The sequence below is a fragment of the Lactuca serriola genome, chromosome 3 (assembly GCF_051521515.1).
Source record: "Lactuca serriola cultivar US96UC23 chromosome 3, Lser_US96UC23_V15, whole genome shotgun sequence".
Lineage (NCBI taxonomy): Eukaryota > Viridiplantae > Streptophyta > Magnoliopsida > Asterales > Asteraceae > Lactuca > Lactuca serriola.
The window spans coordinates 139,421,855-139,493,943 of NC_136410.1; the positions used below are offsets into that span (position 1 = coordinate 139,421,855).

The following is a 72,089-nucleotide window of genomic DNA, read 5'->3' on the forward strand; positions in this document are numbered from 1 at the left end:
TTCAGGTTGGGAAGATCAGCAAGCGAAATAGCATGTTCTGTTTTAGCAGACCCCCTCAGCACTTTGAACCGAACGTTTGTGAAGTTCCCATCCTTAAAAGGTTTGAGGACCCGAACGTTAATTATCTTTTGAGCACTCCATGTCTGATACTGAGGCTGAGCAGACCTCAGATAAAATTCAACGAGCTCCCTATCAACTTTTGGGTGAGGGTGAGGGACATCAGCAACATGAGAGAAAGCATGAAAAATGAAGGCCTTTTGGGTCAAGGGCATATCAAACTGAGAGTCGACAGAATTGACCCTGTCCAAGGAAATCACCAGTTCGAGCCATAGGATGCTGGGAGTATCAATAGCCTCTTTGATGAGCTTCTCGAGAGTCCACGGAGGAAATAGAGTTTTTTTTACTCTCAAGAAGATCATGAGCCTCCTTCATTTTTCTTTCGTTCTCCTCAGCCTCTCTGGTAACACGAGCACTCATGTCTGCATCCTTTTCTCGACCTTGTTTCTTCAAGAGATCAACGATGGTCTCTTTATCATCATCACCATCACTGTCTTCAACAATCTTCTTTCCTTTGTCTTTAGCACCCGATCCTGAAGCTTGACCTGCTGGAGGAGGTTCGGTTGCTTTAGTTGATGTAGAGGCAGGAGGCGGTTGAGACACATCTTCTCCCCCTTGTTTTGGATGGGCCACAAACTCAAGAAGCCCTTCAAGTTTTCCGAGTAGGGCAAGGGTGGGAGCAGGCTTATCAGCAAAAGTGCGTCTCACAGAATAATTCAGAATGGGATCATGTGCTTCGATAATGTTGGAGAGGGCGACGTGGACATCCGAAACACACGTGGAGATGACCGCTCGCTCAGATCGGAGAGACGCAACTTCCTTTTCTGATTGGAAAAGTTTAAGACTCTTAACCTTGAGAGCAGTGGTCTTGCAAGCTAGAGCATCCATCACGGAGTTCTCTGAAGCGAGATCTTCTTGCAGCTTTGTCAAGCGCTCCTCAACAGTCGCCTGAAAGGTTTTATTGTCATCGTCGAGAGACCGACGAAGACTGGAAAAGGATTGCAATTCGGATGCAAATGAAGTGGCCAGCTTCTCGACAAGAGAGTCAACCTTCGCTGCATTGGTTTCTGCGGCTCCCTGAAAAGACTGCAAAAGATTGTTAGCATCGACAAATAGTTTTTCGACTTTTTCGGTCGCAGCAGCACACGCCTTGGTAGATGCGTCGATAGCAGCAGTGGCAGAGTTGATGGAGGCTTCATGTGCCTTGGTGAACGTATCAACTAGCCCCTGAATGGCATCCTCTGAGATAGTGGACTGAGAGGAAGAGGAGGAAGCGATGAGACTGTCGATTTTCTCATGAAGTTCCTTGAGATGCTTCTTGGTGACTGGAGCATCATCGTCATCATCACTTTGAACCTGATACGGACTATAGTAGACCGAGTCAAACGTCATGTCTTCTCCACCAAGAAAAGTTTCATCATCTGCTGAGTGGTTGGGAGAAGAAGGCGAAGGTGAAGGTTCGGCTGTGGGAGTAGGTTCGGGTGTGGAAGTATGTTCAGTAGCGGGTGTGTGTTTGGGTGCTGAAGTATGAGCCCCCGTATCAGATACGTTGGTTCTAACTCCAGTGGTGGTTGTTGTCGTAGCTTCTGTGAAGATAGGAGGTGGTACAGGGATAGAGGTGGGTGGTATATGAGTAGTGGAGGTTATGGGGGGAATGGAAATAGAGATAGAGATTGGGGGAGGAGATACTGGTGTAGTTGAAACAGGTACCTCAGGTGAAGGCGAACGAGGAGGAGTGTCACCTCGAAGCGACTCCTCAGAGTCTGAACTCTCATCCTCTGATTCACTGGAGGAAGAGGCAAGAATGAGTTTGCGCCTAGGTTGAGTTTTCCTCTTCTTAGGTGGAGGTGATTGAGCTGCCTTCGATGGTTTTCGCTTCTTTGGAGAAGGACCTTTCGGTCCTTTAACAACTTTCTTGTCTTTCCCCTTTTCTGGTTTCTTTCCCCTGGGAGCAGGTCTGTCAGCGTCGTGGATAGATTGAATCATTTTCGGAGTGAGCTCTCTGGGGCCTGAACGAAGAAACTCCTTGTAAGTCTTGATGATGCGACTATCCCTTGGAACACACGCATACATTGAATCAGGGATTGAGCCAACGAACTGAAATTTGGAAGCATCAATTACAATAATCTTCGTTGTATGGAAAACTGCAATTGAGGAGAGTGGAGAATCAGCAACGACAGGGACATGATACTTGTCCATTGCCCACTTTGTGACCAGTGTCCAGAATCTGGCATAAGAAATCTCAGAATGGCGAGAAGTAGAAGCAAGGCTTTGAGTCAACTGCTGCCATAAAACCGAGCCATAGTCGAGATTGACACCGTGGTACAACCCGTAGAGAATTGTCATAAACAGTCGGCTAGCCCCATCAGAACCTGCACTTCGTTCTGATAATCCTTTGAACAACACAGTGAAGAAGCCATTCCACTGAGGAGGAAGACATGATTTCTTGAACTTAGTCACAGTGGTTAGAATCTCGGTGTAACCCATGTTGTAAAACATGGAGAACAACTGTCCCACAGGAATAGAGTCAGGGTTAACCCTTGATTCATCAGGCTCGAACCCTAGAAGCGAGCAAAATCGCTGTTTGGAGATGGAGGATTTGGTATCAAGAATGTCGAAGAAGATACGATCGATAGACTTGTCATAGTGGGCAGTTGAGAAGATCTGCGACAAGCACTCCATTGGAACGATTTCAGCCTTGGTTAATGCTTGAACCAGTGGAGAGTGCTTAAGACACTCCACAATTGGGAACATGAAGGCGTCGTAGGCATGTGGGGTGAGATCAATGATCAGGCTTTGCTGAGGTCGGATAGGCAGAATGTGGGAGGTAGCGTGAACAGAAGAAGAATCCGCCATTGAAGAGTGTTTTGGAGAAGAAGATGAACAGTGGGAGAAATAATCGTTTCTTGCTCTCTGAATATTTGGTGCAGTAAATAGGTAAAAGACTTTAGGATTTACCCTTTATACCGTGGGTAGAGGAGAGTAGAGGAGAGAGAAGAATCCGCCCCCAAATCTTCTTGAAAATCGAAGCGTTTCCTGAGGTGATTGACGCGTGACAGTTTAGCAACCCCTATGATTACGCATGAGAGAGAAAAACTCTTCCGTTTTGCACGCGTTCCCATCAAATGCCCTTTTGAATTCCGGAACCGATAAGCTCCTAGCTGAGTCAGCAGATAATCCTTAAACTTAGGTGTCTTCACTAAATAAAAGTGAACACGTGTAGCATTAACAACCACATCCCGTTTAGAATATAGCATTAAATCCCGGAGCCAAAAAAAAATAGCTTGTAATGAAGGAAACCAGATTTTTGGAAAATCAAAAAGATTTTCGTGCATACAGTGTCAAAGATAATGAAATAAATCTATATATATGTGGGAATTTGTGATGTCAATAAAGACATGAAACTGTGGATCCCGGGCACGAATCTCTTCCTTCAAAGTCAAGAGAGACCTGAAAGTGTTTGTGTGGTTTCCCGTTGAATTACGATCAATCACTAGTTAAGAAGTGTTGAAAGTCATCTTTTAATAAGGCTTATTTGGGAGGCTTTCGCTTCAGTTCAGAATTGCTGATCTTGACATAAGACAGAAATCGACTGAAGAACTTGTGAGACCAATGTGGTCTGTTGAACAAGTAGGTTTGGATAATATTTAAGTGACATGTTGGAAATACTTGGTGTGAAATCTCAAGAAAAATTAAAATTGGATTCTAAGGGAAGAAATGTTATGGTATGTAACAATTTCATAAGAATCACACAAAAAGAAAAATTAGAGATTTCATGGTACAACCACTTGGGTGGATTCGTTAATTCGTGAGTGAAAACTAGAGCAAATTTAATTGTTCACCATCAATGCATAGTAGGTATTGAATTGTGGGTTTCACTTAGCACGTAGTGACACGAAGCTAAGATCACAAACATAGAGATTGTGTAACCATAAACCTCAGTGGTTATTTCTGAGAGTCTTAAGGGTTACTTGTATGAAGTGAATATGATGGAGAAAAATATTTGAGGAGGTGTAAGGAAACCAAAGTACCTCTCCTACAAAAAATAGTGACCAAGCAGAAAACTCTTATCTCATATGAGAAAAGAGTGAGGTAGCTCATGATTAGAATAAATGTATCAGCCTAATTGGGAAGACAAGGTTTGTATATACCAAGTCAGTAAGGCTTTATTCATAATCAGTTGAGGCTTTGGACAACGTGTAGTAGCATGCTTCTAGGGACACTTAGCTATTAAAAAGTGTGAGAATGATACCTGCCCCATCGATAATCCATAAACGGTGAATACAAACAGAAGTAGAGACAAAAAAAAAAAAAGAAAATATTTTTGGAGTTTTTGATAATTTGGTAAAGAGAAAAACAAAACAAACCAAAGAAAAAAAATTTTTGGAACCGAACCCGAAATAGACCGAACGCTCGGTTCATTTCGGTTCCTAACAAAATTCTGGAATTAAAATTTTTTTTTTTGGAAAAAAATTGTACAAAGGTTTACAGCCAAAGATACCACCTTTTTGAGATAAGCGAAAACAAGTGCAATGGGACCGAACCTGAAATAGACCGAGCATTCGGTTCATTTCAGTTCCCATGTGAACCAAACCCGAAATAGACCGAACGTTCGGTTCATTTCGCTTCCAACTTTTAGTTTTGAGAAGGTGTTTTTGGTATCCGATTCCATCATCCCTAGTCCTTGTAGAATTTTATTAAAACTTGCTTCAGGAAGGGCTTTGGTGAAGATGTCAGCCAGTTGATCAGTGGTTCGAACAAAGTGAATCTATACGTTTCCGTCTTCCACATGATCCTTAATAAAGTGATACCGCAATGCAATATTTTTGGTCTTGAGTGTTGCATCGGGTTATGACAAATCCTGATTGCACTTTCTGAGTCGCAATATATCTTTTTCATATTGAGCCCATAGTCCCGAAGTTGGCTTTGGATCCAAATCACTTGAGATGTGCAGGAGGCGGCTGCAATGTACTCTGCTTCAGCTGTAGACAGAGAAACACATGTTTGTTTCTTAGATTGCTAGCTCACCAACTTCCCGTCGAAGAACTGACAGCCTCCTGTAGTGCTTTTCCTATCTAAACCACATCCTCCAAGGTCTGCATCTGAGTAAGCTTGAACAAAGAAACCTGAGTTTGAGGGATACCAGAGACCGAGAGAGGTGGTTCGCTTCAAATACCGGAGTATATTCTTCACTGCTAGCATGTGTGGTTCACGAGGATTGCTTTGAAACCTAGCACAATAGCACACAGAAAACATTATATCAGGCCTGCTAGCTGTGAGGTACATCAGGGAACCAATCATTTGGCGATATAGTGTTATGTCAACTGCCAGTTTTTCCAAAGATGGTGTGAGCTTGGTACCGAATGCCATAGGGACTTTGACCTTTGAATCTCCCATCATGCCGAATTTAGCAAGAAGAGTCTTGGTATATGCTTCCTGGTTTATAAAGATGCCTTCGGGTCCCTGTCTAATATTTAAACCAAGGAAAAAGTTAACCGGACCCATTGAGCTCATTTCAAATTTTGTCCCCATCAACTTTCTGAATTCAACTGTTAGGCTAGGATTCGTTGAGCCAAAGATGATATCATCGACATAGATCTGAACTATCATAAGGTGGTTACCTTCCTTTTTACGAAAGAAGGTTGGGTCAACCGAACCTTGTTTGAATTTTGACATCTTTAAAAACTTAGTTAGTGTTTCATACCAGGCCCTAGGTGCTTGTTTCAGATCGTAAACTGCCTTATCTAAGATGTAGTAGTGATTTGGATACTTTTCATTCAAGAATCCTGTTGTTTTGAAGAGAATTGATTCTCCCCCTCAACCGAAGTACTGCTCTGGGGAGGTTTGTTTCGAACTGGGTCTTCTTCTCCCATTTGTTTGGCTGCATCTTCGATAATCTGCTCAAGGTGATCGATTTTGTTTTCTGCTACCTTGGCTTCCGAAAGAGTGGCTTTCTCAGGTTCATCAAATAAGTCTATGAACTGGTCAAATAAATTGGTGATTGAAGCTGTGACTTGACTTGTTTGAGAGAAAATCTCTCCAGTTGCTTCTTCGGTAGACTTTAGCTGCTTGACGTAATTGTCATCGAAGGTCATGTAATAGGTTTCTTCAATTCTTTTAGAGCGCTTATTCAAAACCCTGTATGCCTTTGAAGTTAGAGAATATCCCAGAAAGATTCCTTCATCAGCTTTGACATTAAACTTGTTGCGATGTTCTTTGGAGTTGAAGATGAAGCACCTGGAACCGAACACGTGAAAGAACTTGACGTTCGACTTCCTGTTGTTAATAATCTCATAAGGAGTGAGAGAGAAACGCTTGTTGAGATAAGACCTATTCTGAGTAAAACATGCTGCAGCAATAGCGTCAGCCCAGAAATATAAGGGAAGGGAAGCAAAACTTAGCATGGTTCGGGCCGCCTCGCACAGGGATCGGTTTCACCTTTCGACAATTCCGTTCTGTTGAGGTGTATAGGGGCTGAGAAATTGTGACTAGTGCCTTTTTCCATCAAGAAATCTTCAAATTCTTTGTTCTTGAATTCCAGTCCATTGTCGCACCTGATGTTTCGAACGACTTTCCTCAGTTGCACTTCGACTTGCTTGATAAAGATCTTCAGCTTGGGAGTCGCCTTAGATTTGTGCTTTAGAAAGAATACCCAAGTAAAACGTGAGAAGTCATCAACAATAACAAGAATATACTTGTTACCGCCAATGCTCTCGATTGATGATGGACCACATAAGTCGATGTGAAGCAACTCAAGTGGTTCAACCACTTTGGTGTTTACGATGGTTGGGTGACTTTGACGACTTTGTTTTCCCATTTCACATGCAACACATAAGTGTTCTCGATCGAACTTAAGCAATGGAAGACCCCGAACATGACCGCCGGTGACAAGCTTGTTGATGTCTTTGAAGTTGAGATGTGAAAGCCTTCGATGCCACAACCAACTTTCGTCTGAATGAGCTTTGGACAAAAGACATATGGCTGGATTCCCTTTGATTGGTCTGAGATTCAGAGGGAACATTTCACCTTTTCGATCTGACTTGAGAATGACTTTGTTGGTTTTCTTCTCTATAATTTCTGAACCTTCGTCGTCAAACGAGACTTTGAGATCGGTACCTCCCACTAGTTGAGATACACTGATGAGATTATGCTGCAACCCTTCTACATATGCCACCTTCCTTATTGTAAAGTCTCCATTGGTTATCATCCCATAACCCTTTATCGTCCCAAAAGAGTTGTTACCGAACTTGACATTGCCACCATTGTGAAGTGATTGAAACTCCCTTAGCTCTTCCTTCCTTCCTGTCATGTGACGTGAGCAGCCACTGTCTATGTACCATTCGTCGTCAAACTGCTCGTCACTAATAACCTGCAAAAATTAGGCAGATTTAGGAACCCAACGTTTCTTGGGTCCACGTGAGCATTTTACAGAAACAGGAATAGTAAGAGAAACATCAACGAGTTATGTTCGTTTTATTAAGGTTGTTTCATCTTTCCTTTTAATAGTAAACACTTTGATTTTATTAGAATTAGATGCAGGTGTTTTGGATTCGGGTTCTGGTGTTTGGACTTTACCTGCTTTCGGTCTTCATTAGCTGAGGAAATCTTCCTTTTTCCTTTCAAATATGTTGACGATCTTGAATTTGGTGTAGGACCAGAGTTAGGTTTAGAAGAAGATTGAGAAGGCGAAGAATTAGAGGAAAAGAAATTAGAATGAGAATCTTTCCTGACTTGAGGTTCAAAATGACTCTTTCGGTTGCGGTCATTTGAGGGACCGAACCTGGACCTTCGGTTGCTGTTTGATGATGAACCGAAGCTTGATTTTTGGGTGTTATTGGTTGGTGGCCCGAACCTGGGTCTTTTATTGTAAAAGCTTGACGGGCTGAAATCTAGTCTTTGCCTGTTGTTATTTGGCGGACCGAAACTAGCTTTTCGGTTGTTGTTGCTTTCGGGACCGAACCTATCCTTTCGGTTTTGTTCTTCCTGTGGCCCGAAAGTCTTCCTCTGGTTCTTTTGAATCGGTGATTCGAAGTTCCTTTTACTCTTGTTTTCTTCTCCTTTTGACTTAGAATTTTTGTCAAAGTGATTGTAGTGAGGATTTTGAGTGCGCCAAAACTGCTTTCGCTCTGAGAGATTTTTCTTGTATCTCAAGTTTCTCTGCTGCTTTTGATTTTTCACCTGTTTCGGTTGTCTGTGGATATTTGCCTTTTGTTTCAGCTTCTTAGCAACAGGTTCACTCTTCATGGAAGAGGTTTCGCTTGTTGAGGTGACTTCTTCCACTGGAATCTCTTTTGTGCCGCTGGAACTTGGTACATCAAAGTTAGTAGGCTTATTCAGAGGTTCGGGCACATATCTACCTTTGGCCTTCCATGATGTTCGCTCCGACAAATCGACTGTTTCATCTGTGTTGTCTATCGGTGCAGACCAGAAAAACTCATCACAGCGATCTGCATTATCTTCATTTACTATGGCAGTGAGTTCGGCTGTTTGATGTTCGGTTACACCTGTGACCTTATACACCTGATTGGGAGTTGTTCTAACCTTCTGAAACACGACAGCCTTTTCTTTAAGGATTGGGAACTTAGTTATGGACAAACGAGCGAATTCCACAGAATTTTCAGAAATCAGGTTTTTGTGGTTTTCAGGTTCGCTCCTAATGAACTCAGAACAGTCAACTTCATCCTCTACAGAAATTTCACTCATGTCATCGTCCTCATTAAGTTCAGATGCATTTTCGACATCAATTTTATTTTCTGAACTCAATTTGGTACTCAATGAGTCAAATTTTTGTATGGTTTCGGCCCTGAGTTTCAACTTATCATTTTCATCCAAAAGATTTTTAAGCATGTCCTTATGGTCTTTGGACTTTATAAAAGATTCAATTTTGTCCAGACCATACATATAAGTAGGATTGACATCATCAGAAGATACAACACTTTCACAGTTGTATGCTTCGGCATCAATTTCATCCTCCTTAAACTCAAGGAAGGGTAAAATCATGCGATGTATCTTCTGTCCTATTTCACAGTTTAAATGCAGCTGAGTAATGTTAGCATAAAGCCTTTTGGCAATCAAACAAAAAACATTCCTTTGTTTTAATAATTTGAGATTGTCTCTTTGCAAATAAATGTTTTCATCCCTAGACTTAATCAGCTCCAACTCTTTCTGCTCTATCCACATCCTTCGCTCCTCACTCTTGGATGACACCCTGCTTATTTGGTCAGTTAGATTAGAATTCGTGACCCGTGTCTGAGTTAAACAACTATCTAGATTTGAAATTGTTGAGTTCAAGTTATTTAATTTCTTTTCATATGATTTTTGTGGAATTTTAAATGAAATGAAAATAGATTGTACCTTCTTGATCAATTCATCAAGCTCACTGATCTGCACACTAAGGGGCTTCGCTGTAAAGCATACGTCCTCTTGCTCCTTAGCCTCTTCGTTTCCACCATCAGTGTTGTATCCCCTCATCTGAGATACATCTGTCACCATCAGACATCTTCCACTCACATCACTATTCTTCGCCACATATGCCTTTCCATGAGAAGGTTTTCTCACTTCATCATCCTCTGAGTCGGTTGACCACACCTGTACGCCACCGAACTCAACATCATCTACCGAACCCTGCACAATAAGAGCATTCATAGAGGGATTAGTAGCAGCTTTCTTCCTCTTTATCTCTTCCAGTCTTTTCATAAGACTTGCTTCTTCATCTTTCTCCTCATCTTTCTCTGCCATCTTCTTCAACACTCAATCTTTTGCGTAATGATTTTTCCCACCACAGTAAAAGCAACTGACACCGGAGTCAGCTTCACCTTTCGCTTCTTTCTTTGATTCTTCAACTTTCAGCTCCTCTTTTACTTTCTCAGAACTGTAGCTTCCCTACCAATTTCGGTTCTTGTTGGTAGGGAACTTCTTCTTAATGAACCTTCTGGGATTTGATACCATCATATCATAGTCTTCAGCTGTTAAACCGTAATCTCCCAGATTCAAATCTTCTTCTTCTTTTTCTTCTGCATTCTTACCTTTGGACAAAAGCGCCAAAGACCCCAAGTTTGAGACCACGCTTTTCTCTTGCAACACGATCTTTTCTTGGGATTTCAGAATCCCCACCAGTTTTGCCAAGGAATATGATTTAAATTGCTCATGCGCTTTAATCGTCGACACAATAGCCCTCCATTCGGGTCTCAAACCATTTAAGAATGAGACCTTCTGTTCGATGAGCTTTCTTTCAATGTCATGCTTGATCATCTTGCTAAGAAGATGATTGAACCGATCAAATGTTTGTGTAACAACCTCATCCGACATCTGCTTGAATTCTCCAAATTCAGAGATAAGTAGGATCTGAATCGAATGCTCCAGATCTTCATCTGTGGAGTACAACTCTCGCAGCCGATCCTAGATTTCTTTTGCTGTACTGCAAGAACTAACTAATCAAAACGCGTCGGACTGAAGAGCGAATCGAATTAGTCTCAATGCCTTAATGTTGCATTGGAACTTCTCCTTTTCATCCTAAGTGATGTCTTTCACATCTTTCAACAAATCATTGTACTCCTTTTGAGTTTTAATAATTCTAGATGTGCCTAAATGAGAAAAAGGGCCAGATATTATAGCTTCCCATATCAGATACCCATTATCTTCAGATCCAATAACGTAGTCTTCAAAGTGGTGCGTCCATACTTCATAGTCTTGAGTATAGAGAATTGGAATCTTGGTTGTTGATCCGATGCTGTTAGAGATGTTGATGGGATTGGATTGAGAATCGTCCATGCTTGATCGTGTAACCTGTTATAAGATCAGACTTTGTAATACGTAATATTAGGGCAAGATGAATAATTAATGAGATACGTCAATAATGAGTGATGGCTCAATAAATATCAATGAATGCGGAATAAACCCTAATCACTTCTTTCACAGAAGAGATGTGTATGAATTACACAGTCTCCTGCTCGGATACCAATTGATGAGTTAAGAAACTCTTTGATCGTTTAGATCTTTAAACAGGTTAATCACAAAAATGTAAACAGAAATATCAAACACAAGAGTGAATCAAAATATGTCGAATGATTCAATAGATTCAAGCCTCAGCAGAGCTCGACAAAGAACTTTCGCTGTAGAGGCTACTAGTGTTACAAACGATAAAAGAAAAATGTCTATGAATGATCAACTCCAAATCTTACGTACTAAGATGCATGCAATCATCTATAAATACTAAACCCTAGAAAATAACTCACGGATGGACAGGACCAATCCGGATACAAAATTGGACTAAAGAACGAGCCCAAGACGCAACATATAATGGACCCTACAGATTTCTTTTGGGTGTCATTTGTGTTGACTGGATCTCGTTGGTATTTCAAGGTTTCGAAGATTGAATTGGTGTTTCGATATTGATGGTTATGGTTTAGAGAAATAACTTTTTATAGGAGTAATGGATGGATCGATTTGATTATTAGGATGATATTGGGTTTCACTAAGAAGCATATAGGTTAAAATTGGTAGCTTCGATGGTCACTGGTAACATAAGGGGAGAACAAAAGATAGGGGATGGTGGTTTGGGTTTTGATTGTGGTTCACCGATTTGGGGTTTTGGATGGTTATAGGGAATAGGTGAGAAGAAGGAGACGAATGTAGAAGAAAATTGGGGATATAAAAGGGGAAGATATTTTCAGTGATAAGTGGTGGTGCCAGAGGTGCGATCGTTGATAGGTAGTGGTATCGGAGCGGTTGGCGGTGATAGGCGGTGGTGTTGTCCAATCTTGTTGCAGAAGTTGGGGAAGTGGAAGGGGAAGGGGGAGGGATGGAGATATTTGTTTCATTATTATTATTTTTAATTTAAATTGGTCAAGAAATAATAAATGAAAAAATTAATTATTATGGGCGAAACAATCATTTCATGTCAATAGGGGATGAAACGTGCAAGAAAAAATCAAACCAAGGGGACGATACAAGTTAATTTTTGAAAATAAGGATTAAACATGTGTGTTTTGATGTATGCACGATGGACGATTGGCAGGGGCGGAGCCAGGATTTTAGGATAACGGGGGCTCACATCATGATAATATAATAGAGTACTCGTATAAATTATGTGTAAACTATGTGATGAGATCGAAGTCTTGCCTTGATTCACAATGAAGCACACAATCTTTGCCACATCTACCTTTATTTCTATTTATTAAAACCTATTACAGTAAATGCATCCGATCTAGCTCACCCAATAGGTTTTTTATTAAAAAGAAAACAAGGAAAACAAAACGAAGCATCCATTTTCAAATAATATGGTAACTTCCAAGAATTCTTAAACTAGCTTGTTGAAAACTGTTCTTATAACCGTCACTAGGATTGAACTTATACTTTGATTTTTTGACATTGGTATGATCCACATTTAATATATAATGGTTTAATCAATCACGTTGGTTACTTGAATAACTTAAGATTGAAGGTTTTCTCTGGGACCACGAAAAAAAAACTAATTTTATCTTTTATAAGTTTGGATGTTAATATTTTCATATTACGATGTTCAACATTAAGCTCTTTGATATTACTATTCCTTTGAGTATGAGAGATTATACCCTTAACATCTTTCCTAATATTATGGTTAACATGATGCAAATATGGTTCATGAGCATTTTAATTTGAAAAAAAAAATCAATGGTCTTATAATTATAAGAAACCAAATTGTCAATAATAACAAAACTATCAATTACAAATTACAAAAAGTTAAATGTGTGATGACTAATAAGAATTGAAACTTACATTGTTATTGATTGAAAAACGGAAATCGCGTAGAAGCGCTTCTTAATCTAGGACACTTGATGTCGTCGAATAGCAAAAAGATGTATGTCGTTGAAAAATAGGTTTATGAATTATGACTACAAGTCTCCACAATTTAAAAAAAAAGTTTATATTAATCCAACGTGTGTGCTTGAAATTTTATAACAAACTTTTTACTTTCCTTATATATTATAATAATAAAGTTTAAAAGATATTGAAGGGCATAAAATAAATAGCTGTCGTATGGGCTTCACCATTTTCAAATTGACTATATTATACATGATCTTTTAATGAGATTGGGGGTGGCTAAGCACCTGCATGCCACCCTATTGTCTCCACCCTTGATGATTGGTGCAATTTACCCCTTATTATAATCTTATTTGAAAAAAGTTAAATAAAAAAATTTGTGAGGGCCCCACCCCAACCTTTTACACTTTCTCTCTGGTCGTGATACAAGAAATCCATATTCTTTCTCTTCAATCGTTTTTACACCGATAATGATTCATCCATCACTTCCCTCTCCCTTTTAACAAACATATGTATCTGCCTCTCCATCGATTACAACTCAAAAGCATAAGTAGAACTCTACGTCAATTCAATCGAAGCCAGCGATTGAAAATAACCTCAAGAAAAAATTCACCGAAAAGGGAAGATAACCCTCTATCGATTATATCTCTCAGACACCACCATAGATTGCATCCACTAAAGCAGAAAACCTTGTTAATAACCAATTTGTCGTCCCCCCAACGTTACTGTTTCAACCAATTATCCATCGTCCTTCATTGTTATCATCGAACACCATAACCACCAAGTCAAATTAAAACATTTAGTGATTAGGGTTTAGGCCTAAGCCTTTTTGTAACATTTCGTTAAAAAAATCATAATAAAACCTAAAACATCGAGATGTATTTGTTATATATATATATATATATATATATATATATATATATATATATATATATATATATATATATATATATAGAATTTAGTCCTAAGGTATTAATTAGAAGGGTGTGGACATTGGGAGACAAATTGTAACTTTAGACTTGAATTGTAATGGAACCCGAAACTTGGGGGTTGTTTGGTTAATTGTGGGCTGTAATTGAAAAGAATAAGAGAAGGAGGGACCAGAGGTGTAAGATACCCTCTCAAACCCTAACCCTAAATAGTCCAGCCGCCACCGTTATACCGCCATACTCCAGCCGTCGCCACCTCCTAGTCACACATGGACCGCCGAGCATCACCGCGACCGCTCTCATTGCCGGCGAAGGAGAGGGTTGCGAGCCTGACACTGTGTCCGTGGGGAGACCGGGTAAACAAATTCAATGGCTACTATGTCTCTCTCTCCGTCGATGACACAATCCCATTTCAACCTCTTTCTTGCTTCTGTCGTGTCTCACTGCCACCGTCGCCGCCATACGACTGTTTCGTCTTATTGATGTTCTCCGCCTGCTGCCTGCCACCACGAGGGTGGATGTTTGGTGCATGTTTCAGCGGGTTTCATGTAGATGCATGTGTTTTTTCTACAAATCGAAGGCGTGTGTGTATTTTTGTGGCCAAAAACATAGGAAACCACCATGACAACCAACCATGGTGGCTGTCACATTGCTGCCACCCTCTTCCACCATCAACCATCGTGTTAAGTGGTTGTGTGCATGAAGTTTTATTCATATGGTTGTTTTTCTGCATTGGTTGATGTTGATGGGCTTTATGTACTCTAACATTCCTAAGGTGCACATACAACCCTAATTCTTTGCATCTAAGTTTTCTCTAATTATACATGCAACATTGTTTTTCCAAAGCCTAAAGCCTAAACTAGCATCCAAGGTAACATCTGAATCATAAAAAATAGTTATAAGATTACCTTGTGTAGTAGCTTGCTTATCTTTGACTTTTAGGAGCCTATCACCTCAAGTGTGATGTCTCAAATGTCTTATAATAAACCAAGAACAAGAGAATAGACTTGAGAGAGAAGTTAGGGAGATCAAAATCGGCTAGCCACTACTATAGTGTGCATAGGTGGCGATTTTAAGTGTTAGGGACTTCTTTTATAGCGTAGGAATACAACCATGCAAACGCTAATGACTCTTCATATTTCTTAGTCTTTTGGGCTAAAGCTTCTTGGACTTTCACATAGGTTTTGTCCAACTCTAATCAACATGAGTCATGAGTCCAACTAAAAGTATCACTGATTTAGTTAATCAGTCCCTATATCTTTAATTAGTTTCTTTTGATCACTAAATTAATATCAAATTAAATCTTGATCAATACTAATTAAATAATGTTATTTCTCAATTAATATATTATACTTATAATATATTAATAAACCACAATAACATCTTCCTCAAGTATACATCCTATCAACAGTACTAGAAAAACAACCTTTTACGACGCGCAATGTGTGTCGTAAAATGCTCAGACGACGCGTAAATGCACGTCGAGGAAGGCCCTGTCATAACGAGAGACAACACGCTTTTGCGCGTCGTCTATAGACGACGCGCATTTATGACACACAATGCATATCATTAAAACCCATGTCAAGGAAGGTCATGTCATAAATGAAGATGACACACATTTTTGCGTATCGTAAATTTAAATGTTTAAAAAAAATATATTTATTAATTTTTAAATTAAATTTGCATTTAATGTCTCATAATAGAAATAAAATACCATATACAAAAAATACAATCCATTGCATAAAATTTAATGTCATACAATTCTATTTCTTACAATATATAAATTTGCATTCATCTAATATACTATGTGTTTCATACAAAACATCTATTTCATGCGGCTTCTTCCATTTCGTTTATTAGCAACTTCCATTATTAGTAGCACAACTAACAATTGAAATGAAGAATGCAACACTTGCATTTGCAGCACATATCTTATCTTTTTCAGCTTGAGCTTTCATTTCCTCGTATAACTCCAGAGCTATTCACACCCTCTCCAATTCACTCTACATTATAGTATTATTAATATACTATTTATGTATGTGTATGTGTATGGAAAGTACATTGCTATTTCTTGAATACAAGATGTTACAAATCAAGAACCTTGCATTGACTGCTGACTACCTGAACTACTCGATCAGATTCATGAGCAGATGCACATGTCCTATTGTAATTTTCAATCCTTCAATATTTGATCCTCATGCAATGAATAGTTGCAGGAAGTCATTACATCAGTAGAAAAAAGGTATGAAAATGTAAAACATGAGCTAAAAGGACTGAAAAAGAAAAAGATGAAACTCCCACATGCAAATCCTAGCATTAACAAAAGGTATGAATGCAGCTCCGCCAAACTCTGCACAAATTCCAACATCATAAACTGTAGCCTGAAAGGTGACAAATATATTTATTTGGAATTAAATAAAAAAAATAAAATGATAATAGTTTGATATTAAATTATGCTGTCCCGGCGAACATCTGTGCTTGTGTCATTGCATACCTCCAACACCAATGGTAGGAAAGTTTCATAGTATTTGTAACAAGATATAAAATTATAAATTTTTTTTAAATAATAATACTAAAGTAACAAAAGAACAAAAAAAAAGATTACTTTAGAGCTACATCTCCACAGTGCTCTGCCACGTCATCAAAAATGCAAATTGCTATTCTTTTCTCCTCAGAGGTCTTATCCTGGCCGTAAATTTAAAATGTAAGTCTTATTTTTAATATTTGTATAAAAACCAAAAAAGAAAAAATAATTATTTAAAAAAAATATAATTAATGTTACTCAATACTCACCCAGAATGGCATCAAGTAAGGCAAGAATTCATCGAAAAGAGGCACAAATAAGGCCTTGAAAGTCTTGAGTAGAGTACCCAAACAATCACCAACCTAGATTTAACAAAAAAGAAAATATTATGAATAATTTATTAACATAAACAAATTTATAAAAAAATAGATTATATAATATAAGAGCATATAGTTGATCAAAAAGTTCTTCCTCTTGTTCGTTTTCTTTTTTCAACATTTCCCTTTCTTCTGCATCAAAGTCCTCCGCTTTGACTCTTTCGCCCCTTTCATTTCTTCTTGCTCAGCTGACAGTGATCACCTGTTTGATCTCTTCAACAATGCTTCTAACTTGATTTTCATCTAAAAGGGGCCCACAAATTTGTACACAATCCTTGATTGAATCAATCATACTTGAGCAAATTTCAGTCTCAGGTTCCTAAAAGACAAAATCCAGTAAATAAAGATTCATATAAGCAAACAAAAGTCAACAAATAAGGGGGATGACTAAAATAACCTTGTGAAGAGCCTCTACTAAAGCTGGTATGATATAGTCTGACAACTGTTTTACATATGACTCATTGCGATCCTGAGATTACTCCTTTTCAACAGCTAGTTTTGCTGAAAGAATAAGCTCAGGCATAGCTAAAAAGTCAAAGAAAAAGTCATCACTCAGAAAGAAATAAAAAAAATAACAGTTAAAGTTATTAGGGGTAAAAGAGGTATTTTATTTCACCTGAAACTGCAGCCTTCCTAACTTCTTCATGGAAATAGAATTTAAGAAGTGGTACTAATGTTAGTGCAACCTGTTTTTTATTAAAAAGTTAAGTTGGTTTTTTTCAAATGTAAAAAGACAAGAAAGGGTAAAAGAGGAATTTCATTTCACCTGATCAATCCATGGGAAAAACCCTTCTTTTAATTCATCAGCATAGCAACATCAAAAGTAAAATGGTCATTAACTCTCTTATCTCCAAGTGTAGCTTTCTCCTTAAGGACACTAGTTTTGATCCCTATTCTCTTATCTCCAAGTGTAATAGTCTCATTTATGCAATATCAAAGGGTAAAATGGTCATTAACTCTCATTCAAGCATTTCATTTATTAAAAATCACACCTTTCATCACCAGAATCGTCAATATCATCATCTAAATCATCAGTACAAGTAATTGTAACATCTGGTTTAAGTTGAACAGAATGAAGCAATGGTGGCATCACAACATTCATGTAAGGGAGAAAATCTTGCCATAGGCTCTTGCAGAGTCTTGCCCATGCCTACAACAAAAATATATAATTATAAAATTATAATCTTTAATTCAAATTGTTTTAAAATATTAAGTTTAATAACAGAAAAAGAAAAGAAGCATACATGTAACATGTAGCTTATTGTTGGATAATCTGTCTCTAATTGGGAACCTTGAAGTGACATAAGGACATCCATAAACTTGAAACATGTAATAAATTATAAGTTTCCAAGATGAAAAAATAAAAAAATTTGTAACTTACATATTAATAAATATATATAAGTATACCTGTTTAGCATAATCTTTGAACTTATCTTTTCCAATAGCCATTCCAACTAAACTAATACACTCCATGGATTTGGCACGAAACATACAATTAGGTTTATCAGTTGCATTCATGAGTATAGCTTTCAAGTATGGCATAACTACATCATAATACTTTTGAAAATGCTTCTGTAAAATCATAAAATATGTGAGAACCAATTTAAAGAAAATAAACAAGGTAATGAGAGAATATGAAGATGAATAATACCTGAGATGAATCAGCAACAAATGTGAAAACAGTTAAATCTCCCTCTTGCACTATCTGCTTGGGATTTTGGAAATACAAAATGATTCAATATTCATATATTCATATCTTTTAAGGTTACTACAAATTATATATACCTGTAAAAGTACAAGTAATTTCCCCACAATCCCATCCAAGTAAGGTTGTATAAGTTCTGATGTATAATTCTCACTGAAGTCGAGCACTGTTAACTCGATTTCGAAATCGCTTTAACTTCAAACAAAGGTTCGCTCGTAATAGAATGTCTCACGGATTGGTTTGCAAGTCGACGCTTTCATTCGGAGTTTTGCAATTGGAATCCGAAATCAGTCACACGAATCTGAATCAAAGTTCAGATGTTCGTGTTCTTGGCTCGCTGAATTGTCATTAGATTCGCAGTTCACGGTCCCTGCCTTGAAGTTGCAGGGACGTCAAACTGAAGACGGAAAGAAGAAACAATTTGTTGTGAGAGAAGACACATGAAGAATGTACCTTGTAGGAGTGAACCACGAAGGAGTGGGATCAGATGGGTCTCCTTGACGGGTGGCGCGTAGGTTAGCGAGCTTCGTTTTTTATTTCGTTCTAGAACCAGTCGCATTCGTTTTCTCAGCCATTCACGGCGGTTTGTGGAGACGATGATGGCATCGTGGACTACGACATAGCGTTCTGATCTTAAAATGGTATCTTAAGATGGGTGAACTATGTGCTTAGGTTTCTAGATGCACTCCAAACTCTTAAAGCTTATCGGGTTTGATATTGGTGGTGGCAGCTTAGGGCTTGCACAGAGAGAGAGAGAGAGAAAGAGAGAGAGAGAGAGAGAGAGTGCAGATGTAAAGGAAGACGAGCTGATTCAAAAGGATTTGTTGATTCAAAAGGATTATTAGGGTTCTATTGTTGGATTCTGGTGTGTATTGAGATTTTAAGGTTCAATGGCATTGGCAGTGGCGATGGCTTAGGGTTTACAGAGAGAAGGAAGGAGTGAATGAAAATGAGATACTGAGGAGAGAGGGTAGAATCGGGGTTCTTCAAAATTTTAGAATTTCAGACGATTTCGTTTTCCCCCTTTAAAAACGCGCGTTTAGGAAAAAAAATATATATAAAGCGACACATTTAGAGGATGCACATTTTATGAAAGGCGCCCTCTGCATTTCTATTTTTTTCTTTTTTGACACTAATTTTAGGGCACGCACAAATGCGTGTCCACTATCCTTCAAATTTTGCAAAATTGACATTATTTTTTAGGGCACACACCAATGCACGTCCTCTATCAGCGAGTGTCATTGTTTGCGCGTCATTAAAGGGCTGTTTTCTAGTAGTGAAAATTGTTTCAGAGTGTTACAACCCAAATGGACCATGCCATTATCGGGTAAAGTACATACCAAGTATAGTTATGCGCTTAGACACCTAATCCAACAGTCTCCCACTTGGATAAGTCTAATAACTATAATTGCCAATGTAGCTTCAAAATCCGAGTAGCAATCGTAGCTCTGTAAAAGCGAATGTCGACTCCTGACACGCAATTTAGATAAGGGATCATATAATCCTATGTTCTTCAAGATATCATGCGGAGAAATACATGGAATATAGTCACACTTATTGTCTAGAAGTTTGTTTCCTGATTTCTGATTTGTTTGACATAGAACTTAACTGAACACATCAATTTAGTCCTGACCAGGCCCGACAAATAAGTCAAAACAAAATCATCAAGGGGCCTAAGATATTGCTTTTAATCCTCCTAGGATAAAAGGATCAGATAAACTTCGACTTATATTCTTGTACTAACTATTAGTTAAATTAATCATAACAACATGTTTTATAACATCGAGTTAGTGATGCGTTTTTGCACTATCAATGTACAACAAACTAATAATCGCCAACTCATATATCTTGGTTTGAAGATTATACGATATTATCATCTCACAATCACATGCGATAAATTCCATGAAGTGATTAATGTGAGTGTGGATTGATCCAATACTCAAATCTTATTTCAAGAGTACTCATGAATGTTATACCAAACTTTTCCAATGTCTAACTCCTTAGACAATCTTACAAAACCCATTCATGACAGTCTACTTACATAACCTACTTCCAAAGAATGATCGACTGTGGATAGTTTGAATAATCTTATTATTCTGGAAGTCAAAACATGGAAAATGAAACAATAGTAAATAATTGACATAAGATAGTAACTTTACTTATAAATAAAACTCCTTTTATTCAAGCATCAAATGCCAATTACATTTTAGCTATTACAAGTTTCCAAATATCTATCTAATCATTAAAACTAATATTTTCCTTCAGCCCAATACTCCTTGCATGTTGCAAGTGCTTATCCCTGTTGAGTCCCTTTGTAAGGGGATCTATTAGGTTCTTCTCTGACGATATCCTCTTCACTAGGAGTATTCCTTCTTCTACTTGATGTCTTATAAAGTGATATTTTATATCAATGTACTTGGATCTGCCATGATCCCTTAGTTCCTTGGCTAAAGCAGGTACACTTTCATTGTCACAGAAAATATCCATAGGCTCCTTTATAACTGGTACAACTCCAAGGTCTCCAATGAAGTTCTTTAGCCATATTGCCTCCTTTGTTGCTTCACTTGCTGCTATGTACTCTAATTTGCACGTTGAATCAACCATAATTTTCTGTTTGGAACTTTTCCATGTTATTGCTCCTTCATTAAGGGTAAATACTGAGCCCGAGTGAGAGCGGAAATTATCTCTGTCGGTCTGAAACCTGGCGTTACTGTACCGTGTCACTCTCAAGTCATCACTCCCACCAAGGGTAAGGACCCAGTCCTTGGTCCTCCGTAGGTACTTAAGAATGTTCTTTACCGCAGTCCAGTGAGCTTTACCAGGGTTCCCTTGATATTCGCTGACCATGCTCAAAGAAAAGGCCACATCAGGACGAGTATATGTCATAGCATACATGATCGAGCCAACTGCAAAATCATATGGTACTTGACTCATCTCTGCTATCTCAGCCTCTGTACTCGGACTCTGGGTCTTACTCAGTTTGGTATTGCTCTAGATTGGTAAGTCTCCTCTCTTGGAATTCTCCATGATGAAACGCTTCAACACCTTCTCCAAGTAGGTACTTTAACTAAGTCCCATTAGTCTTTTACTCCTGTTTCTCAATATCCTTATCCCTAGAATGTAAGAAGATTCTCCGAGGTCCTTCATAGCGAAACATTTCCCAAACCAAGACTTAACCTCCTGCAAGGTTGGAATGTCATTTCGAATGAGTAGTATGTCATCCATATACAACACGAGAAAGCTAACTATACTCCCACTAGATTTGACATATACGTAGACTCATCCTCGCTTCTCGAAAATCCAAACTCTTTGACTTTCTCATCGAAACAAAGATTCCATCTGCGAGATGCTTGTTTCAATCCATAAATGGATTTCTCATGCTTACACACTCTATTAGGGTAGTTTTGCATTGACAAAACCCTTTGGTTGATTCATGTAAACATCTTCAGCAAACTTCCCATTTAGGAAAGAGGTTTTGACATCCATTTTCCATATTTCATAATCATGAAATGTAGCTATGGCTAGCATAGGCCTTATAGATTTATCTTAGCCACTGGTGATAAGGTCTCATCATAGTCAACCCCAGGAGTTTGAGTAAAGCCCTTCGCAACCAATCGTGCCTTATAAGTGTGTACTTTCCCATCCATGTCGGTCTTCTTCTTGAAGATCCATTTGCACACGAATGTCTTACGGCCTGATACATTGTTAACCAAATTCCATACTTGATTGCCATACATGGACTAAATCTCGCTGTTCATAGCCTCTTTCCATTTTTGCAGACTCGGGGCCTGCCATAGTTTCCTTGTAGTTGTTAGGTTCATCTAAGTTTACCAGTGTACTATCATTGATAAATGTGTCACCTTTAGTAGTACTATGGAAACCATAAAACTTAGGTGCCTGTCTAACTCTACTGGAACGCCTCAGAGGTATGGACTCGTCAATCGGTTCAATAAGAGTTTCCTCCTCGGGTTGATCGCTAGTGTTTGAGGTTCCTTCAACACTTAACTCTTGAAGCTCTTCAAGGTCAATTTTCCTCCCACCATCCTCTTGGCATATGAGTTTTCTTTCTCGAAAGACTCCTCTCCTTGCAATGAAGACAACATTGTCACCCAGTCTATTGAAGAGATATCCATAGGATTTATGTGGGTAGATGATGAAAATACAATGCTCACTAGGAGGTTCGAGCTTGTCGTCAGTTTCTTTTCTCACAAAAGCCTCGCAACCCCAAACCTTGATTTGTGCTAATGAGGGAACCTTCCCTGTCCATATCTTGTTAGGTTTTTGGAAACCTTTTTAGGTGGGACTAGATTAAGGATATGGGCGACTGTCTCTAAGGCATACTTCCAGAATGAGATAGGTAACGATGCTCGACTCATCATAAAACGAACCATGTCTAGCAAGGTTCGATTGCGCCTCTCAGCCACACTATTAAGCTGTGGTGTCCTAGGTGGTGTCAATTGTGAAACAATTCCACATTCCTTAAGATAGCCGTGGAACTCGATACTAAGATTTCTTCCTCGATCGGATCAGAGCATCGTTATATTCCTACCCAACTGATTCTACACTTCTTGTTTAAACTCTTTGAACTTATCAATGGTTTCTGACTTATGATTGATTAAGTAAATATACCCATAACTACTATAATCATCAGTAGAAGTCACATAGAAGCGGTTAGCATCCCTTGTGGTGGTTCTAAAGGGTCCACACACATCGGTGTGTATGAGATTCAACAGACCCTCATCCCTTTCACAAGTACTAGTGAAGGGTGACTTGGTCATCTTTCCAAGCAAACAAGATTCACAAGGTTCATCTGAATTTAAGTCAAATGACTCCTAGTCTCCATCCTTTTGGAGTTGGGCTATGATCTTCTTGTTAACATGTCCAAGACGACAATGCCATAAGCATGCTTTATCCAAACTATTGGACGAATCGATATGCAATACATTATTTCCGAAATTATCTACAACCATCACAGTTTCATATATACCATTACAAGGTAATGCTTCAAAATAAAATAATGTTGGATTAGGTGTCTAAGCCATAACTATATTTGGTATGTACTTGACTCGGTTGTAGCATGGTCCTTTTGAGTTGTCTTCACCGGAGCAACTTGACTGGATGAATAATGGAGAAAGAGGTTATTACGGTTTATTAATATATTATATGAATAATATATTAAAGGAGAAATCATATTTGTTTAATTAATATTGGTAAAGAATTAATTTAGAATTAATTTTGTGGTCAAAAGATATTAATTAAACTTGGGGGACTAATATTGTAATTGTAAGATAGTTGCAATATGGGCTGTGGATCCCTTAGGAAAGGGATGGACGATTTTATATGGGAGCCCATATAGAAATCGTCGAAGCTAGGGATTCTATAAGGATCTTGTGGGCTGCTTAGAGCCTAGGCAACCGGATTAGGTCTTTGACTAAATCTCTAACTCTGCAGGTATATAAGGGGCCCTTGGGCACTAGAATTCAGCTACCAGAAACCCTAGAAGGATTCCAAGAGCAGATTTTGAGCCTTCCCCTCTCTCTCTCTCTCTAAGATCATCCAATTGCTTTGGTGTTTGTGATTCATTAGAGACATCGCATTTGAGGTGCTAGGTTCTCAAAAGCTCAAGATCAACAAGCAACAACCAAAGGTAACTTTCTAACTTGTTTATTAGATGTTAATTATGTTTTGTTGTATGCTATATTAGGGTTTGAGAGCTTTGGATGATTATTGCATGTAGGAATAGAAAAACCTAGATCCAAAGCTTTAGGGTTTCCATGTGTATCATAGGATTGATGTTTTGCTCATAACCCAATAGTAGTATCAAAGACTAGGTCATTTTTTCTTTTGTGTTTGATGCATAGCTAAATTGTTCAAAGCTGAAAAATCAAAAAATCTAGCCTCCGCCTGATGAACTCGTCAAGTCCCCTTATGAACTAGACGAGTCCAGTCAGTGACTCGGCAAGATAGTTTGGGGGCTGATTTTCGGGATTTTGACTGAAATTGAATTATGATAATTACTAAAAACGTTTTTGGCTGTTAAAATCTGATTTTCAATAAGGTATGAATTATCCTAATGCAATTCATAGATAATTGTCATAAATAAGATAATTACTTGTTTTATATGAGAAAGATTAATTATTTGTATTTTGATTTGAATTATCTTGTCAAGAAAATAGATTAGGTCAAATTATGTGATAAATATTAATAATATGTATAATTAATTATTTTCAAATTTAATTAAAAAGATGTTTTGAAAAATTTCACAACTTGCCCTCAAGTTTTGGGATTTAAAATTTTGATTAAAACTTTTAATTTTGAAATACTTAAATCTGCAACCCTAGAATTTTACAAGTTTAAAATTCAACCGTAATACTATTATAATATTATAAGATTAGTAATCATATGTGTATAAGATTAAACTAGTCTTACCATTAGTAGGCCTCATTCACGAAGCCGATCTATAAGGGGGTATAAGGTTGCTGCCTATAAAATGGCAATTTAATGAGTGTCCACTCTTTCCCACCGCTTCCTTGATTGGTGGAGGGTCGTTAGCCGAATGGATAGGATAAGGCAACTAATTCCTCATTAAAAGTATAATGTTTAATAAAGTAACTAAATGTTTTTATAAAATTCCCAATCTTAGTTACTTTAGGTAAAATGTGAAATGATGTTATTCCATGAAATTACTCTTTGCACCCTGCCAAGTCGTTAGTGGAGTGTGCGTGGATAACCGGCACACTAATATGGGACTAGTAATGGTGGCAAAGGGTAACTCGATGTTTATCATAGATCAATGGAGCGTGTGTGGCTAACCGGCGCATTGATTAGGTGGTAAATGACATCGAGAGTACCAAGTACATTTGCATGGTTATTCACACCTTGTTTGTGATCCTCAGTATCTCAGTCAGAAACTTGTAGGGCATATCGAGATTTAAACATGCCATTGAAAAGTTCAATGAATCTCAAAACATCTAGGAATTTCAATACATTTAAAAGTTAATTGTCTTTTCATTTTTCATGATGGAAATTGGTAAATCGTCATTTACCTACCATCAAATTATTTGCAATAAGATTACGGCATCCCTCTTCTGAATTGTAAATAATTGTGTTGTGTCCTAGCCCTAACTTTTCATTTGGGTGTTAAATTGGGGATTCTTATCTAATCTAAACTTTGTTTCTTTTCTATTTCACATATCTACTTCGAACGACAACAACGCTTCTAGCTCGACCCCTTCCGGCTCATTCTCACTCATGAACATGTGTAGGAGGGTGATATTTGATGGGTCCAATTTTAACGATTGGATCCACAACATTCGCATGGTCACCCGTTACAACGACAAAGCATATGTTCTCGACAAGGAGCTAAAAGAGGTCAATGTGAACACTGCTACTCCCGAAAAAATCACTGCTTACGAAACTCATGAGCGAGATGCTACGAAGGTTCATTACATCATGCTCGCAACAATGACTGCGGAACTCCAAAAGTTGTACGAGGACTACTATCCATATGAGATACACCAAGATTTGATGGAAAGGTACCATCAAAGTGCTAGGTAGGAACGGTATGAGATCATCGCTGCGATGATCACTACCAAAATGAAGGATGGAGAGTCCATCATGACCCACTTGCAGAAAATCCAGAGATATGTGGACCGCTTGCTAAAGTTGAATGTCAACTTTGATGAGGAGCTAGCCATAGATATCATTTGACATTCCTTGCCTCCTTGCTACGACCAGTTTCGTATGACCTACCACATGAACAAGGAGGAGGTCACTCTAAGCAAGCTTCGAGGCCTGCTAAGGACTACTGAGAGTAGTCTTAAAGGCAAATATATTGCATCTATTCCTACTACTGCTACCTCCGTCTTGGCTATTGGGCAAGGAAAAGGAAATAAGAGCAAGGCTCCTTCTAAGAGCCACAAGGGAAAGTCTCATGATGGTACCTCTTCTAGTGGAACCAAATCTGGTCCTACTGCTCCCTCTTCCAACCTGAAGGATGTAGAGTGCTTCTACTTCCACGACAAAGGGCATTGGAAACGAAGCTGCCCGAAGTATCTGCAAGATATCAAGGATGGGAAGATAAAGCCCTCCTTCGTAGGTATTTATACTATTCAATCTAATAACTCATCACATGCTATGTCTTGGTCCTCGATACAAGATGTGGTTTTCACATTTGTTCTGATCGTCAGGGTCTGAGAAGAAGTAGGGATGTGGAGCATGGGAAGATAAACTTGATAATGGGTAATAGGAAAGCGTCACCTGTCACCAAGATTGGAGTTTACTCTTTAGTGCTTAGTAATGGGTTAGGTTTAGATTTGAAAAATTGTTGCTACTCGTCAGAACTGACACTAAACATTATTTCTTTTCATGGTTTGTATAAACAAGGCTTTAGATTTTCGTTTAATAATGAAAATGGTTTTATTAATTCTTTCTTTAATTGTACTTTCTATTTTGAAGCATTGCCTTGTAAATGGTATTTATGAAGCTGTGTGGTTGTAGACAACTTAGGAAATGATGTGTTTCATAACGATTCTTCCAATAGTTTGGATAAAGCATGCTTGTGGCATTGTCGTCTTGGACATGTCAACAAGAAGCGTATAGCCTAACTCCAAAAGGATGGAGTGTTGGAGTCATTTAGCCTTAGGGATGATGACACGTGCGAATCTTGTTTACTTGGAAAGATGACCAAGTCACCCTCCATTGGTACTTGTGAAAGGGATGAGGGTTTATTGGATCTCATACATACCGATGTATGTGAGCCCTTTAAATCCACCACAAGGGATGTGAACCGCTTCTATGTGACTTTTACCAATGATTATAGAAGATATGGGTATATCTACTTAATCAAGAACAAGTCAGAAACCTTTGAAAAGTTCAAAGAGTTTAAGCAGGAAGTGGACAATCAGATGGGCAGGAAAATTAAAATTCTACGATCCGATCGAGGAGGTGAGTACCTTAGTATTGAATTCTACGACTACCTCAAGGAATGTGAAATTGTTTCACAATTGATGCCACCTAGGACACCGCAGTTGAATGGTGTGGCTGAGATGTGCAATCGAACCTTGTTAGACATGGTTCGTTCCATGATGAGTCAAGCTTCGTTACTTATCTCATTCTAGGGGTATGCCATAGAGACTGCCGCCCATATCCTTAATCTAGTAACGACTAAGAAGATTGCCAAAACACATCACGAGATGTGGACATGGAAAGTCTCCTTGTTAGCACATATCAAGGTTTGGGGTTGCAAGGCTTTCATAAGACGAGAGACTCACAACCGGCTCGAGTCTCATAGTGAGTGGTGTATTTTCATCGGCTATCCACAGAAGTCCTTTGGATATCTCTTATATAAACCGAGTGACAATGTTGTCTTCGTTACGAGGAGAGTGGTTTTCTGAGAGCGAGAACTCGTATGCCAAGAGGACAGTGGGAGGCAAATTGATCTTGAAGAGCTTCAAGAATCAAATGATGAAGGAACCTCTAACTAACACTGGCGCTCAACACGAGGAGGAAACCCCCGTTGAACCGATTGACGAGTCCTTACCTCTTAGATGTTATAGTAGAGTTAGCGTTCCACCCGTATTATATGGTTTCCATATAACTATTGAGGATGATACGTTTATTATTGATATTACACTGATAAATTTGGGAGAGCCTAACACATACAAGGAAGCCATAGCAGGCTCAGAGTCTGCAAAATGGAAAGAGGCTATGGATAACGAGATTCAGTCCATGTATGACAATCAAGTTTGGAACTGGTTGACAATGTGCCAGGTCATAAGACGGTCGGGTGCAAATGGATCTTCAAGAAGAAGACCGACATAGATGGGAAAGTACACACATATAAGGCGCGATTGGTTGCAAAGGGCTTTACTCAAACTCCTGGAGTTGACTATGATGAGACATTATCACCAGTTGTGAAGATTAAATCTATATGGGTTATGCTAGCCATAACTGCATTTCATGACTATGAAATATGGAAAATGTATGTTAAAACCACTTTCCTTAATGGGAAGTTGGCTGAAGATGTTTACATGAGTCAGCCAGAGGGTTTTGTCAATGCAAAGCACCCTAATAGACTGTGTAAGCTTGAGAAATCCATTTATGGATTGAAACAAGCATCTCACAGACGGAATCTTTGTTTTGATGAGAAATTCAAAGAGTTTGGTTTTTTGAAAAGCAAGGATGATTCCTGTGTATATGTCAAAGCCAGTGGGAGTATAGTTAGCTTTCTCGTATTGTATGTGGATGACATACTGCTTATAGGAAACAACGTCCCAACCTTACAGGAGGTTAAGTCTTGGCTTTGGAAGTGCTTCGCTATGAAGGACCTCGGAGAAGTTGCTTATATTCTTGGGATAAGGATTTTGAGAAATAGGAGTCAATGACTGATAGGACTTAGTCAAAGTACTTACTTGGATAAAGTGTTAAAACATTTCAACATGGAGAATTCCAAGAAAGGGGAGTTACCAATCCGAAGCAATACCAAGTTGAGTAAGACTCAAAGCTTGAGTACCGATGCCGAGATAGCAGAGATGAACAGAGTACCATATGCTTCTGCAGTTGGCTTAATCATGTATGCTATGACATGTACTCGCCCTGATGTGGCCTTCGCTTTGAGCATGGTCAGCAGATATCAAGGGAACCCTGGCAAAACACATTGGACCGCAGTAACGAATATTCTTAAGTACCTTCTGAGGACTAAGGCATGGTTTCTTATCCTCAGTGGGAGTGATTACTTGAGAGTACGAGGGTATAGTGACGCTAGTTTTCAGACTAATCGGGATAATTTCCGCTCGCAGTTGGGCTGGGTCTTTACCCTGATTGGAGTAGTAGTGACATGGAAAAGTTCCAAGCAGGAGACCGTAGCTGATTCAATGTGCGAATCAAAGTACAAAGCATCAAGCAAAGCGTCAAAAGAGGCAATATGGCTAAAGAACTTCATCAAATACCTTGGAGTTGTACCGGACATAAAGGAGCCAATGTAGATTTTATACGATAACGAAGGTGCAATTGCCTTAACCAAGGAACCGAGGGTTCATGGCAGATCCAGGCATATCGATAGGAAATATCATTTCATTATACATCGGGTAAAAGAGGGACTCCTCATGGTAAAGAGGGTATCGTCAGAAGAGAACCCAACAGAACCCTTTACGAAGGGACTAAGTAGAGTTAAGCATGTGCAACACGCTAGGAGCATTGGGCTGAAGGTCGATATTAGTTTTAGTGATTAGATATCCTTAGAAACTTGTAATAGATAAATTGTAATTGACATTTTGATGATTAAATAAAGGTGTTTTATTTATAAGTAGTGTTACTGTCTTGTGTCAATTATTTACTATTGTTTCACTTTGCATGTTTTGACTTTCTAAATAATAAGATTATTTAAACCATCCATAGCCGATCATATGTTGGAAGTAAGTATGAAAGAAGACTGTCATGATTTGGATTGTAGATTGTCTAAGTGTTTAGACATAGAAAAAGTTTGCTACAACGTTCATAAGTGCTTTTGAAATATGACTTGAGTATTGGATTAAACCCGCACTCACATGAATCACCTCATGGAATTTAATCATGAGTGATTGTGAGATGATAATATCATATAGTCTTTAAACCTAGATATATGAGTTGTTGTTTATGATTCGGTTGTGCATTGATAATGCGCAAACGCATCAGTAACTTGATGTTATAAAACGTATTATTGTGTACGATTTGATGAGTAAATAGTACAAGCATATAAGTCAAAGTTTATCTCTTCCTTTTATCCTACAAGGCTAAAAGCGATATCTTGGGCCCCTCCATGATTTTGTTTTGACCTATGTGTTGGGCCCGGTTAGGACTGAACTGATGTGTTCAATTAAGTTCTATGTCAGACAAATTATAGATCGAGAAACAAACTGTTGGATAATAAGTATGACTATGTTCCGTGTAATTGTCCACACGATATCATGAGAACGGAGGACTATACGATCCCTTATCTAAAGGACGTGTCAGAGTTCGACAACGGCTATTGAGAGCTACAATTACTAATCGGATTTTTTGAAGTCATACTTTCATTTATAGTTATTAGACTTATCCAAGTGAGAGACTGTTGGATTAGGTGTCTAAGCTATAACTATATGTGGTACGTACCTGACCCGGTTGTAGCATGGTCCTTTTGGGTTGCCTTCACCGGAGCCACGTGACTGGATGAATAATGGAGAAAGAGGTTATTATGATTTATTAATATATTATATGAATAATATAATAAAGGAGAAATCATATTAATTAATATTGGTCAAGAATTAATTTAGAATTAATTTTGTGGTCAAAAGATATTAATTAAACTTGGGCGACTGATATTGCAATTATAAGATAGTTGCAATATGGGCTGTGGATCCCTTAGGAAAGGGATGGATGATTTTATAGGGGAGCCCATGTAGAAATCGTCCAAGCTAGGGATTCTAGAAGGATATTGTGGGCTGCTTTGAGCTTAAGCAATCGGATTATGCCTTTGACTGAAACCCTAACTCCGCAGCTATATAAGGAACCCTTGGGCACTAGAATTTGGCTACCAGAAACCCTAGAAGGATTCCAAGAGCCGATTTTGAGTCTTCCCCTCTCTCTCCTAGATCATCCAATTGCTTTAGTGTTTATGATTCATTAGAGGCATCATAATTGAGGTGCTAGGTTCTCAAAAGCTTAGGCTCAACAACCAGCCATCAAAGGTAACTTTCTAACTTGTTTATTAGATGTTAATTTCATTTGGTTGTATGCTAGATTAGGGTTTGATAGATTTGGATGATTATTGTATGTACAAATAGAAAAACCTAGATCCAAAGCTTTTGGGTTTGCATCTGCACCATAGGATTGATGTTTTGCTCATAACCCAACAAATACACCATTATAATAAGCATTAATACTACCAATTTCATTATTAAAAGAAAATGTAAAACATTGTTTATACAAACTATGATAGGAAATAATATTTCTCGCCATATCTGATTAGTAACAACAATTATTCAAATCTAAATTTAACCCAGTATTATGCAATAAAGTATAAACTCCAATCTTGGTGACAGACGACTTTTTCCTACTCCCCATGATCAAGTTCATCTTCCTGTGCTCCGCGTCCCTACTTCCTTTTAGTTGTTGCAAATCAGAACAAATGTGAAAATGACATCATGTATCAAGGACACAAGAATTAGCATGTGACGACTTGTTAAACATAATAGTATAAATACCTACGAAGGAGGGTTTGATCTTCCCATCCTTTGTCCTGCAAGTATTTGAGGCAACTTCATGTCTAGTTCCCTTTTTTATGACAATGGAAGCACTCTGCTTCCTTAGGATTTGAGGAGGGTGTAGCAGGACCACCTTTGGACCCACTAGAAGAGGATCCAACATGGGACTTTCCCTTGTGGCTCTTTGATGAATCTTTCCTCTTCTTTCCCTTCCCATGTCCAATTGCCAAGACAAGCGCAGTAGCAGTAGGAGTAAAAACAACATATTTTCCTTTAAGAATACTTTCAGCAGTCCTTGAAAGGCCTTGAAGCTTGCTTAGAGTCACCTCCTCCTTGTTCATATGATAGGTCATACGAAACTGATCATAACAAAGAGGTAAAGAGTTTAGGATAATGTCAATTTCCAATTCTTCATCAAAATTGACATTCAGCTTTAGCAAGCGGTCCACAAACCTTTGCATCCTTTGCAAGTGTGTCGTGATAGACTCTCCATCCTTCATTTTGGTAGTAATCATGGAGGCTATGATTTTGTACCTTTCCTACCTTGCACTTTGATGGTACCTTTCCATCAAGTCTTGGTGCATTTCATAAGGCCAAAATTCCTTGTAGGACTTCTGAAGCTCAGCAGTCATGGTAGCAATCATAATACATGACACTTTGGCCGCGTCCCTCCCATGGTCCTTGTATTCAACAATCTATTCGGGAGTAGCACTAGAATCATAAATTTCCTTAAGCTCTTTATCTAGGACATATTCTTTGTCCTCATAGCAAACGACCATTCTGATGTTTCGAATCCAAGCATTGAAGTTTGATCCATCAAATATGACCCTCCCACATAGGTTCATGAGGGATAAAGAGCCTGAAGGGTTTGGGTTTGAAGCAGTGTTGGAAGACATCTAAAAAGAAAGACAAAGTTTAGATTTGATAGTGATCCTTAATATAGCACCGAAATCAAGTATTAAGGCTAGGACCCAACACATTATTTTACAATTTAGAAGAGGGATGCTGTAATCCAATTGCAAAATATTTGAAGGCAGGTAAATGACGACTTACCAATTTCCACCATGAAAAACGAAATAGATTTTTAAGTTTTAAATGAATTGAAATTCCTAGATTATTTTGAGATTCATTGAACTTTTCAATGACATATTTAAATCTCGATTATGCCCTTCAAGTCTGTGACCGGGATTCCAAGGATCACAAACAAGGTGTGAATAACCATGCAAATTAGCTTGGTACACTTAATGTTACAAATCATCTAGTCAATGTGTCGGTTAACAACACACGCTCCATTGATCCATGATTAACATCAACCTACCCTTTGCCACACATTGTCATCCCAAATTAGTGTTCCGGTTAGCCAAACACGCTCCACAAATGACTTAACAAGGTGCAAATTGCAATTTCATGGAATAGCACCATTTTCACATTTTTCCTGAAGTAACTAAGATTGGGAATTTATAAAAGTTTAGTTACTTTAATAATAATCATTATACTTATTAATGAGAATTAATTTCCTATCCTACCCATTCGGCTAACGACCCTTCACCATTCAAGGAAGCGGTGGGTGAGAGTGGACACCCATTAAACCACCATTTTATAGGTAGTAACCTTATACCCCCCTTATACACCGGCTTCGTGAATGAGGCCTACTAACGGTAAGACTGACTTGTCTTATATATATATATATATATATATATATATATATATATATATATATATATATAAGTGTTAAACTTTAATATTATAATAGTATAAGGGTTGAATTTTAAACTTTTAAAATTCTAGGGTTTGGAATTAAAGTTTCATAAATGAGTCTCTTCAAGTTCCAAACTTGAGGGCAAGTTTTGTAACTTGTCAAGAATTTTGATTTCCATAACTTATGGATTTTAAAGTTCCATGAACGAGACCTTTCAAATTCCAAACCTAAGGACAAGTTATGAAACCTTTCAAGTTCTCTTAAATTCTATAACTTACAATAGTTAATGGTTTCATAAATAAAGACTTTTCATATTCCATAACTTGAGGACAAGTTATGGAACTTTTCAAGAACACATAGATCAAATTAAACTAATCCAATTATCATATAATTAATCATTTACCAATTTGACCTAGTTCATATTCAAGATAGTTTCAAATTTTACTAATAATTAGTTTTTTCATAAAATCAAGTAATTGTGTTAAATTTTCGTAACCTTCAGGGTTTTGGATGGGGATAAGCATTTACCATACTAGTAAAATCAAATTTTATGAACCAAAATAGTTTGTGGTAATGATTCTAATCCAAAACAGGCCAAAAAATCAAAAAACTGCCACCAGATGAGCCAACTCGTCGAGCCAGACTTTGCACTCGTCGAGTTCAGGGCAAAACTCATCCAACTCGTCGAGTCCATATATGGACTCGTCGAGTTCATCAGACAGTGGCCAAAAAAGTCATTTTTCCAACTATGAAAATCACGCATTTGCATCAATATAATAGAAAACACCCTAAGCGCTGATAGCACTGATGGGTTTTATATACTCTAGCATTCCTATGGTGCATATACAACCCTACTTCTTTGGATCTAAGTTTTCTCTAATTATACATGCAACATTTTTTTCCAAATCATAAAGCCTAAACTAGCATGGAAGGTAACATTTGAATAATAAAAAACAGTTAGAAGATAACCTTGTGTAGTAGCTTGCTTGTCTTTGACCTTTAGGAGCATAGCACCTCAAGTGTGATGCCTCAAATATCTTATAACAAACCAAGAACAAGAGAATGGACTTGTGAGAGAGTTTAGGGAGATCAAAATCTGCTAGCCACTACTATAGTGAGCATGGGTGGCGATTTTAGGTGTTAGCGACTGCTTTTATAGCTTAGGATTACAACCATGCAAACCCTAATGACTCTTCATATTTCTTAGTCTTTTGGGCTAAACCTTCTTGTACTTTCACATAGGTTTAGTCCAACTCTAATCAACCTGATTCATGAGTCCAACTAGAAGTATCACCGATTTACTTAATCATTCCTTGTATCTTCAATTAGTTTCTTTTGATCACTAAATTAATATCAAATTAATTCTTGATCTATACTAATTAAATAATGTGATTTCTCAATTAATATATTATACTTATAATATATTAATAAACCACAATAACCTCTTCCTCAAGTATCCATCCTATCAAATTGTTCCAAAGTGTTACAACCCAAATGAACCATGCAATTATTGGGTCAAGTACATATCAATTATAGTTATGGGCTTAGACACCTAATCCAACATATCTAATGGAAACCGGTGGTTGGATTTTAAATCAAAAACCACTACCACCACCGTCTTGAGGTGGTGGTTGTCGCCATGAACCACCGTCGACCACCACCGCCCGAGGTGGCAGTGATGGGTTTTATGTACTCTAACATTCCTATGGTGCACATATAACCCTAATGCCTTGGATCAAAGTTTTCTCTAATTATACATGCAACATTGTTTTCCAAAGCATAAAGCCTAAACTAGAATGCAAAGTAACATTTAACTAAAAAAAACAGTTAGAAGATTACCTTGTGTAGTAGCTTGCTTGTCTTTGACCTTTAGGAGCCTAAAACCTCAAGTGTGATGCCTCAAATGTCTTTTAACAAACCAAGAACAAGAGAATGGACTTGAGAGAGAGGGTTGGGAGATCAAAATCGGCTAGCTACAACTCTAGTGTGCATAAGGGGCCGATTTTAGGGTGTTAGGGACTTCTTTTATAACTTAGGATTACAACCATGCAAACCCTAATGACTCTTCAAATTTATTAGTCTTTTAGGCTAAACCTTCTTGTACTTTTACATAGGTTTAGTCCAACTCTAATCAACATGAGTCATGAGTCCAACTAGATGTATCACTGATTTACCTAATCAGTCCCTTTATCTTTAATTAGTTTCTTCTGATCACAAAATTAATATCAAATTAATTCTTGATCAATACTAATTAAATAATGTGATTTCTTAATTAATATATTATACTTATAATATATTAATAAGTTATAATAACATCTTCCTCAGGTATACATCCTATCAAATTGTTCCAGAGTGTTACATCCTAAATGGACCATACTATCATCGGGTCAAGTACATACCAATTATAGTTATGGGCTTAAACACCTAATCCAACAGTCTCCAACTTGGATAAGTCTAATAACTATAATTGCCAATGTAGCTTCAAAATTTGAGTAGCACTCGTAGCTCTCTAAAAGCCATTGTCGAATCCTGACGTGCCATTTAGATAAGGGATCGTATAATCCTCCGTTCTTCAAGATATCATGCAGACAAATACATGGAACATAGTCATACTTATTGTCCAGCAGTTTGTTTCCTGATTTCTGATTTGTTTGACATAGAACTTAATTGAACACATCAATTTAGTCCTGACCGGTCCCAGCACATAAGTCAAAAAAAATCATTGAGGGGCCCAAGATATCACTTTTAATCCTCTTAGGATAAAAGGAACAGATAAACTTCGACTTATATGCTTGTACTAACTATTAGTTAAATCATACACAACAGCACGTTTTATGACATCGAGTTACTGATGTGTTTTCATACTGTCAATGTACAACCAAATCATAATTGCAAACTCATATATCTTGGTTTGAAGATTATACGATATTATCATCTCACAATCACTCGTGATAAATTCTATGAAGTGATTTGTATAAGTGTGGGTTGATCCAATACTCAAATCTTATTTCAAGAGTACTCGTGAATGTTGTCGCAAATCTTTGCAATGTCTAACTCCCTAGACAATCTTAAAAACCCATTTATGACAGTCTACTTATATAACCTACTTCCAAAGTATGATCGATTATGGATAGTTTGAATAATCTTATTATTCTGGAAGTCAAAACATGCAAAATGAAACAATAGTAAATAATTGACACAAGATAGTAACTTTACATATAAATAAAACTCCTTTTATTCAATCATCAAATGTAAATTACATTTTGGTTATTACAAGTTTCTAAATATCTATTTAATAATTAAAACTAATATCATCTTTCAGCCCAATACTCCTTGCATGCAGCAAGTGCTTATCCCAGTTGAGTCCCTTTGTAAGAGGATCTGATGGGTTCTTCTTTGATGATATCCTCTTCACTATGAGTAGTCCTTCTTCTACTTGATGTCTTATAAAGTGATATTTTCTGTTGATGTGCCTGGATCTGTCATGATCCCTTGGATCCTTGGCTAAGCCAACTGCACTTTCATTGTCATAGAAAATATCCACAGGCTCCTTTACAGCTGGTATAACTCTAAGGTCTCCAATGAAGTTCTTCAGTCATATTGCCTCCTTTACAGCTTCGCTTACTGCTATGTACTCTGATTCGCACGTTGAATCAGCCACAGTTTCCTTTTTGGAACTTTTCCATGTTATTGCTCCTCCATTAAGGGTAAATGCCCAACCCGGCTGAAAGTGGAAATTATATATGTCGGCCTCAAAGATGGCGTCACTGTACCCTGTCACTCTCAAGTCCTCACTCCCACTGAGGGTAAGGACTCAATCCTTAGTCCTCCATATGTAATTAAGAATGTTCTTTACCGCAGTCCAATGAGTCTTACCAGGGTTCCCTTGATATCTGCTGACCATGCTAAAAGCAAAGGTCAAATCAGGGCGAGTACATGTCATAGCATACATGATCGAGCCAACTATAGAAGCATATGGTATTCGACTCATTTCTGCTATCTCAACCTCTGTACTGGGACTCTGAGTCTTACTCATTTTGGTATTATTGCTCTAGATTGGTAAGTCTCCTTTCTTGGAATTCTCCATGCTGAAACGTTTCAACACCTTCTCCAAGTAGGTACTTTAACTAAGTCCTATTAGTCTTTTACTCCTGTTTCTCAATATCCTTATCCCTAGAATGTAAGAAGCTTCTCTGAGGTCCTTCATAGCGAAACACTACCCAAACCTGGACTTAACCTCCTGCAAGGTTGGAATGTCATTTCGAATGAGTAGTATGTCATCCACATACAACACGAGAAAGCAAACTATACTCCCACTAGCTTTGACATATACGCAGGAGTCATCCTCGCTTCTTGAAAATCCAAACTCTTTAATTTTCTCATCGGAACAAAGATTCCATCTGCGAGATGTTTGTTTCAATCCATAAATGGATTTCTCAAGCTTACATACTCTATTAGGGTACTTTGCATTGACAAAACCCTCTGGTTGATTCATGTAAACATCTTCAGCCAACTTCTCATTAAAGAAAGTGGTTTTGACATCCATTTGCCATATTTCGTAATCATGAAATGAAATTATGGCTAGCATAAGCCCTATAGATTTAATCTTCGCTACTGGTGAGAAGGTCTCGTCATAGTGAACTCCAGGAGTTTGAGTAAAGCCCTTCGCAACCAATCGCGCCTTATAAGTGTGTACTTTCCCATTCATTTCGGTCTTCTTCTTGAAGATCCTTTTGCACCCGACTGTCTTACGACCTGATACATTCTCAACCAAGTTCCAAGCTTGATTGTCATACATGAACTAAATCTCACTGTCCATCACATCTTTCCATTTTGTAGACTCGGGGCCTGCCATGGCTTGCTTGTAGTTGTTAGCTTTATCCAAGTTTACCTGTGTACTATCACTGATAAATGTTTCACCTTCAGTAGTAATATGGAAACCATAAAACTCAGGTGTCTGTCTAACTTTACTGGATCGCCTGAGAGGTATGGACTCATCAATCAGTTCAACAGGAGTTTCCTCCTCGGGTTGAGCGCTAGTGTTTGAGGTTCCTTCATTACTTAACTCTTGAATCTCTTCATGGTCAATTTGCCTCCCACTGTCCTCTTGGCATATGAGTTATCTCTCTCGAAGGACTCCTCTCCTTGCAACGAAGACAATATTGTCACTCGGTCTATAGAAGAGATATCTAAAGGATAATTGTGGGTAGCAGATGAAAATACAATGCTCACTAGGAGGTTCGAGCTTGTCATGAGTTTCTTTTCTCACAAAAGCCTCACAACCCCAAACCTTGATGTGTGCTAACGAGGGAACCTTCCCTGTCCACATCTTATGAGGTGTTTTGAAAACCTTTTTAGTTGGAACTAGATTAAGGATATAGGCGGCAATCTCTAAGGCATACCCCCAGAATGAGTTAGGTAACGAAGCTCGACTCACCACAGAACGAACCATGTCTAGTAAAGTTCTATTCCGCTTACCAGCCACACCATTAAGCTGTGGTGTCCTAGGTGGCGTCAATTGTGAAACAATTCCACATTCCTTAAGATAGTCTTGGAACTTGATACTAAGATACTCTCCTCCTCGATCGGATCGGAGTATCTTCATCTTCCTACCCAACTGATTTTCCACTTCTTGCTTAAACTCTTTGAACTTTTTAATGGTTTTTGACTTATGCTTGATTAAGTAGATGTACCCATATCTACTATAATCATCAGTAAAAGTCACATGGAAGTGGTTAGCATCCTTTGTGGCGGATCTCAAGGGTCCACACACATCGGTGTGTATGAGATCCAACAAACCCTCACCCCTTTCACAAGTACCATTAAAGGCTGACTTGGTCATCTTTCCAAGCAAAAAAGATTCACAATTGTCATACAAACTTAATTCAAATGACTCCAACACTCTATCCTTTTGGAGTTGGGCTATGCGCTTCTTGTTAACATGTCCAAGACGACAATGCCATAAGCATTCTTTATCCAAAACATTGGACGAATCATTATGTAACGCATTATTTCCTATGTTATCTACAACGATCACTAAATTAATATCAAATTAATTCTTGATCAATACTAATTAAATAATGTGATTTTTGAATTAATATATTATACTTATAATATATTAATAAATCACAATATCCTCTTCCTCAAGTATCCATCCTATCAAATTGTTCCAGAGTGTTACAACCCAAATGGACCATGCTAGCATCGGGTCAAGTACATACCAATTATAGTTATGGGCTTAGACACCTAATCCAATAGGCAGTGGGTGGTGCCCGACCAATTAAAACTCTAATTAACCTAAAAAGTTAACCTTGGACCTTGTTGGCATGTGCTTGGGTTAGAAACCCTAATAAGGGTTTAGAAAACCCTAATCTTGGAGACTTTAGTTTAGGACTTGCGGGACCCACTTTTTGGACCGTTGGATTGGAGTTATGAATTATGCCCGAACACATTATATGATTGACCTAGTAGAGTGATGGACTTAATGGATTAAGTCCTTAATCGATTAAGTGTTCTTACTTAACCATAATCGTGAATTTATGTGCAAATCCTAGTCGTGTTGGGCTTCGAGTTGGGCCTTTCTTTTGGGCTTAGGTGTTTGGGTTCTTGATGGGCCATTTGAGAACAAGTGTATGGACTAGGAAATTTGGATGGGCTTTAGGGTAAGGCCTATATAAGGGGTTTGGGCCCAATTTGGAAAATTGGCCCATAATTGGGCCTTGATTAATTATTTGGCTTTTAAGCCTTCGGAGTGTAAGTTGGGCCTTGGTCTTGGACCAAGCTAGGTTAGGGGTAAAATGGTCTTCTTACCCCAAGTATGGATTTATGGTTATGCATTGGTACCCAATTGCTAATTGGGTGTTGTTTTGATGTTGACAGTTCAAGGATCTGTCAGCCAGCAGCCAGATATTTATCCATGGGACTTCAGCAGTGCGAGGTGAGTCTCTCACTATGTTTAGCGGGTCGAAGGCATGAATTCTAGCCATGGTTATCATGTTAGGATGCCAGTTGTCCGTGTGACTCTTTCATGTGTATGTATTGGTATGTATGTTGGGCAGGGCCCAATGGTTATTCTGTATGTTAGTATTAGGTTATGCATATATGATTTGTATGTGGGCAGGGCCCAATGATTGTGCAGTATGCTGCTATCTTGGTGATTTTCGTTTGTTTTTGAATATTATATGATTATATGGTTATATGTTCAGTGGGTGGGGCCCATTATGCGAGTATGGATAGGGTCCGTATCTCAGTGGGTGGGGCCCGTTATGCGAGAGTGTGAGAGGCCTGTATCGCAGTAGGTGGAGCCCATTATGGGAGTGTAGGAGGGGCCCATATCTCAGTGGGCGGGGCCCGTTATGCGAGTGTGGGCGGGGCCCGTATCTCATTGGGAGGGGCCCATTATGTGAATGAGGACGGGGCCCGTATCTCTTTAGGCGGGGCCCATTATTTGATATGTTTCGTATGTGGTATCTTGTGGAATTCATTAAGCTTTGTTCTTATGGTTTTCAGTTTATGTTTCAGGTAACTTGGTTTTCAATTGGAAGCGCTCCAGATGATTGTAGAGCACATACTACATGTTTCCACATTCTATGATTTACTCTAATTCGATGATGTTTTGCTTAATCTTGATTACCTTGGTTTTATGGAAATGATATGTATTAACGATTTATTAATCTAAAAACAAAAATTTTACGTTATTATCAGTGGGAAGTTACAAGATGGTATTAGAGCCTTGGTTCGATGGATTCGGACATACTCTCGGGTATGTTTGAACTCAAACTGAGGATTTGGTAAAGTTTTCAAAAGAAAAGTATTTTCAAGAAAAGAGTTTTCTAAGATAAGAAAGGGTGTGGTGTATGCAATCGACTGAGCTCAAGTAAGTTTCCCCTAAAATACCCATACATGTTACCTGATATGATTTGATTTATGAATCCGTGAATCACAAGCTAGTTAGGGCTAACGATCTGCTCAGTTTTTTCATGGTAGAATTCTATGAGAGATGCCTTGTATGCCTGTTGTTTGAGTTTGTAGACTTGCATGCTAGTTCTGATTATCCAGTGATAGTTGGCTTGATATATGATGCCTTGTAGCTAAGGAAGCATGGGATGCTAGGTTGGGTATAGATTGTATGTGTAAGTCAATCAGTTGCAGGAGTTGGAGCTCCTAGTTCGAGTTGTTGTATATGGGATTTGATGCTCGTGATTATTCTTTGGATTGGAGTGTTGCTGCACAAATGTTGCTTGCTTTGTGCTTTGTGGAACTCTTATGTGATGGGAGTTAGCTAATAAGTGAATATGTCAAGTCACATGTGATAAAGGTTGAATAATCTCAGAGTGATAGATTTGACCCTATTGCGCAACTATTGTCTGAGTGAAACCGTTGTAGGGATGAGTCTGTTACTCGAAGGATTATCTAAGCTTTGTTGCATGTGATTGTATTCATGAGGTGGGTGATGGACATTATGGGGAGTTCTTCAGCAGCTGATGGCAGGGTGAGGTCGGGAACCTAGGAAAGTCTGGGGATTGCTCCAGTGGGTGTTAGATGTGCTGGTTAGCGAGTGTTTGGAGTATGGATTTGAGAGGGCAACTTAGAGGATTCTGGAGAATTCTTGAGGAAAGTATAGATAGGTGTGGAAGGTAGTATTGGGGCTGTACTACTGAAAGCACAGGATCCATACTCGAATCGGGGAGAGTCTTAGAGAATCTAGGAAGCCTGTGGGATGAGGATTCTTAGGTATATTCGGATATTGTGCATGTTGTTTCAGTATGGTGGTGAGCACTTAGGAATGGGATTCAGATTCTGGTTCCAGCTAAGGAGCAGATACTGAGCCGATCGATGCGCGGATGTGGGAGTTCATCTCATTGGAGATTACTCACAGTGTTTCATATTGGACCTTGGTGGTGTTTGGTAAGGAAAGGATTATGGGGCTCCTTTATGGTCACCTCGGGGCCTTTCGATACAGGATTGTGGTAGCGCAGTTGGGGACTCATCTGGAGCCTGAAGCTAGTGGATCCCTAGAATCCTATAGGAAGGAGGATCCTATTGTTGGCTCTTGCCAGTTGGGATAAGATGGGAATTCTGCATAATGTCCTCAGGGGGGAGGTCAGAATTCCTTCAGGTGCTTTTGTAGGGATGTCATCTTTTGTTTTCTTCTGGGTTGTTATCGGGAATTTGTATCGCATTGGAATCTTATTGGGCTTGGGTAAGTTATATATTGGGATGGTACCTTCTACTGTCTAGATTATATTTCCAAGGATTGTGATGCGCCATTCTGCATGTCGGGAGTCTTCAATGAATCTTCAGAGTGTCGTATCTTTTTGAGTGGGTTTCAGTGTGTTCCGTTGTTTATCCTGGTTTTTGTTGGGATCAATTCAGGGGTGTTGTTTGGAAGATCTTTGGTCGGGGTTCAGGGGTTTTATCATCTTTTAGGATTAGATCGGCAATTTTCTATAGAATAACTTGTGTGTTCAAGCACTACTGTTGCTAGGAGATAGGCAGTAGCAGGTAGATGGTGATGTCAGATGCATGAGTTGATTGGTCATCGGAAGTGCCAAAGTAGTTTATATCTGCATGGGCTGTAGTCGGTTAGAGTTCAGTAACTCTTTGAGAATGGAAATTAGAGTGGATATTCTTCAGAGCATGGCAAGGGTTATGGTTTTTGTCACCAACATAAGATTTCAAGGAATTGGTATGGTATCACGGAATGTGATTTGGATTATCAGAATAGCTAAGGTTTCACGAGTATTCTTCAGGATTTCAGGAATTAGGTGATCAATGAGTCTGACCAGCAATGGAATGCTAGTATTGATTAGCACAGGTTATAGACGGTTCAAGCTATATGAGGTTGATGGGTCAGGAATCCATCAGATTTAACAGGTGAATGGGCTTCGTCGAATCCAAGTAGGGGAAAATCGATCAGAATTTTTGGCTGTTGGATCGGGTGTTGAACCAGGGCAAGTTTCGCATCCTTTTCAGGAAGAGAGACGACCCAAGTGGCCGTTTGGACTGAAGTTGTGTAAGTGGGAGTTCAGGGAACTTCCAGCAGCTGGTCGACGTCTGCTTGTTATGTATAGCATGTTTGTGGAAGGATCCAGTTCGAGGTTTGTGTTAGAGCCTCGCTGCATGTTCTTGTCCGATGAAGGCTTTGGGGTTCAAAGCATGACTTGAACACCTTATTGATTCCAGTCGAATGCGGGTTCGATTCAGGATATTTGGGTTTGGGATGGTTTGGTTTTGATGAACTAGGGGTGGTAATCATGGTTGGTTAGAAGTGTTGTTAGACTGTTATGGGATTGCAACATTCACCACTTGAGGTAGCCTATCGATGAGGTGGTCATGAGTTTAGAGGAGGATCGGTTCGTGTCGTAGGCACGACAGACAAGATTTTCGAGGTATATTTTCTTGTTTTAGATTGAGGACCATTGGGGTCCGAGGTGGATTTGGGCCTATGTAACCCTAGATGGTTGGGACCCGTGGGCGAGGATGATCTGTGGTATAGTTTGGATGGGACCCATGGGCAAGGCCTGTGTGTTTATGGCAATGCAGGTGGGACCTGGTAGAGACTGTTGGGTCAAGGTGTTGGATCTTGGATTTCAGGATTAAGTGTGTGGTTAGTAAGTGGTGCAGAGGGATGTTTGGGTTGGGTATCCTTGTTATCTGGACTCTTTGGAACCTGGTGGTTGGATCAGGTGCGAGACTGGTATTCTCAACGCTAGTTTGGGAACCTTTATATCCCGATCTAGGAAGGGGTTGTCGTTATCAGAAGGTCTGGGGTGAAATGAAAGCGCAAATCCATGGATCTCGGGTTATGAGTTGAGTATCAGGTCGGTTTTTAGGTAAGATATCGAGTCGGGTATCGCGAGTGTTTTGTGTAGGATTTTCCGTTCCGTGGGATAAGGATCAGGGTATCTATATGCTGAGGGCATCAATCGAAGGGTTCAAGGGTAATGAATTGATTCAGTTTTGATGGTAGATCAAGCTCTTGTGATTGCGTCTTGGATTGGTTCTATTTGTGAAGGGCATCACGAAAAGTCGAGGCGGTATTATTGATTTTGAACTTATGTGTGGAGTACCTTGTTATTCGGAGGAGATGTTAGGTCACATGCTGTTGGGATTGCATAATATCAAAGTAGATGATTTGATCTTGTTGCGCAACTCTCGTCTGAGTCTAACTGTTGCAGGGATGAGTCTTCTACTCGAAGGAATATCTGAGCCTTGGTCAAGTATAAGTGTTCTGCAGGGATACTTGAATGGTGATTATTTTTCTAGTGGGAACCTCAAGTTATCGGAAGTTGGGTAGTTAGTTGGGGGATAGGTGGATTGGATTCAACAAAAATGATTCAGTATGGTTGGTCTGTCGGGGAGTCAGACCATCTCGAGACTTCAAATTTCAAATTGAGTAAACGTGATTATGTTGCAAGGAATTCATTCATCTTCGGGTTGTAGAGCCCTGCGAGGGTTGGTTCGGGTTGCCTTGGGAAGGTTAGGGTGTACTCGGGGTTGTGGTTGTATTGCTCAAGTTCTTTGGCGTGTCGGGAATAGTAAGGAATGATTTCGAGGACGAAATCCAATTTAAGTGGGGGAGAATTGTAACATTTCGTTAGAAACATAAAGAATAAATAATAAACCCTAAAACCCCGAGACGTATTTTTTTATATATATTGTATTTAGCCCTAAGTCGTATTAATTAGCGGGGTGTGCATATTGGGGGTTAAATTGTAACTTTGGACTTGAATTGTAATGGAATCTGAAAGATCGGGGTTGTTTTGTTAATTGTGGGCTTGAATTAAAAAAGAATAAGAGAAGGAGGGACGGAAATGTAATATATATATATATATATATATATATATATATATATATATATATATATATATATATATATATATAAAGTTTGGGAGCTAGTGACAGGACTTAAACCCGTTCCCTGCCACCCTCTTGCTAACCGATACCCTCTCAAACCCTAACCCTAAATTTTCCAGCCGCCACCCTTATACCCCCATACTCCAGCCGTCACCAACTCCTAGTCACACATGGACCGCCGAGCATCACCGCCACTACTCTCATTCCTGGCAAAGGCGAGGGTTGCGAACCCAACACTGTGATGGTGAGGAGAGCGGACGAATGAATTATTTGGCCGCTATGTCTCTCTCTCCATCGATGACGCAATCCTCTTTCTCCCTCTTTGTTGCTTCTGTCCTGTCTCACCGTTGTCTTCGCTGTCATACGGTTGTTCCGTCTTGTTGATATTCTCCGACCACCGCCTGCCACCACTAGGGTGGCTATGTTGGTGGGTGTTTCAGTAGGTTTCGTGTAGGTGTGTATGTTGTTTCAGGAAGTCGAAGGCGTGTGTGTGAGTATTCCGTTGGACGGAAAACATGGGAAACCACCATGGCAACCAACCATGGCGACTGTCACATTGATGTTGCCCTCTACCACTATCAACCGTTGTGTTAGGTGGCTGTGTGCATGATGTTTTATTCATATGAGTGTTTTTCTGCATTGGTTGATGTAATGGAAGCTGGTGGTCGGATTTTAACTCGAAAACCACCACCACCGCCATTAGGTGGTGGCTGCCGTCGTGAACCATCGTCGACCACCACTGCCCGAGGTGGGAATGGGTGGTGCCCGACCTATTAAAACTCTAATTAACCTAAAACGTTAACCTTGGACCTACTTGGCATGTGTTTGGGTTGGAAACCCTAATTAGGGTTTAGAAAACCCTAATCTTAGAGACTTTAGTTTGGGACTTGTCGGGACCCGCGCTTTGGACCGTTGGATTGGAGTTATGAATTATGCCCGACCATATTGTATGATTGACCTAGTAGAGTGATGGACCTAGAAAACCCTAAGCTTTGTGCTTACGGTTTTCAATTTATGTTTCAGGTACCTTGGTTTTCAATTAGAAGAGCTCAAGATGATTACAAAGCACACACCACATGTTTCCGTAATCTGTGATTTACTCTAATTTGATGATGTTTTTGCTAAATCTTGATTACATTGGTTTTATGGAAATGATATGTATTAACTATTTATTAATCTAAATGCAAAAAATTTACGTTATTATCAGTGGGACGTTACACCTTTAGAATTTAAGCCATTTAAGTTTAATTATTTTCTATATATTCTTATGTAATTATCTTTTGAGTATCAACCAGTCTGTTATCTTACATGATATCAAAACTCTTGGTTAAAATCCTACTACTGATCACAACCCACAATCATCGCCCTCTACCTCCGGCAATATTCTCTCATAGTCATCGGATGTGCCTTCATTATGCTCCGTATTTTCCTTTTTTGCGTAAATAATAAAACACCCGTCGAAACCAAAGTAGAGCTCTTTCATCGGCTTCTTCTACTGCTTTGTTTGTTTATGCTTCCTCCTCAGATGACGCCTGCCTCCGAGCCTTTTGCCTCTTCCTCGAATGGCATCTTCCTCTGATCCTTCTACATTCTCCTCATCTCACCACTTCTTCAGATCTATTTTCGGAGTCAGTGTCTTCATTTGAGATTGTTCATTGAAGGATTGCCCCTTAATATGGATTTCGTGTAACCCAACCATAGAATTAAAATATTATGTTTGAAAAGTTTTCACACAATCCTACGAGAAGATCCAAATTACTTATCGATTTCAAAACCTTACCTGATTCCCATATTTTTAACATTTATCACCATTTAACGTAGCTTTTTTAGGATATTGTGATAATACTTTATGTTACCTATGGTTTTGATTTGTTCAACCAATTATGCCATTCAATAAATACTTATTTGTTAAACAAACTAGGTGTAAGACCAATGTATTACTTGAGTTTATTTTAAAGGAAAAAAAAAATGAAATTCTAAATATTTGAGAAGTTCAAATTTATAAGAAAAAGAATAGTAAAATATTGAATTATTAAAATTAAATTGTTTGTTTTTCTTTTAAATTAAACAAATAATCTAGATAAATAAACAAATGAAACTAATGAAACTTTAATTTAGAAAATTTGAAATTAGATGGAAGTTAATTAATTAAATTATATGTATTTATTATTACATTTATTGAAATTATTACATTTAAATATTACGTGAAAATTAATAAAATAAAAAAAACCATAAAATGCCATGTGGAAAAAAATTAATTGAAAATAGCCACAAAATGACATATGACCAAATCAATTAAAATATGACATGTGGCAAAAGATTATTTATTTATTAGGGAGTATAATAAACTAAAATGAAAGTTTAATTATGTGAATTTCAATTTCACCATCAAATAAATTTACAAAAATCCAACATTTTAATAAATAGAAAACATTTTATATTATCCGTTCACATGTACACGATAACATTTGACAATTAAAGCGAAAAACTACTTTTATGTAAGTAGGAAGGATGCTTTAGGAAGTACAAACATATGTGATAAAAAAGTCAATCAGGAAGTTTAGTAACATATCTTACACTACATGTGTTTGTCACCTACCAGATATGCTATTCCTTACGATTTCATTTATGTACAAAATGGGACATAAATGTAATGGTATGTTTTATTCTAAAGGAAGCCGATAATATTGAATTTCAAGATTCCATCTATTCTAATAAAAGAAGTTTTTTTATTTTTTTTTAATTTTTTTAAATTTTTTTATTTTTTTTATTTTTACATTTGACATTCTTATTCAATTTGTCAAATGTTATTTTATAGTTATTTTGAATTAATTTTTTTCCCAGATTTCATTTTATGAATTTTTTCTATTTTATTAAATTTAACATAATATTTTAATTTAATAATTGCAATAAATTTAGTAATAAATGGATATCAATTTCATTAATGAACTTACCTTTTAATTTAAATTCTCAAATTAAAGCTCATTAGTTTTTTTTGTTTATTTATTTAAATTAAAAGATAAAAAATATTTTAATTATAATAATTCATTATTTTATTTTTATTTTCTTATAAATTCAAAGTTCTTAAACATTTTGATCTTTACATTTAACTTTCTTTTTTTTTAAATTAACTATTGTATTACATGAGTTTCACAATTAGTTTTATAATGTAATTAGTTGACACGTAGCGTGGTAAAGACACCGCACCAGAAAGCTATATTTCATTTTTTTTTCCTTTTTCTATAATGTAATTAATTGATAGGTCGTGTGTGTGTGTATATATATATATATATATATATATATATATACACACACACACACACACACTAGCCGTTTACCCACGCCAAGCGACGGGTGATAATAGTTTTTTCATAAATCACTTTTTGAGAGACAATTATTTTCCATTGGCGTGAGCTAGTTCCTTGCAGTCTTTCCGCGAACTGTTCTGTCTCGGATAGTTCGTTTCAATAGATATTTTCTAGCTAGGTGCATTTTTGTACAATAGAGTAAGCAAATAAGTAAAACTCGTGGCTACACTATGAGCTAAGGTATTTTTCCGGGTATTTAGGACTGTGACGGGGCTCAAAACGATATTTTTCAACTTTTAATATCTAGAAAAGTATTTTTCTAGCATCCGGGATAGTACATGTGGTGAAAACTGATTTTTAGAAACCTTTCAAACTTTTTATAAACAACAAATTGAAGAAATAATTAATGAAAAAAATATTTATTTAATATACAAAAATTGATTTTTTTATAGGTTTGAAAACCGTTTTCGCAAACCGGTTCCAAATGCTTTTATCTTGACCATATTTGAGGTTAACGACCAATGAAATCACTTGACCATTTATTTGTTTTTGCTCTATATATAAATATTTTTATAGATCTCAATCAATTATTACTTGAAGGACAATATTTATGTCTCCAAAATTACGAAGTGATCAATATTTGAAGGACCATAGTAGTAAAAGTGGTATTGTTGATACAAAATATGAAAATTATACTTGTATTCTAACCTTAATAACATTATACTTTCAAAGTATAATGCTTTAATAAGAAAAAATGACATATATCTTAAACCAACTTGAAATGTGAAAACAATATTTAACTTGGAAAATTGTCAGAAAAGCTCAGATCTTTTGGGAAAATTTACGATTAAGTCCTTTTTTTAACATAATAGATTTTATTTTTTTGATCAAATTAATGAAAAGGTCTTTTTTTCTATTAATAGGAAATGACATATTATCTTGTAAAATCAAATAATCATAACTTTTCTGTTCAACAATTTTTTAGGACAAAGTCAGAGCTTTTCCCAAAATATTATGATTTTTCTGACAATTTCTCTTGTATTTTATCTCAATTAATAAGATATAGAACCCATCTTGTAAATGACTAGTTAACTTAGAATAAACATTTTTCAAATTTGTTAACCCTCGTAATTCTTCATTTATGTTTTATTTAATCTAGTTTACGTTATCAAAAAAAGAACTTTATAGATAATGTAAGATTTAATCTAGTTTATCTATAGATCAACATTGAAATTGATTTATGCTATTTTTTTTGATTTTTCATACTTTAAGGTTTAGCTCAATAATAAATAACGAAAACAATTTGTATTATAGTAATTGTATTTTTAGTTATATGTTTAACACAATATTTATTTATTGTTTTTTATTTGATTTTTTTTAATAATCCAGTCCAAACCGCCCTGACCGAACCGGTTAAAAATCATACCAATTTTGATCAATTCCTAGAAGTGAGAACCGACCCTAATGTCCAAAATAGGATCCAAATCTGGTCGACGGGTCCAAAATAGGGTCGAGATCTGGTCGCCGGGACCAAATGTTCACCCCTAATTTAACCAACTCATGCTCTCTTGAAATAACCAATTCAACAAAGGCAATATAAACTAATATATGTAATGTAAGATATAAGTGGTCTTTTATGTGGGTATACTTAGCTTAGGCCACTATATCCTAACTGAACCAGGTTCAACTTCAACAGATCATGCACAAGCCAGGTAATTAGTATTATATAAATATAAAAGTTGATATATAAAACCAAATTAACATAGAATTTCACATATTGACAAACAATGGACCAAATATTTCTTGATCTACAAAATTATAAACATGAGAAGGTATGGTACAAAAGATGCAGTTCAGTTTTGTTGTATTGTAAGAGGTTTAGAATAAATGATGCAGTTCATAGGAGGTGGATGTAATGATCAAACAACCCTTCATAACCAATCACAATCTCCTTTCACCTCATCCATCTCTTCAATAAAAATGGGCAATTAGTGCCTCAACTGTTAATCTCCTTTTGTGGGTCTTTTCTTACACGTATTCAAGAAATCATATTAATCTCATCGAGATATATATAAGTAGGATCATACACAAGCACAACAAACAATCAATTAAACCAAAAAAGCTTACCATGAATGATATTATATTATTTGTTCATAAAGGAAAATAAGGACTTATATTTCTCCTTGTAACTAAAAATATTTGATTTATTCTTGTAGCCCCATATTTCCCATTATATGTGAACACTACACCAGATAAAAACAAATGGCATCCCATTCTCTTTTGATTTATTCTTGCAGCTCTGCATTTCCCATTATATGTGAACACTGCACCAGATAAAAAAATGACATCTCATTCTCTTTTGCTTATGTACGAACAGATAACATTTGTCAAATTCCTGCAAGTCCTAATAAAGGTACTCCTTATGCCACATGTAACCATATAATATACACTACACACCAAATTTAGTTTTTTTGCCTTTGTAAAATCATATAATCATGAATCTGTTGTAGATGATTTATATAAATCGAACCGCTCATTCCCATCTTAATCATCTTAATGATATTCCTTTTTAAGCAAAAAGACCTTCCAAAGTCCATTAAACCTTAATTTCACAAAAACAAAATCATTACATTTCAGATAAAAGTTCATAATATTAAAAAAAAAACTTGAAAATGCTAAATTCCAATTTCCATATGGAATTTACCTACGCACCATTTCCTTGCAATTTCTTTATCTAAAAGATGAAAATATCGGAAAACATGCTCTCGAAAACTCAACCATCATCTTTGTCTTATCAGATCTAATTTCAATTTTCTGTAATGTTGGGCCATTTCACATATGGATCTTGGTTTTTTAAGTTAACAACCATTTGAGAAGATGAAGACATACTTGTTTCAAATGGTTTTATCTTCTTTTACAAGCTAATTTCCATGGAGGTATTTGGTTCTAAATGATCCATTGTGCTTCATTTTGATAGTTAAGAAGTTATCAATCCATATACATAATACCATCTTCAAGAACATTGAAAAAATGAATAGATTAGTAGACAAAATCATAGACAGTCGTAGTTATTGATATACAAAAATAGATATGAGAAAATACACAAATACATTTTAAGAACATTGAAGAAGCACATAAAGAGGGTTATAAAGCAAAAATATAACACCAAGACCAAAAGAGAGGACACTAACTACTCACTGAGGGTGACGTTGGTTGATTGCATGTTGCTCTAACTTATTTCTTGAGCAGGTCCTTTAAAAGTCCTAAATAAAATGAAACAAAAAGAACAAACCCAAAAATGAAATAGATCGCGGAGTAAATCTGCAAACTGAATCAGATTTGGAAACCATCTTCAAATCGAAGCAAACCTTGGAGTCAATATTTCGTTCTTATGATCCAAAAACAAAAAACAAATATTTAAACATCAATTTGTACAACCCATTAAAATCCAAAATCAGTTTGAGAATGGTGATAGATTAATGACTAGGTTTTAAGACATACACACAGACACAAAGGGAGAGACAAAAAGGGGGAGATTGAGGAAAAGCTAGAATAGAAAAAGAGAGGAAGAGAGTATACCTGAAGTGGAAAAGCTCAAAGTATTTTAAAGTTGGTCATTCTCGAGATGGTATCTATAGAAGTCCTGCAAGAACAAGGTTAATAACATGAGTCAGTTTGAAGATCTGTCAATCGAGATCTGATAGTAGCCTCACACAGAAATAAACTCAAAAACAATAAAAACCCTAACTTGTAAAAAGAGGAACATGATAAACATTCACAAAAAAGAGAGACCTAAAATCAGGAAATCATGAAAGATTGAGAAATCGAATGTAAAATCATCAAGATCACTGGAGTCGCTCAAATCCATCCTAGTCAAAATAAAATCTTGAAAAATCAAAAACTAAAAAGAAACTTGAAATTGACCACAACACGGTTATAGAGAGAGAGAGAGATAGATAGAGAGAGAGAGAGAGAGAGAGAGAGAGAGAGAAAGAGCGAAATAGAACCTGGGTATTGAGGGCAGTGAATGGCGGTGACTTTCTAGCCTTCTTGTTCTCAAAAGAAATCAGTAAATATAATACGGTATCAATTGACCTTAAAATCAAATGTATTTATAGGAACTTCGATTGGAAGGAATTTTTAGGGGCGAGGATACTCGCGGTCGTAGGTGGTAAAGGATGATGGTGGTCGCGATCATGACGTTGGAATTGCCTGTAGGTGGTAACTGGTTGAATTGGGTGAAAGATATTATATAAAATGTATTTGTTGACCGATTCGTTGGCGTGAGAAATACCCGTTCAACATTGAGCTATAGTAGGAGCTGAAGATAAAAAGCTATAATTCAGAACTTCAATTTGAATTTGACTAGGGGTAATATAGTCATTTTCCCCCAAGAGCATTTATCAGTAACTGATCTAGTGTTTTTCGAAATTATAGCCGGGCAGTTTCGGAGCGGGGGTCAGCCACTTTTAGAGTTAGCATCGCAGCAGTCAGCACTACGAGGTGAGTTTTCCTTCCAGTAGAAACGAGTCTATGGCCACAATGCCGGCCCGTCTAGTTAGCAGTCAGTTCTGGACTACGGTCCGATGCAGAAGTTCAGTGTGCTTGATGTCTTTGTGATTCAAGCATGTCTTTGTGTTATGTGTTCTGGACTTCAGTCCGATGCAGTGTGCAGTATATGTGTTTTGCTATTTGATATGTTTATGCTGTGCTATGTTATGCTCAGTCAGTTTCCGGACTTCGGTCCGATGCAGGGGACAAGGTCCCAGTCAGTTCCGGATTTCGATCCGATGCAGTTAGTTCCAAACTTCGGTCCGATGCAGGGGACAAGGTCCCAGTCAGTTCCGGACTTCGGTCTAATGCAGTTTCCGGACTTCGGTCCGATACAGAGGGCAAGGCCCTGGTTAGTTCCAGACTTTGGTCCGATGCAGTTTCCGGACTTCGGTCCAATGTAGTGGGCAAGGCCCAATATGTGTTTATATGATTGTATGGTATGTGGTAGTCTGGGGGAGCTCAATAAGCTTTGTGCTTACAGTTTCAGTTTTGGTTTCAGGTACTTCCGCAAGCAAAGGGAAGGGCTCGGGATGATGGCATTGCACACACCACAGTTTCAGATTTTATCCTTGGAGTTGATTTCAGATACTATGTTATGTTGATACAGTTCTTTTGTCATGACACATCTATTATAACTTTTGGGATTTATGACGTACGATTTCATGATATATTATAAATCGTTGATAACCTTAGTATTATTTAAACGAAAAATTTTGGGTCGAATTTTGGGTCATTTCATATCATGTGATTAGGTTCATGTGCTTGCATGATTTATGTATTGACTTATATGGGCTCGGAGTCATTATGGACTCAGGGTTGATATAGACCTAGGGTCGATTCAGAGCCAACACAGCTATGTGTTTTTATTTTGGGTTGATACGGACCTGACACAGCCAGGTGCTTTTGTATGATATGTATGTTGTATGTTGTAATTTTGGAAGCTCACTAAGATTTATGCTTACAGTTTATGTCTATGGTTTCAGGTACTTCTGGTTCAAAAGTGAAGGGCCCGACGTGATGGCACAACATCCTCCCCACATGATTTCCAAACTTGATGTATTTGTACTCTGATATTTTGGAATATTGTAGTGAATGATTGCTTTTGATACAATTAATGAATGAAAACTAATGGTTTTTAAATGAAAAATTTTAGTACAGTTTTTGGGTTGTTACACCAGGAAGAGATGAAAAAAATAACAACCTTTGTAATTCTTTAGGTCCTCGTGGTAGGCTTGGAAGTTAATGAAGAATGATGAAATTTAAAGACACCAACAATGACTCAACTTCATGTTGATGCTAGTTCAAAACTCTTAACTCTTAAGCTTGAAGTTCATAACCAATATAAATTTTAAGAGATCATAAATAAGTAGCAATTTCTTCAAGTGTTAAAAAAAATAGAGAATATGAGGGAGAGCTTCTGACTTTTAGCCATATTCATGCAAAAGACTAATTCAAGAATGAAAGCCTCTAGCTAGTTAAAGTGAAGGCTTAATCTAAAAGTCCTTAACCATTAATCCCTTTAGATAAGTTTGTCCCCTATGCATGCACCCATATCTATTCCTTTTGATTAAAGAATGCAAAAGACCATCACTCTTTTCTTCCATCTAATTTCGGCCCATGCTTTCAAGAAGAAGAAGATTTGTTTAAATTTTATAAACTCAAAGTTTATAAAATATAAACTTTATCTTTTTGTAAAAGACAAAAATTTCTTATGGTCCAAGATGTTGTACATGACTTTATAAATCATACCATATGATATATTATGTTACTTGCTTGCTAATGAAAGTTAATTATTTCCTAGAAATAAATAATTCCCAATTTAATTATAAGAGTTTATTGAATATTTATTAATATCAATTTCTAATAAGTAATCAATTGTATAAAGTTGCTGTTAGTGTGACCCATTAGTATCATATGTTAATTAGCAATATCACTTTAATATGATTCTTGAGCATACTAGATCTTTCAATCTCCCACTTGTGAAAGATTCATATTAGACTGATATAGACAACGGTGAATGTCTACCAACATTTCACTACCCCCATTAACATATGATTTTGTGCCATTCTATCAATGCCAAATCCCCAAAAAGTTTCAAGTTACTGTTGGTGCATAAGATAAGTTTATCAGTTATCACTTTGTCATAAACATCATGTTAAACATGAGATGCGGATCATAGTCAATATCATTTAGTGTTCAACTTTTGGTAAGGCACCTTAGATGTCTTACGCTTAGCATATAAGAGGAAAAAATCCCATCTTGACTACATAAGCCTCTTGCATAGTTCATATCATATCTAAAAATGGTTTTTATAGTTGCCCGGTTAAGTACCAGCGTTTCACCATATCTAATCACAACATTCCCTAGAATTAAGTCCCATTATGTATCTCAGGTGTTAAGGATACAAAGATAGTACTTTTTAATCAAGTATCAATCATGATAGCGATCCATGAGATGATCTTGATGCGGTTCAGTTTAATACCAGTTCTCTGACAAGTATCTACAAAACTTGGTTATAACCCATTGCCTACCTTTATCTACTAAAAGCCAACCAATCTTATTCATATTAGTCTTTTTTTCATAATTTCCCCCACAATTATAACCGACTATGAACTTTTAGTATAATAATATTATTCATGGATTAAACATGTTAATATAGAACATGACAAGTATTGATGTTATGATCATATCCCAGTATATCAAAACATGATATAATAGTTGTTGTTACGATGTTTCAAGATCCAGATACTAAATCCAAATCAACATCCCATTTCTAGAATAATAAAGTCTTACAAATGAAGTCTGGCCATTCATACTTAACTCAAAAGAAGGAGTTTATTAACGGGTTCAACTAAACTTAATTCTTGGTTAGCAGCTTTAGTCCAACATAGGCTTCAAATCCACAAAACATTTAATAAGATACGGATGGAGCCATTCCCTTTTATATCTTATGAAGAAAATGTTATATCTACTAGTTAGTTGGTGTTTGTACTCAAGGTACAATTGATAGTGTTCTAGGTGTTATCCCAAGGAAATAAAAGGAGGATATTTCTACCATTAGAAAGTAAATCATACCAAGTAAAATTTAATTCATCCTTTATTATCGGTAAGGCCTCATATGGTTCTTACCGGTTTGTATCTCAACTTTATATTTGAAACCTTCAACAAGGATTTCACAGTTATGTTTTAACATGTAAAATATAATTCATAACTACTATAGTTGTTAATAAAGTTGATTTGGTTTCTTGTGCTAAATCTTAGACATACATTAGAAAGGAAGTCATACACCATAGTTTATAGTTGCTTAATAATTTTTTTCTATACTACTTAGTGAAAATATCATTAGGAATCTTTTATCTATAAATAAGATTTACATATGTCAAATAAACTACATTGTTTTCCTTCAAAGATCCAATTGGAATATGTGAATGCTATTCATATAATAAAGATAAAATGTCAAAGACGAGTTTGATTTTAAAACAAGTTTAAGTCAAAAGTATTTTGCATATACAACTTGTTATTTATAAAACATTGATATTTACTTTATCATTCTTATTAAGAGATCTAGTCTCATAAAAAGAATTTTAATCTTTTCTGAATATGAAGGTAATCATTATGAAAAAGGATTTAAGTAAATAGTCAATCATTCATATATTAAACCGATATATATATATATATATATATATATATATATATATATATATATATATATATATATATATATTGTAACACCCAGTTTCAGGTACGTATTTAAATTCAAGCAAAACATCATATTTTACATTGGGACTCAGCGATTTGGAGGCCCAACTCATCAAGTAGGATCGACTGCGGATCAGGGGGCTTAAGTGACCTACTCAACGAGTCGGGATACCGACTCGGCGAGTAGGAGCTATCTGAGTGAAACCCTAAATTTGAGGGTTTTCACCCTATTTAAACACTTTATGAGGCCTCCATTCCAGCCTCCATCACCTCCAAACCCTGTTCACGAAACCCTAATCAATCTTTGAGTGTTCTTGAGCTATTTTTTGCCATTCTTTGTGATTTGAAGTTTGAAGAAGGAAGGAAAGACTTGGAGATTCAAGAGGAAGTCAGTAGATCTGGAGGTTTGGTTTCATTTCCAGCTTGTTTGAGGTAAAAGCTCCTACCTTGACTTCTTACTTGTTAGATCTACTTTAGGGCTTGAATCTTGACATCTTTGGGGCATTTTTAAGACATTTTTGGGTCTTAGAGTGTAATATAGATAAAGGGCTTCAGATCTTGAACCTTGGAGGGTTCTCATGGCATAAAGGTGCCAAATTTATGGCCATAAGAGCCCCATGCATCTTGTAGACCTCATTTTTGGTTCTTTTGAGCTTAAAGACCCATGCATGGACGTAAAGTTTGTGACTTTACGTGTTATATCGACCCTACGAGGTCAGATCTACCCTCAGGATGAGATGAGTTCAACAAAAATCGAGTTTATAGACATGGACTTTGGGGGACTCGGCGATTCGGGTATTGGTTCCCCAGTCTTTTCTGTTTCTGAGGGATCTGGTTGATTCTAGAAGGGGACTCAACATGAAGGACGTAATTACGAACCTGGAAATCATGGGACTCGACGAGTTGTTCATATAACTCGGCGATTCCAAGGCAATCTCCCAACTGATGAAGACGGACTCGACGAGTTGTTCATATAACTCGGCGAGTCATAGACTAGACTCAATCATATGATGAAAATGAACTCGTCGAGTTCAAGGATGAACTCGGTGAGTCAGTTGAAAGTGGTCCTGATATTATGATTGAAGGAGAACTCGTCGATTTCTTGTTAGACTCGACGGGTAGAGTCGGGGGTTGTATCATTTTGAAAGAATAGGGACTCGACGAGTTGGTGGACCAATTCGGCGAGTCAAGTCAACTGAAGGTTGACTTTTACTTTGACTTTGACCCGGACCTGAGTTCACCCTTGTTATGGAGGGTTTTGGGTAAAAATTACTAACCAAGGAAGGTTGTTGTGTAGGGATTGAGGAGTTGAGACGAGAGGATTTCCATATCGAGGATTGTGCAGACACTATGCAACATCGAGGTGAGTTACCTTCCACTAGCGGTGGGTCTACGACCACAATGTTGGCCCACCAGTAGGAGTTATATGCTAGATGATTGTCCTTGTGATATTCATCTAGGTTTGTTATGACCTGATACGTTTATGTGCTAGCATGATATGTTATATGTGATAGTTATAGTACGGGTGAAATATGTTGGGTTTTGAGCATTCTAACACTCCTAAGTGTACATGCAACCCTAAATACCTTGGATCTATGTTTTCTCTATTATGCATGCAAATATGAACTCTCTAAGGTATTCATCCTAACTAACATAATAACATTGATTCATATGAATATATCAAGTTAGAATTACATACCTCTTTGATGTAGAATGTCTTCATGAAGCTTAAGTTCCTAGTGCCCCAAGTGTGACACCTCAAATGGTTCACACAATACCAAATACACTTGGAATTTATTATATAGAAATCCACACTTCATAAAAATCGGCTACCCTTTCACATATAATCTAGTGCCGATTTTGTCAACAATAAGATGCTTATATAGTTAGTGACAATTAGGGTAAACCCTAATTGTCATGGCTTTCCATTTCCTTGGAGCCATGGGTTCAAATATACCATGGAGCATCCATGGAGCATCTTATGGGTTTTAGCCCTACTTGACAATCCATGAAGCATTAGTCCACTATACAAGTATGGATGATTTACACAATCAACCCATATACTTAATTAGTCTTCTTTTGATCACTTAATTAATCCTAGATTAATTCTTGATCAATACTAATTAAATAATCTTATTAATATATTAGAACTTATAATATATTAACAAACCTTAAGTGTTATTTCTCTGATTATAGTCTATCCAAATGCATGATGCCATGCAACCCAAATGGACCATGCCGGGTCGGGTCAAGTCTTACCAATTATAGTTGTGGACTTAGACATTAATACAACGGTCTCCCACTTGGATAAGTCTAAAACTATTATTGCAAGTATGACTTCAAGAACCGACTGACAATCGTAGCTCTTAAAAGCTTCTGTCGAACTCTGACCTTGCCGATGATCACTGACCTTTGTTAATGACTTGTCCATTAGATAAGCGATCATATATTCCTCCATTCTAGATATCAAATGGACTGAGACATGGATTATAATCATTCTCTCTGTCAATTTGTTGTTTCCCAATTTCTGATTTATGATGACTGACTAATTAAACAAATCAAATCAGTCCAGGCTCGGCCGAGCACTTATATTTGTCATCACCAAAACATCGAGGGGCCCACAAATGTCGATTTTATCCCGAAGGTAAAAGGAATGGATAAACTTCAACTCATATGGCATGTTCTACTACTTGTTGAATCATACATAAAGGCACATTTTATAACATCGAGTTACCAATGCGTTTTCATGCAATCAATGTATAACCAACTCATAGTAACAACTCATATCTCTAGGTTTGAAGAATATAATATATTATCGTCTCATGATCACTCGTGATAAAATCCATGAAGTGATTCCAATGAGAGTGGGTTGAATCCAATGCTCAGAACTTATGAGCACTCATGAGTGTTGTAGCACCACTTTGTCCAACAACTTAGACCTCTACAAGCCAACCCATGACAATCTTGATTCATATCTACTTCCAACATATGACCGACTGTGGATGGTTTGAATAACTTAGTCAATCAGGAAGAACGACCTAGTTATTCTGGAAGTCAAAACATGCAAAATGAAACACAAGAATAATTGAATCTAATATGGTCTCAGAACTTATGAATATAAATAAAACACCTTTTATTTATCAATATATGATTACACATTATTCATTGCATACTGTTTCAACTATCAACTTTATTCTTGAATTAAAACAATAGTTGTCCCATGCTCCAAGCATGTACACTATATTTTCTAAACACTAGTCATGTCACACACCAAGTATGCATACTATGTTTGTCTATGATCTTTACTTTGCGAAATAGACCAATTGAACATAACTCCAATGATTCTCATTTCACAGTCCCAAATCTTTACTGCAAATGCAAGAATTCCAAATTCATGCCATTTACTGAAATCTGTTAGATTCTAAACTTATATGCATTGATCCTCTTGTAATGATTATGCACAAAGTCACAAGGACTTGACAACAAACATTACAGAGTATTCCAAAGGAGATCACCTCCTTGGAAACATCCTTGTTGCATTAAGTTTCCTAATCTTACATAGATTTATTGAACAACTTCCACCTATGGGATCATTTCCATATTCCCTTTTAACTATCACTTCTGAACAAGAGTTGCCTTTTTTCAAAATATGTCAATATGGTCCTTCCAACAATTAAGACTATACTTCCAACTGTCCTTGAGAAACCAATCTTTGGTAAACCTTAGATTGTCCTCAACAATTGTTTAATCCTTTTAGTCATATCCAGTTCTAGACCTTTTCCCTTCTTAATGCCCCAGACGTTTGGAAAATTTTAGAAAGGATGAATATAGCACATGTAACCGATCCTATATCCGAAGCATATGGGACACGATTCATGATGTCTCACATAAAGACTAAACCAATCGTTTTCTATAATATTTCCATTTCAATTAGCCAAGTTCTCATAGTTTAGATTATGAAAAGGGATGCCATAATCATAATTGAATTTTAGAACGCAAATAATGGACCCATATAAGAATTTTCTTATGTCGAGCCATTCCAACATAACATTCATATATATATATATATATATATATATATATATATATATATATATATATATATATACATATATATATATACATATATATATATATATATATATATATATATATATATATATATACTTGACTAAATACGATTAAATTAAACCTCAATCTAAGCTTTTAGATTTGAGATGAAGTATAATTTCCTCTCCCTTAATTATAGCAAAACAACTCTCTCCTAATTGAAACCTTTTGTTTTTCTATAATTAACATTGCTAACTTGCAACCTTTATCATAATTATCATGCTCCGACTAACATGATGATTATTAGCATAACACTTATGCTCCCACTAGCTTTGACATGTACTCAGAAATCAGCTGGACTTCTAGAAATCAATACTATATTAACTTTCTTAACAAAGTTCAGATTTCTGATACTAGATTGGTTTGATAAAACTTTATCAATATCAAACACCTTATCTTAGATAGCTCACAGGTGTGTCTAAAAAATTTTAAGAACTATGAAAAGGGATGCCGTAATCATAGTATCAATTGTTTGGACCTTTACCACTTCTCACAAGTCCATGTTAGTGTGCCGGTTAACCACACACGCTCCACTAACGACTTTGAGAATGCAAATATCACAATTGCTATCTAGCTAAAATCTACTTAGTGAAAGTGTTTCCTCACCATCATTTTCATGAATCGGAGAGAAACCTTATGACACTTAGATTTAATAGTGTATGTGTTCTTATCCATGTGAATTGTCAAAACCATAGCCACAAGACAAGGATAATGACAAATTCAAACTCATATGGAGTGAACTCAATCTTAATTTCCTGCCATCTGGAAGCTCAAGGGCCTGCCATTGCTTCCAAGTTGTTGTGAAACCAATTGAGAAATCTAAGAACTCATATGCAAAGCCAACTTTAATTAGAATGGGCACAGAATATGTCCACACGATAGGTTATAAACCTCAAGTCGTGTCCTAGTGAAGAACTTCAGGTTTTATTCTTTGTTATTTCTTGAGACTTTCAAGACCTTTAAGACTCCCACTGTCCTCTTGACATATAAGACTTTCTTGTCAGATATTCAAGAGATAGTGTGGATTCGAATCAAGAGAAACACTTCACACAATTGGCCTTAGTTGGTCTTTGTTTTATCCAAAACATCACAACTTACCAATTTCAAATGTACAAGAGTAGAAACCTTTTACTCTTACATTTGACAAGTGTTTTAAACCTTCTTTAAGACATGTCACTCATGTTAGAATTTTAGAGTATAACTCTAAGAATTGTTTTTTGGAATGAAGTATGAACCATCTTCTTGATTTAACCACTTCAATAATTGATAACTCCTCTTCTTAGCTATCAGAATGCACTTAGAGGATGAATTGTGATAAGGTCTCAAAATCATTAAGATGGTCTTAAAACATGATGCTAAAGTACTCTCCCATCTTTTCAGATTTGAGAAACTTTTATCTTTCTGCCTAAGTTGATTCTTCTTATTCGCTCTGTCATACATTGGAACCTTTTCCAATGTATCAGAATTACACTTAAGCTTGTAAGTATAACCATATTTGCTGATCTATAATAAATTACGACGAATAGTCTGATCGATCTTTTGTGGCGGACTTGCCCAGCGCACAAGAATGTGTACTCGATCCCTTAGTCCTTCATTTGACTCACATATACATGTGGAAAAGGAACTAGTCTTAATTTTTCAAAGTTGAAAGTTCTCATTCATCATACTGTACAACTTGTATGATTCCAAGTTTCTATCCAACTGAAAACTTGGGTGATGAGAAGCTTTCCTCATTTGGTAAATTAAGACACTACCACAAATGAAAGAATCAAATTCATATTTCCACTCTTGTTATTAATGGAATCTTATAAGCAATTTTTTTTTCACAAATGCCATTTTAAGGATATTTTAAAATAAATAAAATCAAAATTTTTCCTTTTATTTTAAAAGATTTGTGGAAAAACTATCCTTACAGTGCAAAAGCACATGAAAACTTTGTTGTTATCTTTTCCTAAGAAATATATCATAACTCCTAAGAAGTAGCTCAAGAATCTGATCTTCAAACTATGCGGTAGAAATCCATCTACGCGATCAGATTCAGCATATTCTTTTCTTTTAAGTTTCTTCACTTTTCTTTTTGATTCTTAACCACCAACATGTGACCCAGTCACATCATGTAATAAAAATCTCAGAATAGAAACTTAGCAGAGTTAGATAGTGGAATTTACCTGAAGTAGAGTCAAACTTATTGACTTTAACATCCTTAGGTAAATTTGGCAGCTTCGCAACTAATGCCCCTTTCTTTGGCAATGGACCCTTGATAATGAGACTATCACAGACTTAGCCTCTCTCTTTACCATTTGGTCAACCGATTTGACTATGGTCGATCCCTTTCCATTGGGAAGAGAGAGCTTTACTGGATATCCAATGTCATCATTGTCAATATCCATAAAGTTTTAGGAAGTTGATCTTAGCAAATAGATAGGATCATTACCGGTCTTGTCATAGTCTATTTCATAGGAGCCCCAAAGGAACTCACTATGTGACTTAGAAAGTAGTTGAGCCACCAACTTTCTCAAGACTTTGACACCCGACTCTCCCAACTTGTCAATATGTGACTACATCTCCAAGATGTGATCACACATAGACCTTTGCTTGCCAATAGGGCTTGAGTGACCTTAAACTTTTCAAGAACTTGTGGGTTAGGGAGAATAATTGGAGGAGGTGAAAGAAGTATGATTTCCATGGGATATCATCTTCATTTAGGAAAGCTTGTTTCAAGAGATTTGGGAAGATCATAGATGTCTAAACCAGACATCTTTTGGGAGATATTCAAGATAGTTGATTTAAGGTCCCTAATATAACACCCAATATGAAATATTAAAGCTAGGACCCAACACAATACTTTCATAACTTGGAAGAGGGATGCCATAATCCAAGCTATAAAATATTTGAAGGTAGGTGAATGACGATTCACCAATTTCCACCAAGATAAACGAAATGTATTATTAGGTTTTAATTGGTTTTGAAACTCCTAGATTCTTTTGAGATTCATTAAACTTTTCAATGGCATGTTTCAATCTCGAGTGTGCCCTTCAGGTTTTGTGACTGGGATGCCGAGGATCACAAAACAAGGTGTGAATAACCATGCAAATATACTTGGTACCCTTAAGTGTTTACCCCTCAATCGATGTTCCGGTTAACCACACACACTCCATCGATATTATGATAAACATTAAGTTACCCTTTGCCTACCTTGTTAAATACGAGTTAGTGTGCCAGTTAACCACACACGCTCCACTAACCGACTTAAAAAAAGTGAAAAGTGTAATTTCATGGATTAGCACCTTATTCACATTTTCCTAAGTAACTAAGATTGGGTATTTATAAAAGGCTTAGTTACTTAGTTTTTATCATTAATACTTTTAATGAAGGGAGAATTCTACTCCTTGTCCTACCCGTTCGGCTAACGACCCTCCACCGGTTAAGGAAGCGGTAGGTGAGAGTGGACACCCATTAAACTGCCATTTTATAGGCAGTAACCTTATACCCCCCCCCTTATAGACCGGATTCGTGAATGAGGCCTATTAACAATAAGACTGACTTTACTCTTATACATATAAATAAATATTATTAACTTATAATATTATAAAGTATAAGGGTTGAATTTTAACTTTTAAAATTATAAGGGCTAACTTGGAATTAAAGTATTCATAAGTGAAAAACTTTTCAAATTCCAAAACTTGAGGGCAAGTTTTGAAACTATTCAAAACTAATTAATTCCATAACTTATGTGTTTCAAGTAGTTTTAATTAAAAAAAAACTCTTCAAGTTCCATAACTTGAGGACAAGTTATGGAAGACTTTAAACAAATAAAAGAATGTAACTTTTCTTTATTTTGTAATTTATGGAATTAATTAAGGTTACACGTTTTATTACTTAATGAAGTGACTCTTGAACCTTCATAACTTGAGGAGAAGTTATGGAGTCATAAAACCATTTAATGAGGACAAGACTCTTCATTTTTGTAACCTTTGCCGACTTTTATGAGTTTTAAGAAAATTACATGTGACCTTTCATGTAACTTGAGGACAACTTACACAAACACATTTTAGAATCATCTCTTAGATTAAAATGGATTGAAAACACATAATCAATTAACTTATCTATTAATCTAAGCAACTCATATGAACAAGATAATTGGAATCAAACATTTTCATGTAATTAGCATAACACTTAAACTAATACAAAACATGAATCTATTGACAATTATCTTTGAAATTGGATTAGCATGAAGATTACCACATCAAAAACAAGTTTATAAGTCCAAAAACAGCTTAGGGTAATGTTCCTAGTCCATTTCTAGCCAAAACAGTCGAATATATATTGTCTGGGGGTCCAACTCGTCGAGTGCATAAACTAACTCGGCAAGTTGGATGCTTTTTGCCTTGGACTCGGCGAGTCTGCTGAGCAAACAACACAAAAATTCGATTTTTTAGCCAATTTTGCAAGTATAACAAGACAACAAGCCTAGGCTTTGATACCACTGTTGGGTTTTGAGCATTCTAGCACTCCTAAGTGTACATGCAACACTAAATACCTTGGATCTATGTTTTCTCTATTATACACACAAATATGAACTTTCCAAGGTATTCATCCTAACTAGCATAATAACATTGATTCATATGAATATATCAAGTTAGAATTACATACCTCTTTGATGTAGAATGTCTTCATGAAGCTTGAGTTCCTAGTACCCCAAGTGTGACACCTCAAAGGTTCACACAACATCAAATACACTTGGAATAGATTAGAGAGAAATCCACACTTCATAAAAATCGGCTAGCCTTTCACATATAATCTAGTGCCGATTTTGTCAACCATAAGATGCTTATATAGTTAGTGACAATTAGGGTAAACCCTAATTGTCATGGCTTTCCATTTCCTTGGATCCATGGGTTCAAATATACCATGGAGCATCCATGGAGCATCTTATGGGTTTTAGCCCAACTTGACAATCGATGAAGCATTAGCCCACTATACAAGTATGGATGATTTACACAATCAACCCATATATTTAATTAGTCTTCTTTTGATCACTTAATTAATCCTAGATTAATTCTTGATCAATACTAATTAAATAATCTTATTAATATATTAGAACTTATAATATATTAACAAACCTCAAGTGTTATTTCTCTTATTATAGTCAATCCAAATGCATGATGCCATGCAACCGAAATGGACCATGTCGGGTCGGGTCAAGTCTTACAAATTATAGTTATGGACTTAGACATTAATCCAACAAAATAGTCCCCGGTACTCGGGTGAAATAGACCGCCGGGTAAGTCAAGCACCCCAGAATGCCATGACCTGGGTAGGTTAGGCGCCCCATTGTTGGGTCAAAAATATGGTTTATACATTGCTTTTCTAGGAAAATATATTTTTATGTAATGTTGTATGTGTTTGCGGTTTGTGTGTACGGCCATACACAGGGTGTGTGGCTGTACACATGTGTATGGCTGGAGGTCCATATAAATAGAGGAGTGCATGTAAGTGTACGGTTGAAAAAGAAGAGACGGATAGAGAAGAGAGAGAAAGTTAGAGAGAAGAAGTGTGTGTGTGAAAGAGAATCTATTGTAAGGAGCATCATTCATATTGAACACATCATTAGATTCATCATCTTCTTCTTCTCCTTCTCTTCTATATTGATCTGACATCATCCAATTGATTGGGATTCCGCACCATCAATTGGATCTGATTGATACACAAGCAATTTTGGGGACTTACAATTGGTATCAGAGCTTGGTTGTATCAATCAATTTTTCTAGATCTAGAGCTTATTTGATCTTATTTTGAAAAGAGAATAGCGTTTTTGGATAAATCTCGCAAAAATAAGGGGGGTTACTTCTTTGTATTTTTCATAAAAACGAGTTTTAGATAGAGTTTTAGAGCAAAAAAAGGGTGAAAAACGTCGTTTTTTTCGCGAATCTATTGAAGGTGGGTGTGTGGCTGTACACATGTGTATGGCTGGAGGTCCATATAAATAGAGGAGTGCATGTAAGTGTACGGTTGAAAAAGAAGAGACGGATATAGAAGAGAGAGAAAGTTAGAGAGAAGAAGTGTGTGTGTGAAAGAGAATCTATTGTAAGGAGCATCATTCATATTGAACACATCATTAGATTCATCATCTTCTTCTTCTCCTTCTCTTCTATATTGATCTGACATCATCCAATTGATTGGGATTCCGCACCATCAATTGGATCTGATTGATACACAAGCAATTTTGGGGACTTACAATTGGTATCAGAGCTTGGTTGTATCAATCAATTTTTCTAGATCTAGAGCTTATTTGATCTTATTTTGAAAAGAGAATAGCGTTTTTGGATAAATCTCGCAAAAATAAGGGGGGTTACTTCTTTGTATTTTTCATAAAAACGAGTTTTAGATAGAGTTTTAGAGCAAAAAAAGGGTGAAAAACGTCGTTTTTTTCGCGAATCTATTGAAGGTGTGCGGCCCGGTTGAAGGTGTGCTGCTGGTTGAAGGAGTGCGGCTCAGTGTGTGCGGCTCAGAGTATACGGCTCAGCAGTGTGCGGCTCAGAGTGTATGCCTCGGTGTGCGGCTAGGGTCTCGATCTGCGGATCAGTGTGTGCGACTCGGACGTGTGCGGTCTCGTGTACCGTCCAGCTTCTTCCCCTCGGTCTCGCATCTGGTTCACGGCTCAGCAGAATCAGTCTCGGCTTCACGGCTTCGTCCTCGCTTCGCAGCTCTAGTCCTCGCAAGCAGCAACCTCGCACAGCAGCCCTTTCATAAAAAAGGGAAACGAAGTTGAGGTGCCAGGAATCGAACCCTGGACCTCGCGATCATTAACAAGCGCGCCTTAACCAACTCGTCTAAGAGGATCTTTGTTTCATTCTTCCGAAATTTGAAATATAACTCGTGCTTTGCAAACCTAATTTCGCATTTTTGACAAAATCAACCCAAAAATCAATTTTCTTTATTTTTAAAATCCTTTTTCAACCCAAAAATTTTAACTTTTATTTTTGACTTTTTAGTTAAAATTTTAACTTTGACTTTTAAAAGTTGACCTTTGACTTTAAATTTTGACTTTGTCGTTTGACTTTTAATTTTTCAAATTTGGCTTTTCGGTTTGACTTTTCAAGTTTGACTTTTGAGTTTGACTGTTTAAATTTGACTTTTAAGGTTGACTTTCTCGGTTTTTAAGTCAAAGGACAATTAAAAATATAAAAATATATAAAAAAAAATTAAAAAAATAAAATGAGTTCCACATCAATTCCGGTAAATGAAGTTTCATGTACTCCATCTTGTAAAGCCACAATTAAATTTCTTCGCGAACAAATTGATTTGCTAAAAAGGGAAAATGAGGACCTTAAATATGAAGGCTATACTCTAAGGAAAGGTCAGAAACCGTTAAAAGCATAACTAGAAGCAAAAACCAAGGACTTTAGGAAATTACAAAAAGATTACAACAACAAGTGTGAAAATCATGATCACATTAAACGCAAACTTGCTGCTGTAACTGAAGAACTTGACGCTTTGAAAATTAAGTGTGGAAAAACAGATGTTAGTTTCAAAAATTACACTGTGTCAAGTAAGACAGTCGAGTCCTTATTTGAAAACCAATTAAAATTCAAAGATAATCAAAACAAGGGTCTAGGGTATGATAGTGTTCCTCCCCCTTTCAATCATAACTACACATCCATCCCTATGACACAAGAAGAAATTGACAATGAGGCACATCTCCAGTATGGGAAACCTATTGCGGTTGTGCCAGAAAAGGATGAAGTGAACGTTTCTAATGATCCTGTTACATGTGCAGGTAAAGTAGCAGAAGATGAGAACAAGGAGAACACTATTGAACCAACCAACATCTCCTTGAACTCTGAATATGTTGCTTCTAATCAACCTGCTGTTGAGAAGTACAGGCCACCAAGTCAAGTGAAACAGCCGACCTTTTGCAGCTGTGCGTCTGGGAAAAACAAGAGACAAGGCAAAGATACGCCACCAGGGGCAGGAAGAAACAACTTCACAGTGAAGAAAAAGACATGTTTTCACTGTGGAACACCTGGACACATTGCCCGAAACTGTCCAAATTGCGCATACGTTCCCTACTACGTACATGGCTGGCAGAAAACACCAAGAGGGAGATACTCCAAAAGAAACCCCTCAAGGCCACATTCAGAAAATAGCGACTGGAATGCCATGAAGGCCACAAATCAACCCCACAATGCCAAGAAATCAACTCCCAAGGTCAAGAAGGGAATGTCGGCCAAGAAGCCAAATCCAAGAGATGCTCCCACAAAGCCAAAATCAAAGTCATCTCAACGGCCGACATCAAGTTCAAAATCATGTGCTGAGCCACCCATCAGATCGAAAAAGAAATGGGCTAAACCCAACTAGAAATGGGTTCCAAAGGCTCACTCTCCCAAATCAACTAATGACTCTAATATTTCTTCATCTTCTGTTTGTGATAAACAGGACATGTCATGGGAGAGAGTATCGTGTAAAGATGACAAAGGTCGATCCAGTTTCAAAATGGACTGGGTTCCAAAGACCAACTGATCCTGCTCGATGTCGGAACAGCTATGGAGGCCTATCATCAGACTTCAGTTTGTTGATACTGGCTGCTCCAGGCACTTGATAGGAGGCATCTCTCAACTGTACAACATTCAGACATTTGTTTGAGAGTATGTGTCCTTTGCGGGAAGGGAAGAAAGGAAGTGATCACTCATGGGGTTTGTGCTTAATGACATCAAGAATTTTCGGATCTATTCTGAGTTTACGCGTGCTATTCTCAGACCTTCTAGATGCAAATTCAATCGGTGACTTACGGTTTAAGTTTTCTTCTCTATACTCCTGAGTTTTTCTTAACCTGATTCGCTTTAAAGACTAATTTTTGTTTTAGGATAGTTTAAATTTGTGCATTTACTTTCGTTTCTCTCTTATGCACAAATTTAGGGGGAGAAATAAAAACAAAACAAAAATTAGAAAATTTTAAAAAACATAAAAATTAGAAAATCCAAAAACATTAGAAAATCAGAAAAACAAAATAATAATATGTTGGTTATGGAATGTGCATGAGGGAGATGTTTTGGGAAGTGATATGATAAAGTGATAACAGGCAACCTGAGTCTGCGTAACGTACCCGAAGTTGAAGGGTCTATGCTCTGGTTTGATGCGTCGGTAGGCACGAAATTTTTTTAAATGGACTTGACTAGGGAGAATTGAACTTAGGAAATCAAATGACTTGACAAATATTGACCTAGATAGTTCCGTTTAGACTGACAATATGACACTTGGATAGGTTGAGCAGGGAGATATATATGGGAATCTACTCGTCACATTAAATGAACCCGTACTTGGAACCGTGGTTTAACTTTTCCTCGATGTGCAGATTCTGTCCTTAATTCCAGTTGGATGGGGCGACTGGTAAATTCCGATAAATTAGGTCTGTAGAATATCATTTTCTTTCTGTCCGTCTGTTAGTCATATGTTGTCTCCTATGCGTGACTTCCAATCCGACCTGGTACACAACATATGCAACTCTATTTCTCTGCAGGATATATATGTGAAAGACTTCTTATCTGTTAGCCATATGTTGTCTCCTCTACGCGACTTCTAATCCGACCTGGTACACAGCATATGCAACCTTCTACTTCTCAACCCCTCTGAAGAAATAAGTAATAAGTAATAGAATTCTGAATCTATCTTCTCTCTGAATGGTTGTCTGCTCACCCGGTGTAAGGAGTACTCTGGAAGTTCTTGATGGCTGGGGCATATCAGGAAGCGGGAAACACGTTCTAGTACACTTAAAATTGAACACATACAGATTGTCTATAGATCTCACTGCTTAATTTAGGTGGATAACAATATCCCTGGTCGTCGTCAGATGAATGGTCCTTAAGATATAGTATCTAAGAAATTAGGATCAGATATAATTTTTAGGAACTTAAGTTCACCTGTCTTGTAACAAATAGTATGTCCTAAATTTGTCACAATTTTTCGTGTTTAAGTGGACAACAATACCAACGATCGACCAGACAAAGATGTGAATATGAAAGGTACCGATAAGTGGATAAAGGTTGTCTAAAAACTTTGATCCCAAATCTCTCTTAAAGTTAGATATCATTTTAATTTTTGTTAAATTTGTCATAGTTTCTTCTAATTTAAATATTAGGGGAGAATTAAAAATTAAAAAAAAATCAGAAAAATTCAAAAATCAAAGAAAATCAAAGAAAAATCAGAAAAATTTAAGAATCCAAAAATAGTGTTATTTCTGTTTTATTTCTTGTCCGGAAAAATCAAAAATCCAAAAATATTTTTTGTTTCTGTTTTCATTTGTGTGCTAAGTTTTCTTTTAGTTTTGTTTTGTCTTGAAAAGTGATTTCAGGTATAGGTAAGACTCATGGAGTTTGTGTTGCAGATTTCTGAGCCAAAGCCTCGTCCGTGAGCATCGAAGAATTCACATTCGAAGGAGCAAGAAATGAAGATTATTCTTTCGACATATAATCTGTCAACCCCATAAGCATGGTGAAGCTGTACTTGAAGATTATGTCACAGATTGCATTGAAGCCTCCTCAATCAATCTGTTGCTTTCTTTGTACCTGCTGAAGTGATCCAAAAGATTTGTTCTCTCTGTAGATTCTCAAGCTGAAGCGCTATCTTTCAAGAATCTGTACATCAAGCCTCCTCACCCAATGTGCGTTCAGAGTCAAATCTTAAAGAAAAGCCCAACCACTCGAGATGAAGTCATTCATGAAGATTCATCAAGTTCATCTTGAAGCTGTGAAGAAATCAAAGATTAATGTTGAAGCCAAGCTCCCAATGAAGATTAACAAGAAAAAGCCAGCTACTTTTTAGGGGGAGCTTGTTGGGTCAATTAGAAAAGAAAGTTATAAACCAAGGGGGAGATTGTTGGGTCAAAAATATGGTTTATACTTTGCTTTCCTAGGAAAATATATTTTTATGTAATGTTGTATGTGTTTGCGGTTTGTGTGTACGGCCATACACGTGTGTACGGCCGTACACAGGGTCTGTGGCTGTACACATGTGTATGGATGGAGGTCCATATAAATAGAGGAGTGCATGTAAGTGTACGGTTGAAAAAGAAGAGACAGATAGAGAAGAGAGAGAAAGTTAGAGAGAATAAGTGTGTGTGTGAAAGAGAATCTATTGTAAGGAGCATCATTCATATTGAATACATCATTAGATTCATCATCTTCTTCTTCGCCTTCTCTTTTATATTAATCTGACATCATCCAATTGATTGGGATTCCGCACCATCAA

The 72,089-nt window shown here is 37.1% G+C and overlaps 1 pseudogene; it reads right to left on the reverse strand.

Annotated features, from left to right (window-relative positions):
• Window positions 1–16,051: 16,051 nt before the first annotated feature.
• Window positions 16,052–45,898, reverse strand: LOC145095742 (uncharacterized; annotated as a pseudogene).
• Between the last annotated feature and the right edge of the window lie 26,191 nt (window positions 45,899–72,089).